Here is a 72,089-nt window from a genome sequence, read left to right on the forward strand (position 1 = left end):
TACACAATCATAATTATTTTTGGATTGTATCCAACAGTACTATGATTATTCTCTTTTATTCAAATCAACAAATTCAATGGCTGATTATCGCAATGCTGAATGCAGAGGCGTTTTATGAGAGCTGTCACCAAGGTGTATGAAAAAATAAACATCAGCAGTTCCTCCTGGAATAAATTTACCAATAGAACAGTGCTATATCTCACTCAAGTTTCTGCATTAGGATTTTTTGCCCAGGCCCATGATGGCCCCTAGGAACCAAGCACTGTCCCTGACAACCACACCACAAATAGCATATCACATACTATTTATTCATTTCAAATATGCTTTTCTGTGAAACAGTGTCCTCCTTTCTCCCTTATTTTGCTCAATATAATCAGTGGGGACAAATGTTTGGTGTCTTAAGGGAACATGCTATTCTGAGTCGGGTCAGATAGGCCTCCAATCCACGATATAGATTGATGAACGACTTGCCCCGGGTCTATGTCCCTCAGAGGTATGATGTCAGGACTTAAAGTGTGATGCCAGCTTTAGCACACCTCAAGGACATTTGTGGTCTTGGAATCATGACCTCTATATAATACCTCTATTCCTGTTCAGTTCACTGATCTGTTTATATTAAATCTGAATATTACCTCAGATTCTAGTGTCTCTCAGTTCCTTGGAATTTCCCACCACGTTCTCCTTCATTAATTTAAGGAATCATATGACATAAACTTTGTTCCTACAGGGTGGACCACACTGTCTAGAGATATCTTTTCAGAATCAAGTCCTACTGTAGATACTTTAAAATGCTTGGAAACCGGCACCCATAGGAATAACCATTGCACACTAGGAGAGGTCTTTCAGTTTGTTTCAATTCAGGCGAAGGTTCAGCCATTTGCAGGGATTTCACTTGGCTGGTCAACATAATCATGGACCTGACTGTTCCAGTGCAGACCGGTACGGAAGCTCATGATTGGCTGTAGTGCTGCCTCCGAGTGTCCGTAATGGTCTGTCGGCCACCTGTAGCCTGCCTGCACCATCTGTACATGAAGTATGTTCCCTCACAGAGAAGTTGAGCCGATGAACAGTAAAGTGAATAAGCGTGCTGGCTGGGATCCTTCAGTGGATGCTGTAGTGATTCAACAGGCCTCTCAACACAGTTGCCCATTCCAATTTGGGGAGAACAGAAAAAAATATTAAAAAGTGCAGTTTTTTAGGATGCAAGGGCATGAACAGAAAAAGATCTCACATCAATCAGTCAGGTGACTGGACATGAGAGAGGGTGACTGAGAGGTCCATCCTGCTAAAACGCTGGGTTCCTGTGTCTAATTGGGCCCCGCAGTCTAATTATGCCATGCAAACTGATATACACAGTCTGCTCAATACTGGTGGTACCAATGCAGACAGTGGCTGGCAGTCCCATGGAGTAGCACATGCAGTAATTGACCACTCAGCTATGTTTCCCAGAGATAAAAAAAAAAAAAAAAAAAAAAAAACGGTGGGTGGCATCACTCATTTTGGAGGAGAGCATATGCGCTTGAATCTGCTGCTCGGAATCGATGGAGGAGGTTGCGGTGATGAGACAAGCTCGTTATAAATACAATACAAGTTCACAGACAGGAAAAATGGGGTTTTAAATGGACTGGACTGGTGGAAGGCAAAACAATAAATAATACTTCCTATTCTATTACACAACTGTTTTCAGTCAATGTTTCACTACCCAATTAATAAATGTATAAAGAAATCATATAACTCCCTTTGTCGTACCTTTCCAAATCAGAAGTGGCAGCAGCCAGCCTTTTAAATCTCTATTGATCGACTGGAGAGCTTACAGCAGAACCTGTTCTCCTGCATTTTTCAGGTGATAATAATTCTGCACACACCACAAAGTGTTAGGCAAAAGCACTGACCATGTTTAAATAAACAGGACATTGTTTTGAACAGCTTACCATCTGGGCATTATTAAGCAAAGAAGCACGTGAGATGGATTTGCACAGAGGATGAAGATAATCCATGATCAGAAGATCCCTCTCTGTGTGCTTGACCAACCTGCTGCACTGCCGCTGTGCTCTGTTGCCATGGATACAGAAAACAATCACTTCTGTGAAGCCCTGTTTCATGCTGCCAGTCAGGAAGGTTCATATTGACAGCAAGACAGGTTTAGAATCGTACAACTGCCATAAAAAGGGCAGCACCACCATATTGTTAATGTGCATGTGAATGACATGCTACATAATCTGACAGCATGTTGTTCTGAATGTGCATCGTTGCTTTATCTATTTATATTTTTCAATTACGTTTTGTTACTGCTGTTTTTTTTATAACTGATGAAGCAAATTCACAATAATAATATTAATAATTAGAAGAATATGAAGATGATGATCATCAGCAATATAGGGGAATCCTAAGTCAATTGGCCTCAAGTCAGTTGCACCAGTAGGTGAACATAACCCATGAAAGCAGTGGAGGAGAGGGCTATTCTTCCAAGTTTAAACACACCTAACCCATGCATACATAATGTATCATTACAGAGACCAGCCTCACGATATTAGCTGTATAAGCTTGTGAGTTTGATTAGGTATGCCTGTGAATGCCATGCCTGTAGGAAATATATTCAAATCCATCATGCAGAACTTATCATCATTCATAAAACACATTTGGGTCAACACATGAGTGTTTATCAGATCAAGGGTGCTAAAGCCTATAGGAATCCATTTGAAATTCTATGTTTGCCATATGAAGGTGATAAAAAGCAAACATATACTGTATCTGTTCATATTAAATGGGTACTGGATAAAATTAGTAATTATTTTTGCCTTGTATGTGTGTGCGTGAGTGTGAGTATGTGTGTGTGTGTGTGTGTGTTTGTGTGCCTGTGCACACTCTGTCTCTCTTTCACACACACACACACACACGCACACACGTGTGTGTGTGTGTGTGTGTGCATGCATCCATCACAGATAGCTAGTATTTTAAAAAATGAAAATAACTGACAGTATCGAGCCTGGAGTGATGGCTGGAAAAGAGCCAATCAGCTTCAGGCCTCCCCTGTTCAGTGACGCCAATTCATCGCAGCCAAAATCATCCACTTGCCGTCCCAACGCAACAAAGATTGTGGCTGGGGAAACACTAGATAAAGTACCTTATGTTATGCATAGTGTAATACAAATATGTTATTACTGTAATTCGTGTTTGTTTAGCAGGGGGCAAGGTGGTATCATCCCAAGCTTCTTTTGAATAAACAGAAAAAATTACTTTCCCTGTAAACATTTCTCAAGAAATGTAAAAATATATATAAATAAAATTGGTGTCTCAATGAATTGTCGATGTGCACCGAATGACACCCACATCAACAATGTCATCGAGATGCATCTTTTTTAGAAGGTTGGGGTCATTGTTATGCTTAAAAGTCAAACCATAAAGCATTTTAAGATTTGAAATATTTATGGAAGAATGTGGAACAAAATGTTCACTCAACACCACATTTTCTCCAGTGCAGAATTAAGAATTGAAAACCTGTACATTGCTGTCTTCCCATTTCTTCAGCAATATACATATATGATTGTTTCATTTCGGAAAGGATTGTCACCGCGCACAAGGTGGTTTTTGCAAAAAAACAAAAACAAACAGGAGAACAAATGGTTAACGTTTAAGAACAGCAAAAATAAAATGAAATAAAAATAAATAAAAAATAACCACCCGCCAAAGGTCTGCACAAAGGTCTAAGATCATTTTTGGTCAATGTTAAAATGTTAACTGCACCATTACAGCAGTCAAATACATTCTGATGAACCAGAAGCGGAGCTGGCAGATTCTGTAATTGCTTCAGAGAACTGGTTCTGTTCAAAGGCATGGGCTGATGTGCTGCCTACCAATGAGGCCAACAGAGTTTCCAATTATTCTCTCCCTTCTGAGAGTCAAATTCTAAGTATGCCACAGCACCACTTCTATTTTTGGCTGGACAAGACCATTGGCACCACATCCATGGCAACGCTCTTGATAAAGTAGTCACCAATTCTCCTTCTTAGTATTGCATCTTGCTAATAAGATTTAACTAGATAATGTTTGTGCATATGTTTGTGAACCCCATAGATGTCTTAATGCCATTGCTTCATGTTCGCAGTAAAGCAGTGAAGATAACTGATATTTTAATATTAACCGTAATTGTTTTTTTTTAGAGTGGGGTTCGATCTTGTGTTTGGCGGGGGTTGTTATTCCTCTTCCATGTGAAGTGTTCTCATCTAAACCAAATAAATATGGCACTGTGATTAGTGGAAGCAAGTTCTCCACTAAAATTAATCCTGCAGAAATGTGTGTTCTTCTTTATTGGACCCAGATGCAGATGTGATTGTTTCACTGTATATTCTATATCGAAGATAAGAATATCTGTAACAATGTGAGTGCCTGTTCTATTTTTGCCAAATTAAGCATGTTGACATTTAATCATCCACTTTGGTTTAATCTAGATTATTTTGAAAAATGCTGCAGATAGATCTCAGGCATAAAGAATGCATTCACATACAGTATGGACTGCAATAAAGAAATGCATATTTACATCATACTATTCCTTTGTCATGTTTGAAATACATCTGTGGATCAACAGAAATTCATTGTTATCCTTTCAAGAAGTAATTTTCAAAGACTGACTGTTATGTGCAGAACATTGACTCTTACACAAACACTGCATCGCCACATTAGACTGAGGAATCAGTATGCAGTATAGCATCTAATGTTCCAATCAATCTGATCATGCCCATCTCTTTAAAGACAGCACACATTCACAACACGATCAATTTGAGGAAACCATTTAGTGAGAAAAAGAACATTGCTTTTGAACACAAGTTGCTATTGCTGAAATTGCAAGGAGAAGCTATGTCCTAGGAAACAACAAGCCAGACTGCTTGTTGTCCTGTCAGTTTAGGTATTGACCATCCCAGACAATGGTCACCAGCTTCCTAGTCTCTTGATTTCACAGAGGGTGGCTAAGAGGCTAGATTAAAAAGTTTGTGACTTTCACAGGTGGCAGTTTGATTTTCCTCAGCCATCTAAAAATTCAGTCTCGAAAATTCAAAACTGGCCCATTCCATTCATACGCCATAATACTATTACACGGACAAAGATGAGGAGGGGGAGAGGTCATTTTATAAACATGAGCATGCTTATTTCAGTTAAACCTTTCAGTGTATAAACAACTTCATAAATTTTAAAATAAACTGAAAGTCATATTAGAGGTTTTTTTTTTTTTTTCTTGCTGTTTGTTCACCAAGCCTCTCTGGGTAATGAACCTGTCAACAAATGTTTGCAGAGCAGACAAATGGTATACAGTTATACACCCCACTGTCTAATGAGATTTTTAAAAAATAATTAAAAGCTTCTCAGCACATTCAGAATTCAAGACAGCTACTGAAATAATGGAAAAAGAGGTCCTTTCATGTTTCTGGGACAGGGATTTTTTTTTCTTCTTCATAAAGGCACTGTACAGACATCAAGAACACAAGTGTGAAGATCCATTTTTGTCTTTTTTTGAAAGAGGCGCTCTAATCATTACTCACAGCAAATAGAGCCAGCACAAAATGAAACCATCACAAATGCAGGGATGTAGGACAAAATGTGAAAAAAATAAAAATTAAATTGTGATTTGTATCACCCATCTTTATTGCATGGTTTTGTAGCACCACCTATTGGACACATTCCTGACTAAATTTGCCTGGAAATTGCCACAAAAAAATAAAAAATAAATAAAAAATAAGAATCTTTATCAGGCCTTTTCCTGTCAACACCAGCTCAGTCTTTTGTCACATATCCTAGTTTGTCTACATCTTACCCAACATTTAGAAAATAAATGATTATTTATTTATTGTGTATTTCAGGTTTGAAGTGTTGACAGATTAAGCACAAAAATGGAATGAGCGCTTCAATGTCATGAGCATTTTGGTAACAATAATCTACAAAGATAATCTACAATCTCATGCCAAATCCTAAATAATATTAATACAAATATAATTATATCCATGGATAATATTGCTGTATAGCACTGAAGCAATATCTATGAAGCAATTATTGTCTAGAGGCCTTGTTGCTACTGCTTGTCACATTTATTTCAGAATACCTTTTATTTTATTTTATTTATTTCCCCTTTATTTCACCAGACAAGTCATTAAGAACAAATTCTTATTTACAATGGCGGCCTGACAAGCGACAAAAGCCACTTAAGGGAAGGGGAGGTAGGCTACCTTGTTACATATTATTTAATTTATGTCTCAATTTGGGTGCCTTAGTATTTGATTTTTAATGCAGGTAACACAATCAAAAAGCAAAAGACCCACTTGCGCAATATATTCCTGAAGGGGTGGGCTCAGAGTAGAATTATTTGACCTTCATTAACCTGCATGTTTCTCAAGATAATAAACATATTATTCCGATTTGCAATTCTGCCTATTATGATATAGCTGAGAATAAGAATGGATGCACTGTTGGCGACACAACTTGCAGTAGTTTTTTTTTTTTTTCCCAACAGAAATTGGTGTACATACCACAGGGATTCCCGTGATTAATATTTATATCACTTAAGAAGCAATGCATGGTCAACATGAAAGAAAGGCTACTGTTTATATTTTCAGTTGGAATGTGCTCCATGGACTCCAAATAAAAATACTTCACCACCAGCCAAGCATTCATCCTGCTCATACTCAGCTGAGCAGGTGATATGCCCTGGGGTATGATCATCACTTCATGGCAGGAGTAAGAGCTTGTTTCGAAGAGCCTATACAGCAATTGTTTTAGACTGGCATTCCACGGGTCAGACTTATCGAGTGTTTTTGCTCATTACAGTGGGAATAAGGTTGCGGTGTTACACCCTTTGCCTCAAAAGCCACCATGATCCTCCCATACTCCATCCATTATTTGAATTATTTGGTAATGGACAAAGAGCAAGGACACTGACAGTGATATGTATCATAGACTCGTACAAGCAGACACTTGTATCCAGAGTAGCTTACAATGAAAGATAACATAAGTGCAACTGTCCAATTTATATGAGCAACAATGAAAAACCTTGCCAGCAAAATTAATTGTGAAAGGTTTACTTTGAAAATTTCATACAGTTACAGATTTTTTCAACTTTTCTCAATATTTTGTCACTTGCAATGTCTTCGTCTTTACTTAACTGGCATTGAGTAGGTAGGTCATTGAAACTGAGGCAGGCATGTTCGGTACGAGGAAGAAAAGAATACAGGGTATGTAACAACAAATTAACTAATGTAGTTGCATGCTTTTTGTTTAGTTACATATTGAACAGTTTGTATGCAACATGATAAATTTTCAGTATATGTTTTGAGGGAAGCAGCAATAATTGTAAAAGCAGATGTTTTAATCCCAGATGGCACATAAACTGTACACTCGAGGGTAACCTGAATTGCTTTAGTAAGCACCTAACTATATCATTGGAAGAGCAAACATATTAAGTATGCAGTTGACTTCCAGTGAATGTGGGTTTTCTCTAAACAAATTATTAAAGGGCTATTTGTATGATATTGAAATGGTTATTGCTTTAGAACCTGTGCACTTTCAAAGGTATTCAAACAAATACTGATTATATTTCATTTACAAATTTTATTTAATTTAAGCTGAGCCTGAGCACACAAATAATGAAAATGATTTTATGCATGCGTGCAAGAGCACTGTGCTCCCACACCTACTCCCCATTCCCACATCAGCAATTCCATCACACGCATGCAGATATAGGCTTCATACACAATGAGGTCCAAAATGTTTGGGACTAATACTTATTTTTTTTTTTTCATCTTGATTTGGTTCACTGTTCCGCAATTTTAGATTTGTAATCAAACAATTGAGGTGCACGTTCTCAGATTTTATTTAAAAGTATTTTCATACAATCAACTGCGTTTACTGCTGGGTTTCAGGATGAACCAGAGACTTTGTGCATTTGGTCAGAGATACTGCGTACACCACAACACCAGGTGGCGCTTGGCACGTGTTAGCGTATATACATCATGTTAGTAAACTCAGTGAAGAAGAAGTTGGCTGACGTAAATATTCAAGGACCCTTCAACTCTGATCCCGTACGCGTGCGCCGATGTTTTGGCTGATACAAATAGTTTACAGTCAAGCGAACAGTTGTTTTTGTTCGTAAGAGTTAAGTTATTATTTGAGCTGCAGTAACTGGATGTTGATATCGGGTCGTTGTGGAAATAAATTATTATTATTATTGCAATGTTGAGTTAAGTGTCTGCTAGCAAACTCGTTTAGGAAGGAAAAAATGGCTGATTTCAGCTCAGCCCTAACCAAAGAAGGCTGGTGGGTAGCAAGTTCCGTGGCTACGGTACTTCTTATATGTCGAAAAATGTATATGTTTTGTATGGTTTACAGAGCTACCGTTATGTGTGATGATACGACGGCATTTATACGAAAGCGTATCAGGCAGTCTTTGTTTGCAAGTTAATTTAGCTGGCGTAGTGGCTAGCTAACGCTAGCTGCTGTTACTAACATTGCTATCTTGCTAACGCAAGTTGGGCCTGAACTGGCCACAGTATTACTTAGTAGCTAACTAGCTGCTATATGACTTGTGTCGTTGTCGGTTAATTATAATTGCGATTGTGGTAACGTTAGGCAGCTTGCACTAGCTAGCTAAAGGGTTCCAGTGAAAGTGCTTTTGGTTTCACTTCTTCTTAATCGAATCTTAAAGAGCAAGCTAGCTAGGTGCAGCACAAACGAGTACGCGTACTACAAGCTTGCCAGTGTAAGCATGTTGGCTTCCTTAACGTTTTGGCATTAAGATCTGAGATTGTTAGGCTAGCTACTTTACTCGCTGTGCCACACAGCAGACAAAAAGCAAGACTACGTTATGTTAAGTCTACAAAGATTCATGTAAAACTCAAACAGTTCGTAAATGAAAGGATAGTTATAGCTAGCGATTTAATTAACTCGTTAATTAGAACTGACCAGATACATGGAAACATTTCCTGTTTAAAAAAATATTTTCGGCATTCGAAGGATATTGTGGCTATCAGACCAATTGGTAGCGTGCTAGATACCTGGTTGGTCATCCAAGTAATCAAGTCAAGCTGTACACAGTAATGTGAAACGATTCGCTAGTTCTAGACTTTGATGATCGTAGCTAGCTTGGCTTAACTTAAGTTACAGTCCGACAGAAGGCACAGTATTTATTTCCCCTTTCCCCAAGTCAGATACTAATTTCAGTGTTTTTATTTTATTTATTATTTTTTAAAGATAAAAGACAGGCATGCCTATTTTTGTAAAACGTAGGTCAATATTAAACTTGTGTACGTTGGCGCAACATAGACCAACACTCGATATACGTTTCAGTCACAAATTAAGCATCTATGGCGAATCTGTGTGAATGCAAGCAATTATTAAAAATTATATTGTATAAGTATGCTCGGTTATTAAGGAAACCTTCAACACTTTGTATAAATCATAACTTAAGGTAAAATACATTTGCCTCTCTTTGCCACTAGGTGATGCTATTTTATAACCCATATGCTTTGTCTTGAAGCCAAGTTGTGTTAAAATCTTAATTGTGCTTGTAGAAGTCTCGTTGTGCTGTCAGAAGTTCCTCTTGTCAATTTTGTAGAAACAAAGTACAACCGAAAGAATCTCCAACTTTGCTTAAATTGTACAATATACTTAGGATCAAAAGCACAGTCACCCTTCCAAAATCGAAAGCATCTTAGTTTCATTGATATATCACGTGCAACGCAACGCAGTGCTCTGAAATTTTTCACACATTTAAAGCGAGTGGACAAAGAATGCATGTATCGCGTTACAATAACACGCCTTACTGAAGAAGCTTAGCGACAATTTCACTCTTTTATTCAATGCAATGCAATTAATTTTCAAATGCACTTAAAATAAATGACGACAAGCTATACAGTGAGTTTCAGAAGTAATTCTTTTCGGCTGTTTATTACATATAACGTCCGACAATTTTTCAGTCGCAACTTATACTTGGGCTTTAATAACATATTAAAGGTTATCACATAGCATTATCATTTGGAATTTTATTAATATCACGATCGAGCAACAAAATGCAATAGCATAAATAAAAAAATAAGTTATTGTTTTTCAGCACCTTATTTTGCACTAAGTGGAGCTACTCATCTTAGGGTGTTGTTACTGGCTAATATTGCATGGCTAGGTTGTGTTAGGGACTGCCCACTTACCTGTATTTATGTATTTCTAACTGGGATTTCAGGTGTTTTTGTTTTAAAGCAAGAAAGTTCATAAATGTAACTGCAAAGCAGCTTGCACTGTTGTACCTCCAGAGGCTGTACATATGATTACATTTATTTACAATCATAAAAGTAAAATCATTTTGTATTTCATGTGGTTATTTATTTCGCTCTCAGTTCTTAAGATGCGTAAGCTCTAAGGACCTATGTAGTAATGTTGATATAGGAAGCTGAGCCACAGTTTTCCAGAGCACAGATTGCATGGGCATGGAAAATAATTACTTCTGAAAATAAGATTAAACATAGCCAAATGTATTGAATAATATATCCAAAATTGCTGGACAAGCTGCTTTGGAGTTACTGGAAGTGTATTTTCTTGCACACAAAAGCTGTTCAGGCCTGTCAGAAACATTACATTTAAAATACTATTTTAAAAGACTCTAAAAAGTGAATGATTTATAATGATGGTATGATGAGTGTCGTCTAATCTTTCTCCCCCTTTCAGGTACCTTTCAGACGAAGGCATAGAGATTTGCAGAAGCACTTCAGAGAAAGCCTCTGTCAACGACATCATCCGTATTGCACTTAATGTAGGTTTGACCTATATGTAACAGTCTGAGTTGACCCATGTTTTCTTTCTGGTGCAGTATCCGCAGTAACCTAGAACCTTCTTTGCTGTGTGTGCTTACAGACTATTTAATGTACAAGACATAAACAGTGGCATCTCCCACATTTAATCATAGAAAGGGTATCTCTTAATTCCCAGAGAGTCACATGTGATGTTCTGTTTTGCTCTTGGATGAGAGCTAGTGGCTTAAAAGTACTAAATTGTTGCTCTGTGGTTGGTTACAAGACTTCTATTCCATCACGCCATATAGTGTATGCCTATGGTGGGTGTCATCAGAGATGCTACCTTGTGTTCACTTTCATTAGTGGTCTGCCTTCTATGTCTAACTTACTTTCATGTATAGTGTATTTTAAAGTCATTAGGGTACCATAGGTCATTTTGTACCTGTACCCTTTGCTGGAGTTGATCTCTATACATTTTGAGGACTGTTTTAGTAGTGCAGCCTCTCATCCTGTGCTTTGTAATCTCCAGAGCGACTTGAGACCTATTGGGAATAAATTTTTGGCCAGTGACATAAACAGTGGACGAGTGGAGAAGGTAAGCTATGAGCAATGCCAACCATTCCCACAATGTTGTGGGCTGGTTTTTCCCCAGTCAGTCTTTTAATTTCAGTTTTTTTTGCTTAAACCTAGAAGTGAACTTTTTACTCATTGCCGTTGTCTTTGACCTCTTCATTTTACATGAGTGGTTTAGTGTCAGAGATTAGAGTGTAGGCCCATCAATTTATCGATGAAAGGTATAGCCCTCTTTCAAAAGGAATCATGTGCATTACCAAAAATGAAATCGGTTGAATGAGAACTGATCTGAACTTTAAATTGTTACGGAATATTCATTCTTTGTTATGATTGGAGGCACTCTGATGGCAACATCTCCCGAGAAAGTAGATTTGCCGTTGGAAGAGGTATTGATGGGTCAATAGTGGGCTCTCTTCCCTCTAGATCAAATAGAAATTCAGTACCCTGACTCAGTTATGGGTTACTGTGCTGTAGAAATGTGCTATAATTCAAATAATCTTTTAAACAGGTGCTCATTGAAGATCCCATGGAAATTCCTGAAATAGACAGGGGTGTTAACCCCGGTGGCCTGGTCAAATTCCCATAAGCACTGACTCTACATCTGGCCACCTGTTCATCCTTTGCATCTGATTGGCTACACAATCCCTTGCGTTCCTGTTTTAATAAACGCAAAATGAATACATATGGAATGAGTGTTTGAAAGATATAAAATAGGAGAATATGCATTGGCAGGCGATGAGCTGATAGAGAAAAGCGTGAGGTCAGATGACCCCTTGTGTTGATAGCCATCGTAAAGAATTCTATGCCGCAAATTAAAATGCATTCAGTGTAACGTTCAGCCCATTAAATACACTCATACGTTCAATTTAAATTAGCCATGTTTGTTGAGGATTATTGGAGTATTCTGTACATCCGGTATGGAATGGATTCATCTTCATGGTGCCATTATAACTGATTTTTATTTTCTTTTTTATAGCTTGAAGTCTAAAATGAAATATTGACACACCAATACGCTAACTCATTTAAAGACATTGCGAAAATTGCTGCACATTCTCCAAGAATGGACTCTATCCGCACTGGCGTGTTCAGTATTGTGTTGTCTGTCTGGGCTGTAGGGTACATTACTGCACTCACTGTAATGATCCACTTGGGAGGCCAAAAGTCTGTTTATTGTGCAGTTTGTATCTTTATACCTGCAAAAGACTGCAAAAAAAGACTTAACTTTTCTTTTTGCATCCTACTTTTGAAATGAAATAATAATGGACGGTAAATATAATGTTGGCTCAGAATCTGATGTGCCTTGCTTACTTTTTTTAATTTCTTTTTTTTTTTGCCGACGTGTGAAACCTTGATCTGTGTTTGTCAGATCTTGATCTCTGTTTGAATTTGTCTTTGCTTTTGTTTTACAACTGAGACAGTTTTTTTTTTTTTTTTTTTTTTTTTTTTAAATACCAGAGTGAAATAAGCTTGTGTAATTCAATCCTCATGATACCTCAGATCAGGGCTTCCTAAACCTTACACGGGAGAGAGGCCCGGCATGCTGGGTTTTGTTTCTACGCAGCTCTTAATCGATCGTATAAAGTGGTTGTTCCGGTGGTCATGTCACCTCACCCAGCTTCTTAGGTTTGAACCGGTTATTGATTTTAAGTTGAAAACGAAACCCAGCGTAGCCTCCGGCTCTACAGGCCCAGGGTTGAGAGTCTCTGCTGAGGATGAGCCGGCCCTATCATCTCCACTCGCTCCCTCCCTCCCTCAGGTAGAAGGGCCATGCGTCCTCCAGGTGCAGAAGATCCGGAACGTGGCGGCTCCGAAAGACCACGAGGAGTCCCAGGCGGCTCCCAGGATGCTGCGGGTGCAGATGACGGACGGCCACACCAACTGCGTGGGCATCGAGTTCAAACACCTGTCCAAAATCAGGTGAGGCCAATCAATGTTTTTTTTTGGTTTGCGTAACCCGTAGCTATTTGTGATGGCCCGGCCTAAATGTTGACTCACTTCATAATATAAAATGACTGGTTTCTTAAAGAAAGCACAATCCTATTTGCTAAAGATTTTGTTTTGTGAGGGTCAATGTTTTGCACAAACAATTGAAAAACATTTTTTTTAAGTGTATTCTCACAACCTTTAGTACTACACTTCTTGTCATGGATTTACTTTTGTATATTTATACTCGTGTAGATTTGCTTGCTCTTTGGATGTGTTGGAGTACATGTCTATTTGGCTTATTGTGCTCTGGAAGTGAGTCTATGACTCCGAAGCTATGCATAACCACTCAGGGAAGCTGTGTAGCATTCCTAACATGGCTTCAGTTAAACACAACCATGTATAACTTCAGTCCTGGCAGTGCAGTTTGTATGCTGGCTGTTAGCCTATTTCAACCAGTTATTCCGGATTGATGTTTTGAAATAGCTGCATACGTTAATGCTCTCCTATATCATGCCCACAGTATATAAAATGTTTCCTTCAAGGATACATTGGGCATTGTTGCTTCTTGCTCAGTCATGTCAGAAGAGTAAAATGATTGGGCCTAGTAAATCGTCAAGAGCGGAAGTTGCATGAAAACCCAAATCGGATCTGCCCTTGTTCTTTGCCTTTCACTTACAGCAATATCCTTTCTCTGACCCACTCGGGAGAAAGACTCACCATTTGCTGTGCTAACCTGCCTCCTTTTTTCCGCTCAGTATGAACACACCTCCTGGAACTAAAGTCAAGCTCTTGGGCACAGTTCTTGTGAAGAACGGGTTCTTGCTTCTTGATGACTCCAAAATCCATGTGCTTGGTGGTGAAGTCGATCACATGGTTGAAAAATGGGAATTGCAAAGGGTGAGAGTAACACAATGGACACACTCCATGTTTTTATAATTTAATTCTCATATAAGAGGTTTGTCACACTGTTTGATTTCTTGTATGTCATGTGAAAAGGAAGTAGATTTAAAGTTTATCTAGAAACATAGCCTTAATAGCATCTTTCTTAAACATCTTTAAGTTCTTTAAAAGTTATTTCTTAATCAACTCAACTCGTAACGCGCAAGAAAGTGTGTACTTTGGCTGATAGCATCAATGTCTAATGTATAAGGTCAATAAAGTAGATGTACACAGTTTGCATTTAGAACCCTGAACCTTTCAACCTTGGAGATGCTTGAATTAGCATATTGACTTCATTGTGCAACATGCTTAGCAGCCGATGATATCAAAATAAATCGCTTAATCAGCATAATAGGAAATATTCAGTCATGTATAGCATTTCAAAATGGGATTCCATGCTAAAAACCCCTGACTTCAGCCTAATAATTGCTCCTGTTTTCCCGTTAGAGTTTGGCGAAGCACAGCCGAACTAATATCGGTGCAGATGGCGGGCCACCTCCATTTCTCCCATTCGGACAGGTATCTTCATGTTCCTCTGCCTTTAATGCTGCTATGAATTTCTATTGTTCTTGCATGCATATTTGTGCTGGTGTCTTTAGGATTCTCTTTACCCATTTCTCAGACGATATGTAATACAGTATGTTGGCGATGAGCGATATATCACAAAAATAATTACTGAATTAAATAATGGTCGGTGTGGTGTATTGCCTTTTTTTTAGTCTTTTTTACTTTAATTATACTCAATGTGGTAGTAAACAACCACACTTCAGAGGCTGTGTGTGATGATTCCAGAAAAAACATCACCACTGTTACCTATTGAGTGAACATAAGACAGCCAATCAGCAGCAAGGCCTCGCAGCTTCATGTGATTAACAAAAACACATCACATGATCACATGGAAGCTGTACAACCTTCATGCTGATTGGCTGTCTTATCAACATCCAATAGAAAACACTAGTTACGCCATAAGCATTTTATGCAGCCTCTTTAGTACGGTTGTTTACTGACTGCTTCAGATATAATTAAAAAGAAAAAGACAAAAGGAAATGTTATGTACCATATAGTGGCTGTGACCGTTGGTGCATTCGATAAATTGTCATGATGTATATCACCCATCTCTACAATGTGTTAGCTGTAATATGTTCAAATTTGTAGTTGTGATTTTACGTAAGTACGCTATTCTGTTCTTTTTTCTGTTCTGTTTCTCAGAAATGTGTGACGAAAGAACAGGTTGACAGCCGAGAGCTGGATCAGAGGAAGACGCTGCAGGTCACCAGTGCTGCGAAAACTGCAGATGAGAACGATGAGTTTGAGAAGCAAAGGATCGCAGCCATCGCTGAAATCGCAAAAAGCAAAGAGGTGCCTTATTCACACCGTCTTTATTATCGTGGAATTAATGAATGTAATTGAGCTTAGATACATATAATCATTTCATGAACCGAATATATTGCTAGCTACCTGAGCACTCTTGGTCAATTCACTACCCCCTAGATTCCATCAGTCCCACTTGGCAAGTTTAATAAGGTCGTATGCAGTTCAGTCGAACCAAACTTTATTAAATTTTTTTTTTTTTTTGATTCAATGAAATTGTAGTAAAATAGAAGGTGGTATGTGCCTGGTCTGCAGGCATGAGCATATGAGAGCATGTGAGCTTGCCATTTACAAATAATCACCCTATCCCAAGCTTCTCAATCCCTACTTCTGTAATACAATTTATAAAACTGAACATACTTGATAAATTATTTTGCGAACTCGGGGAAATCATCATGCTTGTTTAATGATATGAAACATTTTTGTAATTATAGAATTACCTAATACAGTAATTTCCCACTTTTCCTTTGATATCTAGGGTACATGGTATGTAGAAAAGTATTATGTAATAATGCATATGAAGAAAACAATCATTGATAAGTTAAAATATGCTTTTCAGAGTAAAAGCCATTTGAACAGTTGACAGTAGATTTGTTATCATTAAAATGTTATCACTCAGTGAATTAATGGTATAGATATTTCTCATGTATTTGTATTCTGATTAATGTTGTAATGCTTTATGCTGCAGAACTGCAGGAAATGTGCTGTACCGAAGTATATTATTATTCTACATTCAACAAAACTGCTATTATGTCATAGCAAAATGGCACTGAAATGACACCCTGTCCTGTCCCTTTCCTGAAGCCCAGTACCAGTCTACACAATGCTGACATGCAACTGAACTGCACGTCTGCATTGTGTAATTACATCATCCATTGGTGTATCGAGTACATCCCGTACCTGCAGTGCTTGTGTTTATTTTCTAATTGGTGTTCAGACTCGAACATTTGGCGGTGGAGGAAACGCAGGCAGTAATCTCACCAATCCCGGTTCCACGTACAAGAGTCGAGACACCTACCCGAGAAGGCGTGAAGAAAAACCTGCTTGGACCGAAAACCGATCCGAAAACCGATCAGATGGGGTGTATCGAGAACTGGTGAGTGTCTTGTTGTGGTTCAAGGATTTCAGTTTTAAAAAAAGAAAGTACATTATTGCATTGTTGAAATTGTAGAAAAACACTCTTTAAAAGCAAGGCACAATATTACTGGTACTTTGCTGCAACCAATTATCCCACTTAGGAGTAACCTGTAGGTACTGATGGAAAACTGTGGGACAGAGTATTCCCTTTCAGTCGCTGTTTAAATACTCCACATGTAAAAGTGATGCACGCTAGTGGTGTCATTTGTGAATGATTTGTTCTTTTTGAACCGATCTTTTTGGTGAATGAAAGAAACTGACTCGTCTCCATTTAAGGATTAATTCCTTTGGTTAGCTCTCAGTAAGTTAAATTGGTAAGCAAATTGATAGCCAACTAGCTAGCTATAGCACTGTCTCTGCGGTATCTGTGCTCTGACAGTGCTGTGAACACGCAATATGATTGACAGGCAGAGAGTTGTCCTGATTAGTTGTGAAGATTCAGACATGGTGAAATTTAGAGTGGCTGATTTGAGAGCCTGGAGCAGGAGAGATTTCAATTTTTTTTCTCAAAGCTTATGATTTATTGATATTAGTTATGATGTGAAGGACATGTAATAAAATATGAACAAAAGTGTTCTAAAAAAAACTTGCATACTGCACCTTTAAATAGTTTTGATAAAGCTGGCACAGTTACGGAATGTGAATTCTCCCATGATTTCTCCTATGGTCATTCAGGTGGACGAAAGGGCTTTGAGGGACATCATGGAAATGGGCTTCAACAAAGAAGCTGCAAGGCAGGCACTCATGGACAACAACAACAACCTGGAGGTGGCTTTGAACTTCCTTCTCACAAATGACAAGCCCAAGCCCGTGCCTGCCGACTTCAGCCGACCACCGCCGCGAGGTACAGTACTCGCTGCTGGGGAGCTTTAATTACTAATGAGGGCCTGGGGCAACAGTTGTTATATGCAAACATTCTAGCAATGTAGATGAGATCAAAGCGTGCATTTCATAATAATCAATGTACACACTGTGATCTGAGGCATGGTTGTTTTTGGTGGAATAAAAGGAGAGAAAGTTGTTGCACACTCCTCTAGTCTAACCTCATTAAACTAGGAGTACCTTCTTTCTTTCTCATATAAATATTTGCTGGTTTAGCAAAGGGCAGGGGTCGTGGAAGAGCCAGGGGGGAAGATGAGGAAGATGCTGCAGGAGGAAGGCCCTCTGGACCAAGCACCCTGTTTGATTTCCTGGAATCAAAGATGGGGGCCTTTTCTATTGATGGTAATTTTACTATATGTATAAATTCATTTCCTCATTAGTGAAGCTTTTAGGTCTGTTGATTTTGAACAGCACCATAATAATCAAACCCATAATTATCTCCACCTTTTAGATCTCTTCAGTCTTAAGAATGGAGTAACAGTGTACTTTTCATTTTTTCTTAAGAGTCAAAGAGCCAGCCACCTCCAAAACATCAGGATCAGCAGAACAAGATGATTTTCCCAGACACAGACTATCTGCCCAAAGACCACATACAAAATAAATATCCTTCACGGAATGATGCAAGGCAGCCAAGAAACGACAAACCCCCACGCTTCCAAAGGGACAGTGAGTTCTCCAAGTCAGGCCTGGATTCTTCGGCCCCCAACCAGCGATGGAGGGGACCCGATAGCTCTGGTGGCCCAGACAAATGGCAGGATGAGGGCAAGAGAGGCGGGCGGGTGTTCCGTGGAAATCCACGATCTCGCGATCACGCTGGTCCTGGAGGTTTTCCACAAGGGACGAGGGATCATGCTGGGTCTGGTGGATTCCAGCAAGGATCCAGAGACTATATAGGCTCTGGTGGGTTCCAGCAAGGATCCAGAGACCATGTAGGCTCTGGTGGATTCCAGCAAGGATCCAGAGACCATGTAGGCTCTGGTGGATTTCAGCAAGGATCCAGAGACCATGTAGGCTCTGGTGGATTTCAGCAAGGATCCAGAGACCATGTAGGCTCTGGTGGATTTCAGCAAGGATCCAGAGACCATGTAGGCTCTGGTGGATTCCACCAAGGATCCAGGGATCAGTCTGGTTCTGCTGGATTCCAGCTAGGGTCTGATCAATGTTTTAAGAAAACTCCAAAAGACAATGGCATGCAACCCAAACCTCCGGAGAGCAACTCTGGAGAGTCTGACTTTAAAGGAGGCTCTCGGTTCGACGGCAAGTTTGAGGCCAATAGTAAAAGGAGAGGGGTATTTGACAGGCCACAGTCAGATACTGCCATCAGAAAATCAGATGTAGTTGGTTCTCTGAATTCCTCCAACTCGTGGGGGAATAAGGACACCATTGTGACGCAGGACTTGAACACGGTTGGGACTGGCAGTAACGCGCACATTCAGAACGGGTATTCAGAGCATCGGCGGACTGGGCCTATTAAACAGCAGTCTGGTGTGACCTCTGGTGACCAGTTCTCCAATAAAAACATCTCTCAGAACTCTGGGCCCAGGAAAAGGTCAGGACCAATCAAAAGTCAAAAAGGCATGGAGTCACTTTTGGTCTCTGAATCCAGCGCTCATGGGCTGAATAACTGGAAACCAGGTGACCAGTGCCTTGCTCTCTACTGGGAAGACAATAAGGTGAGCATACGCCTGATTCTGTGGAGCCATTTTATCGTCATGTGGAGTTGTATGTTGAATGTTCTGTTTTGTGTATGCATACCTAATAGAGACTTCTAAAATACATTGAATCACTCAGTATGAATAAGATTTTATTTTAATGGGAAATCTCAGTGGGACACTTACACAAGTATTACATTAGGTAACTCTTCAAGAACATTTTGAGCTCCTACTTGAAGGAAAAAAAATGTTGTTTTGTATCATTCTGTAACTGTGAAGTTATCCACTGGTATCCATGTGCTTATTCATTAGTATTGCTTCACAGCAAGCATTACACAGATCAGCTGATCGTCCTGAACTTTCATTATATAACTGTAGCAATATAGTATACTATAAAATGTGCCCTGTGCCTGCTCTAAATAAGTTAATGAATTAACATATTACTTATTTAGAAATCAATATATGCCACTCACTGTTTCAGCCTGAAATTCTTTCTGATGTGGGTGGAGTAGGAGTGTCCATCTCATTTTTATAAAGCATGCTCTGTGCAAATGAATTAGCCTAGCGCAGCGTCGCTGCACCTGGCTCATGAAACGTGGATCAAACTGTCAAACTAGGCATTGCAGATCAAAGATGAATCAGGAGTCAGGAATTACATGGCCAATTCCTTACCTGAAATGTTTTCAGAAACGTTTCATTTTAGTGGACTGTTTATGTGGAATATGTGAGTTTATGAACAGGCCGCCATGTTTCTCAAGTTTGAAAACGTTGGGCCGAAACCAGTCTAGCCAAACAGGTGCCGGCCGTGTTCTGTCATTAAAAAGTACGGACACATTTGTGGATGGCAACAATTTTACAGCTGGATATCTTCATTGTCATTTATATTATGTAGCAGTACCTTTTTAAAAGGTACTCTGACATCAAGAAGATTGGGGCGGGGCTAGAGTGGAATGCAGAAAGAAAATTCCAAACATTAGAGGACTGTAAAAAGATGCTTTTCTACCAGTTCTGCCAAATGATACTGCAGAAATGTTGAAATGACGACATGAATTCAAATGTTTCATATGGATTGTTTGATTAGTCTGCGTTTTTCCTGTCTTTTAGTTCTATCGTGCCAGAATTGACGCAGTGCATCCGTCTGGAACGACAGCAGTGGTTGTCTTCAGCGATTATGGAAATTGCGAAGAAGTCCTCCTCCATAATATCAAGCCTGTTCACATGGACTCCTGGGTAAGCACCTTCAGCTTATCAATTTCATGTGAAGGGACAGCAAAGAGCCACATTTGCTACCTTTTACCCTCTTTGTGTGAGCATCCATGCACTATGTTCATTGGAGCCCCTACATTTGCAAGATGGCTAGTCCTGTTGCAACATACATGGTGCCATTGCTCTATTATATTACAGCTATATTAGCTGTAGCTCACAACATAGTTTACTTGGTAAGCCACACAGTTGAGTGTAAAGAACAAAAAAAGTTTCTGACTTATTTAATTTGGCCAAAATTACTTGTGGTTGAATCGGGTGGAAATTGTATGTACAGCTCTTTTATCGTCATTGTACAGTTGCAAATGTTCACCAACTAGGCTAGTTTTTTACACTTTGCTGATTCTGCATATTGAAGTGAAATGCACATTGATAATTAAATCCTTGATATTAAAAATATGCAAAAACATATAAGGAAAGAAGTATGATTGGAATATCTGGCTGTTTTAGAGACTGTCAAAAAACCTGGCTTATTGTCTAGAGCAAAGGCTTACATTTTAAACTGCCATCGGAAGCACTGCTTCTTAGTTATTTATATCCCAAATAAATTCAAAGACCAAGCATGTAAGTACCGTGATTAAGACATCTGCTAAGTGCCAGCTGGCTTACTCGAGGATGAGAGCACCCTCACCTTGAGCAGCAGAAGGTCTCCTATCAAGGGACGGCTCCTCCGCCCACCTCCCCCGTTTCGTGCGACCCCTGTCATGTCTGGGCCGTGCCTTTGCACGACCCGATTATATCGGGCAAGGCGTGCGCGCGACGCGGCCCCAAGGGCAGGCTGTTCTCACCGGCCCGGCCTACCCTCACTCACCGTCCGTTCGACCGCCATTCAACAGACCGCGGCGTCCTGTCATTTATTGACCATTAAGAGCAGGGCTTCTCAGCCTGCAGCCAGTTTGCACAGTGCTACAGCCCCAGTAACCATTGGTAGGAAATCACTAGATTTGTCCATTTCTTTTGACAATTGGAAAAAAAAAAAATTGCATGCATTCGTGATACAGTTGTACCACCAGTGAATGCTCTAAAGATGTCATATAGGCTAACACCAGTGTAGTGTAGCTGTTAACGTGGTTAGCTTGAATGCCGCAGCTTTGAATTCCCGGACGGGTACAACTGTTGTAAATTTTATCACGGTGCATACTTTGTCCTAAATTTCTTCAATAATTGTCCTGTACTAAATGGATGGTATATGAAACAATCTTCCCAGTATACGGAAGTCTGTGACTTGGGTGTCTAAATATAATCATTATTGGCCTTTGAGATTGATTCTTATTTACTCCAGTTCATATGACGGTTTCACGGTTTTCAGATCAAATGAATTGGTGTAAAGTGGACTGGGCCTAAAAGGTTTGTTCACTGTTTACTCGCAGGATGAAGATGTTTACTATGAGAACTCTCTTGAATACCGCAGGGGAGGCGACGGCCAGCCCAGGCGAACGCGACCAACTCAGCAGTATTACCAGCCGCCGAGAGCTAGAGACTGATACGGACACGCATACAAACGTAATCATGCTTTAATTATTGGAAGTGGGTTGCAGTGCACTGTAGTGGTTTTTGTACCAGGCTAGTAATTCAGGAGGCAGCTAATTCAAATGGCAGGGGACGAAACTGCCATTGCGCTTATGAGCGAAGTATCTTCTGACCTGTGTTACTTCAGTAAAACGGGTGAATGGGTAGCATATGACAATGTTATCTGTGCACGTGTCTAAGAAAACAAACATGTAATGTGACCTGCGCACTCCAGAGGAAACGTGTTGTGCCCTTACTGTAAGAAGCAAGGAGTGGGCTTGCAGATTGGAAATGTGTCTCTCTATTTTCTAGGCTGATCCTTCGAGGAAATGCAGCTCGCCTGAAATCTCATGAGTTTGGCTGATCTTCCACTAAAAAAAAAAAAAAAAAAGCTTTCTTCCATATTTATGTGTTCATGTCAAGACGTGCAACATTCTAAAAGGGCTTTCACTGTTGCTGCAAAAATCAAATGCAATGAAATGAAACTTTGTAATGTACAAAGACATGATGATTTGTAAAATAATAAAATGCGAAAGGTAGCACATTTCACTCTCTCACTTATTTAATTTGCCAAATCTTTGTCTTTATAAGAGTAATTTGTACCTTTACCAGCTGTTTTGTCAGTAAATGTATTTAATTATAATTATAATAATAATAATAATTATTATTATTATCCCAAATATAATTGTCTGAAGAATCTCTGGGCAGTTTACAACAAAGTGCATGTGAAATCGTCTGCCATTATTCTTTAATACAGGCTTTTTTATATGAAGACACAATAGGACCTTTGATTTTTCTTAAATGTATGGCAGCCCTATAAACGTGCCTAAAAAGTAAACTAACCCAATATTGGAAAATATGTTGTCACCACAGAGTTAATGTATGTGCGTGACTAAAGCATGGGGACTTTATGATTAACATTGGACTGTTATTCACAGTCAGTCTATATTATATGCACTTAGCATCTAAAAATAGTTCAGTTGGTATTGTCTTGGCATACATTAATTAAAAATGAAAGGCTCAGTTTGTAACAAGCAATACCTTTGTGACTACAATGTATAACTTCAATGAATGACAGAAATCATATAATTTCAATAAAAAGTTATTTTCATATTATAAAAAGACAGAAAAGAAAATGTTACAATGCAAGGACAATGCAGTATTTCAACCAGAAAGTCACCAAGCTCAGCTCCTTGTCCAGATGTAGTTTATCCATATATCTTTAAAACAAAATGAATTGATATGCTGAATTTATTTGAAAAGGGCAAAAGTGATACCCTTTCAAAGCACATAATGTGATGGCGTGGTTTCCTGTCAACATGCCCACCTAAACCCAGACTGCTTTAGAAACAATTTCCACTCATTGGAAGCCATTAGTGTAGTGGATTTATACCTTGACCTATTGAAGAGCTTTGATCATACATCATTGGAAGTTGGAACCGTCTGTGGCTGCTTAAAAAGAGTACACACTAGGGGTGCTACAGTTGACAAAACTGGTTGTCAGTGGCCATCTAATTTCTTTGACAAATAATTATCAAAAATGGTTATCAAAATATAATCAAATGATTATCTAAGCTTGAAGAAAAGGTTTTAACAAGTTTTCTTTCTAGAGGAAAAGTGCCAGTTTGCTTTTGTTTGTTTTTTTTTTAATGAAAAATAATACTCACATTATAGCACCATAAAATACAGCATAAACTCAAACTGCATTACACTGCATACACAAAATAAGAGTGCATTCATGAATTTGAATCCCAATTTTTCCACTTGAAATTTAAATGTCATATTTTACTGTATCAAAATGAGTGGAACGGGGTTGTAAAGTTGTTCCTCAAAATGTAAAGCACCACTTTAAATGTAAAATTTGTTGCTGCTTATTTTATATTACATTTACTTAGAAGACTCTTTTATCCAATGCAACGTACAATAAGTGCATACCAAAGGTCATTGGAGCAACTACAAGACACAGGTCCGATAAGGTATAATACTCATTTTGTAACTGTTATTCATAGCCATGAACACTAAGTCCAATTCACACCGAAAACATTACTCAGAGTAGGAAGAAGGGGGGCAGGGGGACATGTCCCCCGAATATTGGAAACAGTCAAACCTGTTAAAAAATAAGACATTTGCTATGTACGGGGAAGGCCCAGTGGCTGAATTCATTTAATTTATTTCCAGCATTCCTTAGTCCAAAAATGCAGCAACAAAAGCAGTGCAGAAATGGAGCCAGTCCAACATTTAATCTGGCGCAATGCAACATGTTACTATGTTTGATATGCGGACATGTTACACAGAACAGCATTTTGATTATGGGGGTAGAAGTGGAAAAGTGTAGTTGAGTTTTTTTGTGACCAAACATTTTTCTTTCTTTATTTTTTGAGAGTGAAAGTTGGGTTGGGAGATAGGGGAATTACATTTATTTTTTTGTATATGTGTTTTTGGAATGCTTTCATATGCCTGTACATAAATTAACTGAAAAATAATTTCCTCTTGAGGACAAACTATCCATCTTATCGTTCTGTCTTTGTCATGTTCTTAGATAATAACTATGTTTTGATAGATCCCAGATGTGTCAGTGGAGGGTCTGAATGGGTAGTGAGATGGTGTTGCGGTGTAGAGTAGCTGTTCTTCATCCTGCAGTTGGTATCCCTCATCTACACCCCACACTGTTTAAGGCACATGTATTGCACATTTATTATGTATGCATTTAGTTATGCATCTAACAATAGAATGTTCGCGATGTATTTAATTCACAAATTCCAATATCCAAGGGTTAAATATGGTTTAAGTTGATTTAACATGATAATTTCATTCTTGTGCCCTCTTGAGGATGTCTACTGTTAGCCTGTTACTGACTAGGGGATATCTCGCATATATACAGAACAATAAAGAAACAACAAAGCCAGCTCTTGCAGGTGCTAATAGATGAGGTTAGTGTCTGCTTTTGTAATACCCATAGCTGTCTCTGGTGGAACCAATTAACTTTTCCACTAACTATAATATTTACTGTGGGAGCGAATGGGGGAAGCAAATCCCCCTACCTCTCACCAGTGTCGAACTCAGTCCTACGCCTCTGGCTGAACTGATTCGTAGGTGACAAGCTTTTTTTTTTTTTTCTTTTTGTTTTTGAACATGAACTGTTGCATCCCTAGTACATACACCCACACAATTAAAATGTGTATGCATATTGAGCTGATATACAGAAAAAGACACACCCCAGCATTTTTCGTAGACCATGATTTAACTGGAAGGTAAACTGTGCTTCTGTACATGGAAGTCTCGCACCATCTTTGCTCTATAAATCATCTGAAAACATATTTCTTCTCTGTTATCACACTGAAAAAAGTATGTGCTGCAATCATAATCCTCCCATTTCATATTGCTATTGATCTGTTGAGGCCAGATAATCAACATCTATTAATTATCTGGGCTAACAAATTAACAACAGTCTTCAGAATGTGTCCATTTTACAGTAATGGGCATGATGGTGAGAGCTGGCAAGCGAACCTGATTTGTTTCAGTAGAGAGACTCTCCAATTAATTAAACTGCGGGGTGGCCAATCAATACTCTGCAGTGTCCCTGCACTGGGCATATGCAGCAAGGATAAACAACCTTGAAGGAGCGAAAATAATAAAGTTGAAAATTAAAAGTGGTTGTTGTGCCCAGAATAGCACAATGCTTTTCTAAACATATTTTTTACTAGTGGGGAAGATGAAAGTAGTAACATAATAAGAAATTGATTAAATCTTAGTATTGAATGAGTTCTAATGGCTTCACAGCCCTAAAAAGACCTATTTGACCAAAGGAAGAGATTTTCACATCCAAATATCAAAATGCATTATTAAAGTGGAAAACCAAAACCAGGGGTGATGAGGTAGATTTGCGTCATACACATGCCATGGAGCTAATCATATTTTTAGACCTATATAACCAAACTTTTCTCTTTACTGCACCTACATTTGTTTGATTTCAAGGCAGGAAAAAACAAAGACAATCAGGAAATGTGATCAGCCCATGACTTGAACATGCCATCTACACAATTAGTAATTTAATGCAATTGCTGATAAACTACTTTCCAGTTAGGTGTGCCCCCTGACTGCGTACAGTATTTACAAAAAAATAAAATAAATGCAATGCAGTTATCTTTCAATAGGAAAAGGCTATACCTGAACAGGCATGAAGCAATCAAAGTCTTAAATAAACATAGTTATGTTCTTCTCTAGTATGTAAAGTTTATGTGCTTGTGTGTTGACATTTGAACACACCTACACTATTTTCTTGCCTACTGTGTCTAGTCGTGAACAATGGAAATTTTAGATATCAACCTATTAATCATAAATGTTTTTTGTTTTTTTTTCCCCCCCAACAGGTTTCACATTTGTAATCTTCAGGTACTGCAATATTACATGTAATTATTTTATTTTTCCAACTTCAAGGGAGTGTTAAATTCAATTTTGTTTTGTTTTAACAGTATAAATCAACATATTCATAGAATGTCTGTATTTATAAACAATTTGTAGATGTGTGTCAACACTGACTGCTGTTAACATTTTGTCACTAGAAATGTCAAGTCAGAAGTGTCCCGTATCTGACATCTCAGCAAGCTTTCGACCTGTTGCCTCAGTGCTGTCATTCAGTTTTATCGATGTCTCTAATCTCCCTTCCTTTCTTTGTGTTTTCTTACAGCTTATGTATGCGATCAATGTTATCACAATCAGCAATAGTCCCAGACAGGTGACAGAAAGTGTTATCAAAAGAGACTGGCAGGGTAAAGTATGGTTTTCCGAGGCATGTTCAGCCCGTCTCCCAAGAAAACGCTCCCTACCGATTTCAGCCTTCCTTGTTGACAGGCTCTGTATGTATGTTTCATTGCTGACCGTTTCATTGACAAAGAGATTGACCATCACTGTGGTGTGCAGAGGCTCAGGCTGACCGTGGTCACTGACTTTGACCAGCGAAACCCAAAGACCCCGGTCACTCAGCGGTTTCTCCAGAGTGATGTATCCTGTGTCAGGGTCGATCACAAAGGACTCACCCCCCTTCCTTTCGATAATACTGCAAACTATAACAGCATTCATGCCAGAGTTTTTGTCCACAGCATACACTTCGGTAATGGAGGTTCCAGGAACAGTAGGGGGCAGCACCAGCATGTAGGAATAGTTGGACAGGGGAAACAAAACCAGAGGGGAATTGTCATTAATGTCTAAGAGCAAACCGTGAACAGGGTGACTCAGGAGAGTGAGGGTTCCCCATCATCTGCAGCCTCTATCCACAGGAAGTAGGAGCCCTGCTTCTCCCTGTCTAAAGGAGTTTTTGCCCTCAATGACCCCTTACCACCATCTATGATGAAATTGTCGCTGTCGTTAATGATCGATAATTTGACGCCCACTCGTCCTTCCAGAGTCGGCGTCCGTCACGGAAAGTACACCGATTTCCTCGAACCCGGGAAAGTTCTCAGGTACAAAAAAAGTGAAGTCCTTGTTAACAAAGTGCAGACAGTTGTCATTCCTGTCCAGCACTGTGAGGACCATGGTGGCAATAGTCTTCATATGGGGGGTGCCTTGGTTGGCCGCCTTCACTGTGAATATGCACCTTTCCTTCGCCTCTCGGTCTAATGCTGTGGACACAGTGAGAACTCCAGTTACTTTGTCCAAAGAAAAATTTGAGGGAGTGTCAGACCCCAGCAAGTATATGACCTCTCCATATTTTTCACCGTCTTGGTCAGTGGCGTGCAGTCTGGTCAGGAAACTGTTTGGGCTGTTGTTCTCCTCGATGACCAGTTCAAACAGAGACTGCTTGAATACGCGATCATTATCATTCTCATTCTCGTCGATCACCGGAACATTAAGAATTTTCGTTTGAAAGCCATGAGAGTTGGGGACTTTGTAGCCAGTTTATAGCTCATAGTCTAGTGTGTCTGCTGTTTCAAGCAGATATTAATCTGTAAACCCCTTGTATGGGAAAATCATGAATGGGCCATTGCCCTCTAAGCGACAGTCCACACTTTGACCAAGCATTGTATTTATTATGGTCAAAAATGCTATAGGGGAGTGAGATGGCTCAGAATCCTTCAAAGACACAACGCCACCTTTCTCAACAGCTATATAATGTGGTATGATGACGGGTGGGCCGATGACTTGTCTTGATGATATTCAATATCCCTGTGGCCACAGCAGGTATGCAGCCCCGTCCATTTGCAAGGACCATCAGTTTGTAACATTCAGCAGTGGTTATATCTATTTTGCCACTCAGTTTAATAACCCCCTTGACTTTGTCCAGATTAAACTAAGTCCTTGCATCACTTGGCACCCTTTCACTGTAGCCATATGTTACCAGGGCATGGAAGCCTAAGTCAGGATCAAAGGCGTGAAGACGTGCCAAGTGAGCCCCACTGGTTGTGTTTCCAAACACGGTAACACTGATGTAAGACTCTGCAAACTGCCGGCAGTTGTCGTTCACATCCATGATGCAAATTTTCAGGGTGGCTGTGCCTAAAAGCGGTGTGGTTCCCCCATCTTCAGCAAAGATGTTTGTTATGTATTCATTCTTAGTTTCTCTCAGTGGAACCAGTTAAAACCAAGACCAACTCCCCACTGTTGTTTTCCTCTACGTCCAAAGTGAAAACCCCAAAATTATTAACCTCTTAGCGCACAGCCCCTAGTGGTGGGCACGCCCGCGTGCCTAAATTACTAAACTCAAACATTCGGTGCTACTGCAACCAAAGTGTGAGATGAAAACAGAAACGCGTTGTTTCAGTTTCATTAGTAGACGATACATGACAACTATGCCGAAAACGGAGTTTCGCAGCCCCACCATTGTCGCTCCCGTCGTTCATTTAACACACACCCCCTCCCTGCAGTCTCATCTAAAAAACACCCCCCACCCTTGACATAATGGACAATATTGTCTATCTTGGCATTCATAAAAATATTCTTTCACCACTAAAAAATCGTATTCCATAGTCATAGCAACAAGATAAACCCGACAATAGCCCTAAGATATGCCTATACAGCAGTGAAAACGCTGCTCACTGAATAACGAAATAAACGAGAAAAAGTTTTTAAAAATGATACCATGTCATTCTACAGTCAATATCTGGGACTAAATATTGAATAAATATAAAACCTTACTGTTGGTTTTACGTGTAGAGATGTCCCTTTTGAGACTGCGTGGTCATATATTGTCTTGGACAATCCGTTTGGGAAATATAGGCGCATCTGTGACGCCTGGGTATCTTCCAAAATAGCTGTGCGTAACACCACACCTGTTGTTTACGGCGTCGTCGTCGCCCTTTTTAGAACAGTCTGACTAGATTTAGAATTCATTTATTCGGTAGGCGAGAGTATAAGCTTTCTAACGATGTATAACATGTCCAATTCTGCTTTCGGAATAGCGTTTTATAGGTCAGCGTAACAGAAAATATTCTTAGCATAGCATTCACTTACGCAATCACACTCTGTTAGCAGACAAATACGATGCACCTAACGAAACATGTTCAAGGATATTTCGTAATTTCTTGGAAAATACTATTATTATTGAGGACTTCTGAACATAGCTAAGCCATATGTTTGCTGATAGACCTAGCTGACATCGTTTTCTGGAGCAAAACAGAAGCGAATAGAACAATATAATTGATACTGTCTCTGTCTCTATCTACTGAACATAGAGGAGATTTCACCATTGCTATGTAAGTATTATCGTTCAAAATATTTCGGTTATATACGTTCTTTTTGAAATGGAGTATTTTTAAATAGGTTAGTGGTGTTATATAATGTAAATATTTCACACTGTAATGTAAGCGTTAGACGGAAGTGTAATAGTTTTTGTGAAGCATGCAACAGTGATGACGTCAGAGCTGGAACATTGCCAAACCGTGGTGGACGGGTGAAAATTGTTTTCATGTTGTCTCATCCCCATACAATAAAACATACGAGAGTACAGAGTATAGAAATACACACGAGTTAATTATTACACATTTAGGTACTGTACCGCATTGTGTGACAATGTTTTTGCATTATTTTTTTAATCTGATAGCAATGTTTCATCTTAAACCCTCATAAGGGGCTCATTTATATGCTTTATAATGGACAAAAAACATTTTATTCAATTTTGGAGAGATTTTGGATATGTTTCTGGACACCTAGCTATTTTAGACCACTGTACTGACTGAAAGCTTGTAATTCCCATTTGAAAATTATGCAACAGTGATTTTCTTGAGTCAAAACAGTTGATTTGTAGTGAAGTACATGGATATGTTATGATTTACAGCAATGCATAATTTAGACATTTTGGATAGATTTGGAGATGCTGGGTACACTGCTTAGTTTTTGCTTCATACATCTATAGTAGTTCTACATATCCACCCTTAGATTTTATGAACTTGTGGTCAAGAAGTTTTTGACCTAGCACATGTATAGTTTAACCTCCTGCATATATTCAATCTCGCAGTATTTCATTGCGAACTTAAAAAGTGCAAATTTATTTTGGATTTTTTGTCAAAACAATTGCATTTGTGGCACTTTATTTCTTCCAAAATTATGAATATAAACTAATCTGTGTTAGTATTGTAAATTGTACAAATGTCTTGCTTCATTTAAGCCATTTTTCAAGTCTCTGTGGTGTTCACGTCTGGAGTTATAAAGCTTTAAATAGGTTACCCCCTAAATGGGCAAGGATTGGCAAAATTTGGCTTGTGCCTTAAGAGGTTAACCGGCCGGTAGGTCTGTACTCCATAAACACCAGAATCCGAGTCAATGGCAGATTGTTCCACAGCAAATCTGGAGGTGATCCATGCGTTTTCTGGAACAAACAACCAGATCACATCAGTAGAGAAAGTGGGCTTATTATCATTAACGTCAAGTAAAATGACTAAAAATTTGACTTTGACCAAGTGTTGGGGAGGCAAAATGAACATGTCAAAAGACAAAGAACAGTCCTGCCAGTCTGAGTTTTCTGGGCAAAGTGCCTCTCTGTCAACCATATTGGCAGATGTATACAATTCTTCAGTCATGTTATTAAATATGACATACTGTTCACTGATCTCCTTTAATGCCAGATTGAATAAGAGGGGGAGATCAACAGAAAAATTCAACTTTATATCTGCAACAATGACCCCTATCAACATCCCCTGGGGTAATCTTTCCTTTATTTCAGAGATGACTTCATAGCTTGGCCATGATTTGAAAAACAAGACAAGGCTGATGAAAAACAAGAGAGTATGCAATCCCTGAAAGGAATAATATAGCATATTTCAAGAAGTGACAAAATTGAGGAAAAGCTGGCTATATATTCTGTAAATAATTATTTGAGCTTTACTTGCATTTATTTGGTTAGATGTGAAATCATGAATGCTGGTGAAGCCGATTATTAAATAGTTTAAATGATCATACAAAAATTAAATGCACAAAATAATAATAATAATAATAATGTGTATTCAGCATAATTTCCTACTTTAAAATGCTGAGAAGAAAGCAGGACCAATACATTGAAACAAATGCCTAAGTACATTACACAGATATTTCACTGCTAAAGAAATAAACCTCAAGATGGAATGCATTTTATTTTGCAGGAAAAAATATATATAAACTTGTTAAATCATGTTATTACATATCTGTATGTCATATTAAAATGTCATACCGCTTACCCGTAATACTCTTGATGGATTCAGGATTATTGTACAGGGGCATGTTTAAAAATGAAAGCTAGTCCAACAACTCTTAAGGCATTCACTTGTCGGTGAGGGTAGTCCAGTAATGACGCTGCATTCACAGTATGAACTGCAGAAATGCAGTCGTGCATCTTCTCAGACACAGTGGACACACCTCCACTTATGCAAATGTGTTTGGGAATATCCAGTAGTCTTGATTTGTCTGCAGCTCTGTATTCTTTGTCTGCAACAAAATTCAACTGTTGGAACAAAATTACATATTATTATTATTATTATTAACAGATGCATGTGCACTTTATTGTGTTCACCTCCAACCATATTCAAAATATAAACATAACTGTAGTTCCAGATTCAACATGATAAATATGTAATAATGTAATAATATATATTGTGTAATTATATATACATAAATATATAGATGACACTGATTTGAGATCAATATTTTACTCCAAAACAATCAAGTCCTCGATCAGCTCTGTTTGCTATCAGTTCCTCAACAATCTTCAGAAAAGCTTACAATCCCAACACTAATTCAGGTGTGACAAAGACAGAAGCATGCTACGAGAAAAGCAGCTATGAATGTTGAATGTGGTCAGCAACAATGCTTAGGTATGATTTGGCATTAAATGACGCTCAATTCGTATTAAGGGGCCAAATGTGTGCCATGCAAATATTCCCCACACCATTACATCATCATACCAGCCTGCCCTGTTGATACAAACAGGATGGATCTCCGAATTCTGACCCTAACATGTGCATTCAGCACTTAGATATCTCTAGGTGTGGAATGTGGTGTGCTTTGTCAGGGTTGGAGTAAAAACCTACAGGATGGGAGATCTCCAGGAACATGGTTGGGCAGCCCTGCTTTGGACATTTTTATTTTGCTAATTTAATTAATTTTGTAATTATATTATTAAAATATAATTAGCAATATAGTATATTGTATACAGTACATTATGATTTATAATGACTACCGTGGTAGTTACTGCTATGTTCAGGACATGCCTCAGCTCTTCAGCACATACATTGTCCTTCTCTGATGCCAAGACTGACCCACAACTCAAGCAACATAAGCAGCATCTTTGGGCCCTGCAGCCACTAGGGGGCACCCCAAAATTATTTTTGATTAAAAAAAAAAAAAAATACATATTTGAAATTTATAAATAATCACAGTACACAGTGGAAATCAATTTGACTAATAGGCCTACAGAATTTGTGAGTCAGAGGGTCATGGCGCAAGATGCAGTACCTGTGGGTGGCTATACTACATTGGCCTGCTGCCAGCGTGCCAACATTTAAACATTGGGGAAAAAAGGATATATTAGCCGTCATCTTCCCTTGGGGATGTGAATGCCACGTCTCAAATAAGCATACCCAGAGAAGAACCATGTTTATTTTATTAATATTTTTTTTTTGTTCACATCCAAACAGTTGCTTTGTTAACTAACCATTTATGTGAAATTGTTTGCACTTTACCTGATTGCAGGGTCATTTTAATGTTTTCATAGAAATATTTGAAATATTTGAATTTGCTGTTTGAATGTTATATTTATCTGCCAAACTTAAAAGAGACTTTATTTTCACTTTTGTTAATAAAATGTATTGTTGCCGATCTTTAAAGGCCTATTTGTACATGCATGTGTGCTCACACAACCACCAACAAAACAGCTGCCTTAAGCTTGGGTCAGTTTGGTTGCTGCTGTGCTAAGGGCCCCCAGAAGACTTGTGCCAGTTCTGTGTGATGCTGTTATAAATAGAATTTACACTCTGCTTTGTAACCTGTACTTCATACACAGAACCTGGCTAGATTTCCACATCCCCAGATTGTCATGCCCCTCTCACACTTCAGTAATAAACATTCACAATTTTTCATATTGTATACATCATAAAATAAAACCATAGTATTCAGTACTGCAATTTGAAATTGTGATGGACACATGCAGTTACAAAGCTAAGTGTTTTCACATGCATTTGAGTACTCAAAAAAGCTCAATGCATGTGAAAGCGCACATACACACTCACACACAAACACACATGCACACACGCGCACACACACACGCACACATCACAAGAGGAGGTCAGGGTGTTCCTGTGAAGGTAATGGACATTTCTGGCAAGACAGACCGTGAAGACAGTGAGTGATAATCGTGTCTTTTTTTATGATGTATGTGCTTTCTTAACAGTTCATTTTCTTTGTAACTGACACAAATTTCAAATCAGGTTAAGTGAGCTGGTTACTTCCCTGCTAAGAAGTACCTGTTGTGCGTGCCACATTATTTGCATAATGAGCATACTTAAAATATCACATTAATGGTTTTGATTATTTTAGCACCATGCATGGACAATTTAAAAAAAAAATCTTAGCTGATCCTGTAAATATAAGTGTGTTTTAATGACTTTCTGTGTAATTTGTGTATTTTTAAGTTGCACTGACCCGCATTTGAGCCGGGGTAGGTTTCTTTGAATTTATTATGTTTTTTACGGTTAAATTTTCAATAAATCTGGTCATATGATACACCATTTAAATGGAAGATTTAAAACTCACAGTTTTTATATAAACTATTTTATGATGGAAACATTTTAGCGACAATGATTCCTTATTTCATAACGTGCGGTGGCAAAACAAACTTGGGGGGGTCCTCACCTTATTAAGGTTTTGAAAATCCACAGATGACACAAGAATAATGACTTTATTGTTATTTGTCTCGGAAAGAATCCAGGGAACAAAATCCATAGTCATTTTTAGTCCTAAAAACGTGCTAACTCATAGAAACCTTGATAGAACCTCAATTGTTTACTTAGCTATTCTATTATAATTGTTGTTAATTTCTCCGTTGCATGCACACCAAAAGTAGTATGTACAAAGTAATGTTACTATATGTGGTTTGGTTTAGCATATTCTCTGGAAAAAAATGAGCCCACATATAAGCTTCTCTGACCAGTACTGTCCAAGCAATCCCTCAATCTAGCCAATGGGACCAGCAATGACCTAACATGGACAGTGAAATTTCTGCCAGCCAGTGGCAAGCTATTAAAAATTATTGTATGTGGGGGTCTAGTTGCCTTAAGTTCTCTCTTCCCTTTGGCCTTACACTTTGCTCTTGCCATCACTCTGATGGTAGTGAATTTTGGTCTCCTTTGTCCATGAGTCCTTTTCCTAGAACTTTATAGGCTCTTTTAGATACTTAGCACACTGTAACCTGGCCATTCTGTTTTTGAGGCTAGCTAGTGGTTTGCATCTTGCAGTGCAGCCTCTGTAGTTTTGCTTGTCAAGTGCAGCCAGTAATCACTGTCACATCCACACCTGCTCCCTGAAGAATGTGTTCTGTTGGACAGGTGTTTGGGGGTTTTCTTTATTATGAGAATTATTCAGCCATCAACTGTGGATCTTTTCCTCGCCCTATCAGACCATTTGCGATTACTGAGCTCACAAGCGGTCTGTCTTTTTTTGAACAATGTTCCAAACTATTGATTTTGGTGAGCCTATTTTTGGCCTTGTCTCTGACAAGTCTTTTTTTTCTTCTTATTTCTCAGCCTCATAATGACTTCCTTGTCTTTCTTTTCACTGATCCTCATGTTGACAAATGCTAACTAAAGACTCCAAAGGCAATCAACAGCCTAAAATCAAGACTAGATGCTGAAAGCTGTCTTATACCTGCACTAACTGCAGCACACCTCACAGAAACACCTGTGAATCAATTTGTCCCAAACATTTTGGTGCCCTGCAATGGGAGCTATGTATACAAAGTGCTGTAAATTATATATGGCGAAACCAAAATGTATAAAAATATGTATTTGTCCAACATTATGGAGCTCACTCTATTTGTATTTAATACATTGCTGTGATGTAGTCATAATCAATATTTACCATGCATTGCAGTGTATTCCGTTTTTTATAAAGGTTAATTCTACAGGGACAAAAGTTTGTATTTTAGTTTCGTATTTTAAATATGCGGTGCCCTCTCTTGGCTAAGACTTGGAAATTGTGGCTGCAATATCTGATCAATCACTTTAAGATTTGTCAAATACAGGTCAATACAGGTATTCTAGTACTGTAATTGTGTCAGAACTGGATCAAATCCATACTATTTATATAAGAATTAACATAATATCGATTGATTCAAAATGAATTAAGCAACAATGTAAAATTTACAGAAGAAAAGGTTTGTCAAATATATGAATCATTATTCCTTCCATGTCGTACGACTGGGGGAATTTCCAAATCCTCAAGGGGGAAAAAACAGTGAAGATCCATACAGAACAACAGACCAGGTATGAGTGTGGAACAATTTCTGCCCTCAGCACAATGGCAGTGCAACATCACCTTGTGCAAACTGTAAAAGCACAAAGACCTGAAGGCTTTTGCATGACAGCAAGACAAGGCTGAATCCATTAGCAAATAGCAGGGTGTTCGCAAATGAAAAGAAGCTTCTCAGGGTGCTGCTACATTATTTCACTCCTTGTCACCTATGCAGTGGCATATGTGCATTCCAGCTCCATTCCAATAATGACTCTGAACCAGTCAAATGGGGCCTGATTGTTTGCACTTACTGTAATTTCAGAGTTTGACGCCATAGAATATGAACAGCATTCCTGATTATTAAAAATAATTACAACCAATTACTAATTAATTTAGCAAGAACTGTCATATTTTATACCCAATAAGTAAGACTGGTTGTCCCTGTGGAGGTAAAATTCTGGAAATCAATTGTCAAACTACAGTACATGCTGCACCTCATAATTTGCACATATCTATTGTTTGTGTATTTCCAGTTAAACCTATAATGACCACCAAGTAAAATGTATTTCAAATGGATTTACTCAAATTTACATGGGAAAAAGTTAGGCTTGGCCAGAAGGAACAATCAAATTCCTTCAAATTCTCCAAAACTAAAGTTCTAAAACCAGATTTCATCAATAAAGAGTTCTTTCCCCCAAATATTTCACATGGAAGGCCGTCCTACCATGACAGGAGAACGGTGACGGGACATAACAGCCATAAGAGAGGCTGTCAAAATGTCGCGGCGGCGATGGGGAAGGAGCTGGAGAGATCTGAGGAATCGCAGCAGCAGATGGGCCGACTCTGGCTAGGCCATGAAGCATTATGACAGGCCAGGTGGTTCCCCGCGGTGACCGCCATGCCAACGGACCGGTGCCGCCGCAAAGACGTGCCAGTTGGGGGCAGCTCCTGGCTTCTGCAAGGCTCCGTTCTGGGCTACCTGCCAGGTGTTCACCTCGCTACTGATGACTCCTTATCAGCTGGCCAGACGGCGGCGAAGCTACAATCCCAAAGGTCAATGGATAGTAAGTGTCTGACTCACCCGAGCATATGGAATAGGACAGGAGAGTCCCACAGCCCTGCTCTGTTCCAGTCACTGTGTCTTCAAAATATCTTGGAATGCAGGCATTATGAATATGTCTTTCCAAGTAAAGAGGACTAAAACGATTGGCAGGAAATTATACTGGAGGGATTATAAAACAGAATGCAGCTCTCAGGATGGACAAAATATCCATAAAAGGCGTGATGCAACCGAGAGGAAGACGTTCGACTCTCTTCATGTGCATTCATGTGTTTTGTTTTGGGTCCTTTGTCTCGCAAGCTCCACACTCTTCAGTCAATATATTTAGATGTGATATCCAAGGGGCACAATCAAACAGAAATGGAACGGGAGAATAATTTCAGATCCCATGCTGTGCTGAACAAGCAGAAATTGAAGCAGAGCCAGTGACTCAAATGGCATGAATTCCATTCACGGCAATGTGGATGTTAGTAATGTGAAGCAGAATTATGCATTAGGTTAGGCAGTGAAGCACAGAAACAGATAATCACCTTTGTCCTATTTACAATGACAGATTAGGGCGCTGCACACCAGCCTGATACTATATCTGTAACGCAAAGATTGGATATTTTGTCTTACAACACCATGCCCACTGGTGATATCTTGATTTCTCACTGCAGAAGTAGGTGTGCTCATTCTAGCATCATCGCATAAACAATGCAAAATGTAAAAAAAGGGTGCATATTGCAAACGATCTCATCACTTCCTGAGCTGTCTACTACAGCATGAACAATCTACAGCTGCACAAATTGCCTGACTGCACCGAGATTACCTCAGAATTTCCAAGTCTGTACAGCTGTGGAATACATTGCTGCAAAGGCTATTTGTGATTATCAGAAGACGGAACTGAAATGATATGAAAAGTTTCTCAGTAGTAAGCAATCTTCCTCCATCCAATTAAATGTTTCCCTGCAAGCTTACTTTGAGAGATAGAATTTGAAAGACACCCAAAACAGTGCAGTAAATAAGAAATATTTAGATATCTTTTTTATAAAAAAAATAGATATAATACATAATATCATAATCGATGCTTTCAATAAAAAAATAATTTGCAGTATCCTCTGTATTCATGTTGCCTCTCATTGCCATTGAAATATAATTGTGTGGATAAAATCAATGTCCATACAAATAGATCCATACATTGCCTACATGCTTTGTAATGCATTGATATTTAGCCATTGGTACACAGGATATCTGGATTTTATGCTAATTTACATTTCTGTTTCAATAAAATAAATATAAAGCAATTATTGTGTTAGATATGTAATATATGCCACTGATGATAAATGTATACATAGACAAAGATTCACAATCAAGTTTACAGATTAGGATATGAAACACAGACATATTCACACACCACAAAGAAAGGATGTTTTTCAAGAGCTACAGAGGATATGGTGGAGTGGATACTGGGCTGAACATCAGCTAGTGGCAACAAATGCTAAATTGCAATCATTTATTACTCTGTGATGCTGAGGGCATGAATTTCAATTTACAGGGTCAGCAGACACTAGCATGCACTAGTCGACCATGTCCTATTGGTAGTCGCAATAACATTCGGATTGGTTCAGCTCCTGACCAGCAAAGGCCAAGGCAGCAATGCATCACCACCACTGACAGAACCACAGCCACAACGGCTCCCACAAAGCAAGATGGAGCATTCTCAGGTTGGCTTGTGCTAAAGATATTTTAACCGAGACTGGTCGAAAGCAAACTGGCCATAGGTTATGTTCAGACTCCTTCTACCGCATCATAATGTTCGGCAGACCATGTGTTTCAGATGCGAGGAGAGGTTCCCTTCGAAAGCTTGTTTCAAAGTTTACAAAGTTGGAGGATTGCATGATGCACTCAGCAATTCAGTCGTAAAATCAGTTAGTTTGTGTAGATGACTTATCTTATTTTACACAAAACGCTGCATTTTTATTTGTTCATATGTATTTATTTGATGCCCAATTCATGCATCTGAGACTTTATTGGCATAGGTGTGTGTGATAGACAAGCCTCCCCATGCACCTAATGACACCCCAACAAATCAGAACAATCACAAAGAGAGAGAGAGAGAGAGAGAGAGGGAGGGAGAGAGAAAATAAATGCTTTTGTGATTTTGATGCCACATGCTTCATCATTCAGTGCAGCCCACCAAACCCAATTTTCAAAGTTGGTCCACACGCATTCCGCAAATCACCACTACAACGGTCTGCTAGCTAGCTGGCAGCTGAGGTGAGGCAGTCGAGACGAGGATCAGGTGGACCGCTGGTGACCATTTGCAAAACGTTGCTGTGCCAACAGCTTTTGACTTCAGTGGTGAAATTAGGTAAATTAGTTGGGCACGGTCCTGATACTTGTGGACCGGTGGTGACCTTCTGCAAAATGCTGGGGTGCCAGGAGCATTTGCCAGTGGTGGTCTGATACGTGCTTGTTTACTGAGAGAAGACATAGGAATGTAGGATGTCTTACAGATCACAATGAACATTTTTATTAAATTGAGCTCAATAAAGCACAGCAGTAGAAAGGCTGCGATAGAACATAATCTGGAGGATTCCCACTCGCTGATTTTTAATCCAGGTGCTCTTTTCTGTATAACATTTATTTGTCTTTAGATTGCAGTTAAAAATGTACCATGCTGCTTTACAGTCTTTGGAGCTTTGGGATGCCAGCTGCTCCTCAAAGCCAGCTGTGAATACTCCAATTTAATCATGCTGATCTCATTTTAACTGTTAATTAAGTACCATACGAAAGTACCCCTGGAAAGAGAACAGTTAAGATCCAGTCTGAACACACACACACACACACACACACACACACACACACACACGCATGCACATATATACGTGTGTGTGTGGGTGCGTGTGTATACAGCACAGGGCACCTTCCAAAAAAAAAATAAAAAATAAAAAAAAACCTTAGGTAGAGAAGAATACAGTTAACATATGCTCATTTATTGAATAAAAAATAAAGTATACACTTATTTTCATTTTCTACTTATAATAACACAAAAAGAAGAATTTTACTTAAAAAAAATCTTAGATAACTTTCCTTGAACTAGCCTCATTTGGCTGTAATTAAAATTAAACAAATTATTGGAAGTTTATACAATCATTTTGCAAAGTGGGAGGTGAAGGGGTGGAAGGGAGGTGGAGGGGTAATGAAATTGAGTGAAATCTTATCTACCTTATATTTAGCACAAAAAAGCCCTTGTTACGTGTTGTTAACAAGAAGGAAAGACTCCAGTGGGCCATGAAACCATCAACATAGGACCGAGACAGAAAATGCAGATACTGCCTATCATTATTGCCAAGATGATATGCAAATTCTGTACATGTCACATGTCAGGGCCTCAGCTTTAAGTAAATATCCAGAATACAAGACATCTCAAATCAGGTTTCAATGGGTCTCAAGAAACTCTCACTGGGAGCCTTTACTATAGCATTTATGAGTGCTAGGCATGCCAGGGATGAGCCAGATTAAGGCGCTGGTAGGATTCTCAGAGGGCAGTTTGTGGAAGTGTGACATATTTGAAACACGCCTCTTAAAATTCAAGCACTCCCTAGTGCATCATAGTTTATGTTTGAATTGTCGGTTTGAATTGCTGTCTTCACCTTTGACCCACCTTCACTTATTTGATGCAGCTTGCGAGAAAATACTGGCTGCATCTAAAAAAGTGGGTGGGTTTATCTCTCTCAGCTACAATGCTTCCACCAAATTTACAGCAGGAACATAAGCATGGTGCATAAGCCTAGTATATAAGTAAATATGCTACTTGGTATGAAGCAGTGGTGAAGTTCAACTTCTTTGTTATAACTTGCAGAATTTATGGAGGCTAGCTCTACCACCTCGTAAGTCCACGTTTTTAATAGCTAATCACCACTTCATTGAAGTAATTTCCCCCATTTAATAAACATAAAAGTTTTGCCTTCCTTGGGAAATTAAAATATGGATCAAAGGTTGTTTCTTTAATCCAGGAGAGTCTTGTAAGAACTGTCACTGGGCTGGAGATAATTATAAAGAGCTCCTCTGGGATAACAGTAGCTATATCAACATAGACGGTAATAACAGGAAGCAGGAAATTCATTTCTTCTCATTTTCGTCTGGAGCCATGGTCCTGCCTATGGTGATAAACAGAGAGGGAAAGACAGTGCGTGAGAGAGGATGGTAGGAAGGTAGAAAGACTGCAGTGTAATGACTGCAAAGGGACTGGAAAGGAGACATAAAGGAAGTGCAAAGTTTCTCTGTTCTCCTGCGGGAAGATTGCTCCTGAAAACCTGTCTGTTTGATGGTTTCTGATACAGAGGATGACACAGTCCTCTGTGCCTCCTTTAATCAAAGGGGGGAGAGGCATGCTTAAAAAGACCACTCTGAAATAATTTCTGCCAAGCAAACAAAAGAGTCACAGATTCTGCCCTTGGCATTGATTTTGAGAATGCATTTCATTTGCACAAGTATCTAAAGTAAAAAATAAAATAAAATACTGTTTAAGGTTTGTGCTTGTACTGCTAGTTTGTCTCCATATTTTTGGAATTAGTTTTGGGTTCTTGCTGAACTAAATAAAATATATTACATCAGATAAGGATGATTTAGATTCCATAAGCTCAGTTAGTATGAACAACAAATGCATTTGACAGGAAAGAGGCCAATAAACACAATGAACACAAAGCATTTCAGGCTGTTTTGGGACTCTTGTGGTTCTGACAGTCGGAGATGCCAGAGATATTCCCAGAGAGACAATCCTCACACCTGGCAATGGGAAAATAATTCTCAAACCCCTGCAGACATTTTGGAGTGCAAACCTGCAGAGAGGAAAGGGACAAGTAATATCAAAAACAGCTGCTGCTGAAGAGGTGGGGAGGGGGTACCTGGTAACCGTTACACAAACTGGGAATTGTGGGTGGGCCGGCTGTTGATTGGTTGTGACATGAGAATTTCCCGTGTTCTCTTCCAACATTTTAGCCTCTTTTTCTTACCACATATTAGTCCGATGGCACAGCTGAAAATATGTGGGCAGCCGAGTATTTAAATTGAGATAAGGCCTGATTCTTTATGGAGCACAATACTGGAGCAGGCAGGCACATACAACCAGTGACATTAACAGGTGCTCTTATAAAGAGCAATGGACACAAATGGAGAGCGACTGCGCGTTTGAAGGTAGCTAATGCTGCAGTATGCCAGAATCAGCTAGGGAGTTATCCAGAGCAGTAAACAAACAAGGACTTGGACTGCACCACCGCTCTCTTTGTTCTATGTAGTCTGTTTTAAAAACAACATTAATTACCATTACTGTCTCCCAATAAATCAGGCTTGTGTGTGTGTTCACATGTGTGCGTGTCTGTGCATATATGTGTGTAGGCGTGTGGGTGGGCTGTCAGTTTGCGATTAGAAATGTGTTCCTTAAGTAAATCAGTGAGGTTTTGTAAAAGCTTCTGTCTCACCAGACAAATTATGTATTGTTTGAGGACAAGAATCATACCAAGGTCACACAGTTATGCGGGTTTCCTTTGTGTCAAAAGCAGTGCTTAAAAATAATTTTAGTACAAACTATAAGGTATGAAACAATATTTCATATGAAAATGTGTACTGGTTGAGATGAATCTTATTTTTGACAAAGCAAAACATGATAAACTGTGGATGACATTATGCACGCAACTATACAAAAGCATACAATCATCATGGCTGGGTTCTTCAAATGAAAGACTAAAATATCATTGATATAGTGCGAATATCAAAAACTGGACAAAGAGGCCATCCAAGCTCAACCATACAGATGGCTGATACATGCAACCTAGTTTGAGAGCATCATATAAATAATTGTCCATATTACTTTTCAAATAGGCCTAACCTTTAAGAAGCACTTGGCAATAGGAGGGCACATTTGATAAGATTCTCAGGGAAATGACACGACCGGTCAAAGGCCATCTTATAAGGCCAGATAAATTTAAATAGCAGTGCTCTCATAGCCAGTACATACTGTGCATGTAAAGCAGTGGTGTTTGTTGAAATTGCGGATTGAGACACTGTCATTTGTATTCAGGTAACCTTCCTCCATGATGACCATGATGATCATTTACCCTCTCTTTCTGCTCTCCCATTGCAAGGAAAAGAGTCAAAGAGACTTTGAAGCCCATTTATTAGAACATCATTGTCAATTCATTACAATAGAATAAAGATAAAATATGAAACTATAATAAAAATAACAATAATGATAATAATAATAAATAATACTAAGAAGAAGAAGAAGAAAACATCAATACACACAGTATCGAACAAAACAACTTCAAAAATATATATACATAAAAATAAACCCTTGTTGCAAATCAACAGATTTTTTTGACTGACCTCGCTCCCTGCTCCCCCATCATGGCAATGTCATCTGATAACCCTCCTCACCAGCCACACAAACTGCACCCTCAATGCATCAAGTTTTACAAAACAGATCAATATTGTTATTCAGTTTGTAATACGCATACCCAACCCTCAAGTGCACCAAAATCATCCCCTTCAGCATGCCGACTAAATTTGTATGCCTGCTGTTTTGAATTTTATTCCTCCTTGTGAGCCATATGCACAGTTTAGAGAGAGAGAGAGAGAGAGAGAGAGAGAGACAGTTTGTGTGTGAGAGTGGAAGTTACCTCTCCTTTGCACGTTTCAGCCATTTCTCAGAGCCTTGGCTGATGTATGCCCCTTTCGCCCCCCAGAGAGTTATGACCTCGACAGGTGGCACACGGATACGTTTTCTCATTTGTCCTCTGCATGGTGTGTTTATTGCAGATTCATGATTTGCTGGGGCACAGAGCAACAGAACCAGTGAATAGAGAAGTGTGTTTGACGCACGCCAGCCCTATTGTGTCATTTTCACCCATATGCTGATGATCAGAAATTGAAAAAATATCTCAACCAAGTACCAGAGAAAATCTCGAAATTGTCTCATGCTACATTTTTGAATTATAAAGGTAATTGTTTATAGTGCTTGCCATATTATTTTTTTTTTAAACTTCAAATTATCCTTTGAATAAGCCTGGGTGATCATGTGAAACACAGACTGGCAGCCATTGTGATGTCATTTCGAAGCCATGGGTCTGTGCAAAAACAGCCTTTATTTGGGTCATAGATGGCCTATAAATAACTTTCAATCAATGTTTAGGCATATATCCAGCAGTCTCTCTCCCTATTAATGGAATAATGCACATTCTAGACAAATGTGTCCTCTGTGGGTCCTGTGGCATGCTTGTCACCATCATTTACACCTTCCATATTTCCTCACTTTGCTAATTTACTTGCAAGGTGACAGAGTTGCACTGGAGGCTGATACAGCCTTCTCTCTCCAGATGCCGGGACCACCTGTCCCATTATTATTTCTGGGAGAGTCTATCCCTCTCTCTCTCTCTCACTCTCTCTCTCTCAAATTTCAAATTCAAAATGCTTTATTGGTGTGAAATAAATTTGTAAATATTGCCAAAGCGTACATGTAGAAATACAAAAAGACATTCTCTCTATCATTAACTCACCCTACATCTCTCTATTCTTTCTTCTTAGTTACTCTTAACTTCTCTCTACCCTTCTCTCCCCTATCCTCAATCCATGCCACCAATAATAATTTGTTAAATTAGTAGTTGCTATCCACCTGTCTTGTGGGGAAGTCAAGCGGAAGATGCAAGTTAAGGCGCTCATATCGCCTTGTGGTTTCGCATCTAATAGCATACTATACCAGGCATTGTGAAATACCCTTATATTTTATAATGTATGTTAAATGTCAAAGTTGTGATGTGAGTGGTCCACATAATAACACAAATAAATTTTTACCAATTATTTTGGACAAAGAAATAATAGCTATATTAACATTATCACCGAAAACAGTTAAAAAAAAAAAATGTGTTGTTGATTGTACTCACTGCTTCCTATACATGTACATGATAGGATGCGTTTAGTAAACGTATTGCTGAAGTGCAATGACACTAGGTGGCACTAATGCACTTTTCAATGTTCAAACTGTTTTGATTTTCCATTGCTTTCTCCCTATATACTGTCCACAAAAAAGACATAATTACTGCAGCAAAACCGTAAAACATTTTTTTTTTAATTGTGTATTGAGCGAGTGAACCTTGTTTGGAGAGTATTCTTTTATGGAGAATGACAACGATTTCCAGTATATTTGAAGATATTTGCAACCTTTAATTTCTGCCACCAGGCTTTCTGTTTGTTTATACTGTTTGTACAGACAGCATTAATGAGAAAAGTTTTTTAATAATCTTGGAGGAGGACTATTGTTTAAGAAAAACCTTTTCTCAGACTTGTACATTCTACGGCACCAGGTTTCCATGGCCACTGGGCAGAGGCATATGAATTATGACACAACATCCAGGCAGGGGACTCTGAGGTACATCAAATCTCTTTTTTTCTCAAAGCAGATCATATGTTTAAGACTACTGTGCAGCTCATTGTATAAAAAAAAGCCTCTAGTCTTTCTTCAAAAGGTTCCAAGGCTATATTGTTCTTGTTATTTTTACTACAGTATGCTGCATAGAAAGTATATTAAAGGTCATCTTTTGTGTCTGCTAATTATAATAAGTGAAGGCAGATGCATCTTTAGATATTACTTTAGTTTTACATCTATCTGCAACCACCAGAGCAGTTTTGCTCTTGAGTTAACATTGCAGCTCAATGACCTATGAACTCACTGTGTGTAGCTAATTGAAACTGGCAGGTAGGATTTAATAATGACAATTATGAATTTCTTTTTTGAGCTGAATGTCTTCAGCCTCCCTGATTCTGATTAATATAATCACTAACATTACCCGCTGACATAATAAAATATGGAAAAAGTGTAAGCCAGATAAATATAAAATACAGACAAATGAGTACAGCTGAACTGGGCCACAGAAAATGGGCTCAGAGGTGGTTGTGCAGGTGTTGGCAAGTAGATCATCTAATTTCAAATGTATGGAGATTCGGGAGAGGGGTAAACAATCTTTTCTTCTGGATGCATATAATTCACGTGTGTTTTGTTTATTGTCATTTATTGTCAACCTACAGCACAAAAAGGTTTTATGAAAAATGTGATTATAGGGCACAGGCTTAACAGCATCATACATTCATCAGAACATTTAGGAAGACCTCCTCCGCATTAGCCATTCCTGTAATGGCAGAGAGCTGGATAACTACAAACCAATCTGACTGTGGTGTAATGACAGAACTGACTTAACAGAGCACCCATTTGTCTGCACATTGATGATTCAGAGGCCATCTTATCACACTATTGAATATCAATAGCCTTTCACACCTTTCCATTTTAATGGTGAGCGGGCATCCTGTCTTCAGCCGTTTCAAAGGTTTAGCAACATTTATATCACCTACACTGTCTCCTTTCTTGGAACTCTTATCGCTCTCTAGGGTATATCACTATGCTAGGACACTCACAGGAAGGTCACTGATTGCTGCATTGTTGAAGAATAGAAGACATTTACCAGAATACAAAGAGAAAATAACAAAAACAGGAATGTAAGACGCTGAGGCTCCCACGATCGACTCCATCCTGATAATTGCTACAGTCATCTGGAGAACCGAGGGTGGTGGGAAGAACACCTAATATGACATGTATGAGATGCAAAGCAATCGCCGAAAAGCAAATGCCAGAGGCACCTGGGGAGGGATGTACAGGGCGAGCTGTTATTTCCAGCGCTTCTGCTCTTATGGCCCTGGCCCGAGGTTACATATGGAGCGTACACCCTTGTCCACCTTCATACTGACATTGACAGCCCCCTCATTTGACTTCAATCTCCTCCACTCTCCACCTCTCCCGTGTCACTGAGTTATTTATACCACACCTGCCATAACTGGGCTCGTCACCTGCATGCTGGCCTCGCTCTGACCACTTGCTTCCTATCAAAGGTTCTTGAGCATATTTGCGGAGAAATAATCAGAGAATAATTGGCAGTCTGTGCACGCGTGTGCCCGGGGGTGTATTGTGAGGTGGCTGCTATTGGTTAATTTGGTGCTTAGGGGGCATATAGCAAGGTAAATCCTTTTGATCTTTAGTTCTTCCAGAACTTCCACCTTATCAACACCCACGGGGTACTGAATCAAGACCTACATTTTATTTATTCAGTGTTCTGGTATCTCATTATTAATAATGTCTTTACATACTGCTGAAAAAAATAAATAAATAAGCAAAAAAACAAGGACTGTTGGTAACGCGCTAGCTAGAGTTCCATAATATACAATTTTTTCATATATATGCTTATGATTAATAAACAAGGCATCCCTGCACTAATAATAACTAACAAGTGAGTCATAGCCACTGAATTATGTAGAGAAGGAGCACAGCAACAACAGTACATTGGTTTTTATCAGTTCATTTACAAAACTATTGCGTAGTAAGTTTTAGTCACTGACTTCATGATGTTGCTGTTGGATTATGGTGTGAATGGTAAATCGTGAAAGCAAACTTAGTGATTGATTGTAATGTTCCCAGGTGGGACTAATTATGGGCCTATTTACTATAACAGGATATAATATAGAAAATTTGGAGACCATGTTTACATTGTAATTGACATGGAATTTACTTTTAAACAATCAGCAGTGTTGCTAGTTAGATGGCTCCCAATCATATGTGAGCTTATAGAGAATATCCATACAGAATGGACAGGTTCGTATTTCCTGGTTATATGCAGCTTTAAGGTTTAATTAACACTTCAAATGCAAGAAGAAAGTGACTGCTCAGGGGTCTCTAATCCTTAAGATTTAGTAGCAAAATTAGAAATTCTTGTCCATGGCAACATAAATAGCAGGACATGCAGACAGACGTTGGAAACAGAAAAGAGTGAGGGATCAGAGGCAGCAGTTAACTACATCAGACACAAATTTAATAACGCAATTGTAGTAGCATACGAAGAGTGAATGTGTGATGCATAGCAAACCTTATGCACTTTGTCCCATGGCCCGTTGGCCATAACTCCTTAAGATTGGCAGCAAGGAATTTCACCAGATTAGGCAGATCTCCCGATGATCTGACACTGTAGTGCCAGAAGAGCATCAAAGGATAAACAATAAAGCTTACCCCGTTGGCTACTGATTTCTATCAAGGTCAATGGTGGCCCATCCACGTGTGATTGACAGTTGCTAATAATGGATCAATCGCGTGTGAGCGTGTGCCAAACACCATTGCCTAGAAATCCCAATCTCAGGTTCCCACGTGGGGTTTGTTTGTATTATTGCTTTAATATCTCATTGTAAGCTGTTGGTTCTGAGCTTGCCAGACCAAACGTTCTGTAGGTCTCATTTATTATTTGTTAGCTTGCTAAATATTTAGAATTGGAGGCATTACACTGCTGGGTTTTGGTGTCTATGTTTAGGTGATCAACTTGTGTTTACTAGCAGAAAAAGCAGTGATGCAAAGAATATAAAACCATGTTATCCTTTACTGTCTTAGACAAGTTAAAACCTTGGGAATGTGTCACACCATGGGATACAAAATGTGTATATTTAAACCTGCTAGCTGTGCTTCATCATCATAAATTATTCATCATCATTTCTTAAATAAATCCATTTGGCCTGATACATACTGTATGCAAAGGACACGAGTAACAATGCAAAGCCTTTCTCACATTCTTGCAAAGCAAAATGTCTGGTTCATATTCTGTAGCGTGATGTAAACGTGTGGTGCAATTCCACATGTTTCCGTTTGAGGCACTAAATGCAAATTCTGTTCAATTACAACTACAGATGAAGAAGTAATCATTTCCAATGTAAATTGCTTTTGAAAAAATTGAGTAGCCTACGTTGCCACCTTGTGGATTAGCAATCTGTAACTTCAGACAGGTCTAAAAGAAGCTGGTAAATACAAATAGTATAGCAAAAAGCATAGCACAGTGCTCTTTTATGTCCCGAATCTGCGTTGGTGTTTGCATTCACTGAGTTGTGTATGTACCAGTTATTTGACTTATACTGTAGGTAAAAATGGGTTCACTCACCTTATTCAAAAGATGACAGGGTTTCTTGAAACAGGTAAAGTAAGCTGGTTTGCATTTTTTTCTTTCTATCAGCAGGAAACGCAGAAGGCTTATGGGATTAAAGAGCCCTTGCCGTGAGAAATTCTTTTTGAAGACTGCACCCCTGATATGGGAAGTCGTGCGAATACAGAAGTCCCATTTCAATGAGTGACCACACTAGGTAGTGGTGTGAATTTTGACTGAGGTGGTTTATTATTCACACCCTTGATAAGGATGCACAAAGAAGGTTGTAAAGACTAAACAATATAGGTAATGAGCTGTATTTTATGCTCAAACAATGGGAAAAATTATTTTTACTATTTATCAGAAAGTAAGAATAATATTTTTCTCCGAAAAGTTGTGTGGCAATTAATCACAACCTTAACGATTAATTAAAATAAAAAAATCTACAAAATAAATCTGTGTTAACATGCTACTTCTAAGTTAATTTAAGCCTTAGGAAGCCAAAGGAGGCTTCCTAAGGAGACAATAAAGGACAATAAAGTGTACTGCTTCATTGAAATGTGTCATCCATCACCATAGGGAAAGGCAAAGAGTTTTCAGAAGAAACAAGACAAAGGGTTCTTGAACTTCACAAGTCAGGAGATAGCTAGAAACAAAGAGATAAAAGACTTACTGTTTCAGTATTTTTAAACTTCTCAATTATTGACTTATTCCACTGCTTAGGTCAGTGATTTTGTATATAATGTTGACACAATGCCTAGAGAGCTCGGTGAATGTTTTTTCATCCGGTCTGACTTGGGATGAATTGGATGGGGGAAGTTCCATGTAAAGCACTGCAACGGGACTGGGATCTGGAGGGACCCATGGGAGCCAACGTCGTTTGGTCGGGGGTATGTTTTCAGTTGCCGGGTATGTTTACTCTGATGCAGGCAGGAGCATGTGACCAGAATCAAGTTTGCAAGATGATAAATGGCATTTAATGTATTACAAAAATATATATGTATAAATTAATACATTGCTTAATCATGCGTGTAAAAACACAACCATCTATTTTGCGAATAGCATTTATTATTAAATCAGATCAAACACCTGGTTAGTTTCATTTTTGATCACTACGCATGACGTGTAGTCAATGCGCCAGTAATAGGCTGCTACTCACTGTGATGGATGGATGGAGTCAACAACTGCTGTTGAGAAAGCAATGAAAGAAGGTCATTCTTTCACAAAAAATAAAAAAGAAGAAAACGGGTAAATCAGACACTTGGAAAAGTTTTCCATTGTAGTTGATTCTGATGGATGAAAAAGTGTTAAGACACAAAAGGCACAAGTCAGGCTGCGCCACCATGTGTGTGCCACTCTGCCGGGTCAAGGTAAGCTGTGCTTTAAAGAAAAGCAAAATGTGCTCCCTGCCAGCTGTACACACGCCACCTTCGAAAATGTGTTGAATTTGCATGCCGTGCCATTTGTCCGTATGATGCTGTATGCCTAAAATATATAAAAGATTAAAGAGGAACAGCACACTCTCCAATTCTCCAATTTGTTTTTGATCGGTGTGGACCTGCTTTTATTTCTGTTTTGTACATGTGTGAATATTCTTTCAAACTCAAATATGCATCTTTCAAAACGTCAAATGATTCAGAATTGGAAGTATATTTGAGGTTAAATTAATGTTGCAGCAGAAAATGGGGACTTAGCCATAGCCTACTCATGTATAATCAGAGTAGTTTCAAAATGATCCTCTTCCAAAGTCATTACAGTCAGTACAGTTGGGAAAACACAAACATTTATTCCAGCGTAGGACACATTCCCATACAAATTATTTTGCTGGACAAAATGCTAACTATTGATTAAAGAAGGTAAGAAAGCCATGTGTTTCCATGGCTAAACATATGTCCATTCTCTTGCCACTTGCCAAGAACTGTTTTTGTGACTGTGCAAGGGCAGACTCTGTCTTAAAGTGGCAGCGCATAATTACCTAAAATAGCAAACAACATTTTGAAAACACAAATATGAACGTTGTATTACCACTTGGCATTACCTCAAACGCAACATGCAAATATGTAAATTGTTATTTAGTTACCTACTATACTTCAGATGAGCCTTAATCTAAAACACAACTTATATAATACACAATAAACCTATTAAAATAGTACAACGCATCCATGAACTCCACTGTTTACTTAATATGAATAAAGAATCATGTCCAGTGCTTGAGTCTCACAATTACATTGAAATGAAAGAGTCCAAAGTGAATGATTTTACAGAAAAATATACTAGCACGGATTTATATAAAATGCTGTCCTATTTTCAGAAAAAAGCCAAGACTTCTATGACCGTCTTTGTAAATGCAAATCATCTGTCTAAGTATGTGATTAAAGACGATGCGGTTGCCAGGATGCAGGTGTGCTGAGAGTGAGGATGGAGCCATCACTGGGCAGCAAAACTGGAAAGGGAGCGAGGTACAAAACAAATCTCTTCAGACGAGGTCATCAACAAATGGGAAAGAATAATGCATGTGTGAATAGTACCAGGTATTTCAATGGGGGGAAGAAATTCTGCAGTCAGGAGATGGAGAGAGTTTTGAAATATTGAAAGGTGAGGGGGTTAAACCTGTTACAGTATATACTATATACTGGAGAATGTGAAGTTTCACTCGAGGAAGCTGAACTACTGTAAAGTATTGTTGAAAGGGGGAGAGCAGGCAGCAGCCTATTCTGCCGAAGCTTCTTGGAGAGGATGTGATGCAGGAAGACAGGATTTTAAAGATCAAGAGTGGACTTGTGTGCGGGAATGCGCTCTAACAAACTCCCACTAAGAGCGACAAGAAAAGAACCAGCACTGTGAAGAGTTATTAAAAAAGCCTCCCAGGTGATGGGTCCAGCGAAAGTATTAGCCCTCAATGCTGTGATACACTCACAAATCCAGAATCCAGTCCCGATAATGCCAGTGCCAACTGTGGCTGAAACTCCCACAGGGCAACACACAATTGGCTGTAGTATCACTTAGAGAGGTTTTTGACTCTGACATCCCTCTTGTTATTATGCAGTAGCAATTCCCCCAGTTGATTGGATGTCTACAGGCTGCCTGTGGCAGCCAGAGAATGGACTATGATGGGTCGGAAGTATCTGCTTTGAACACAGAGGTGTGCATAACTCTGGTACTGTGAGATCGGTGTGTAAACTTGTTTTTTGTGTCCAATCAGTTATTTTTTAGTAATTTACTTAGCAGTGGTATACACAAGCCTTGCTGGCACTATCATTTATAGCAGAATAGTAAAACATTTCCACCAAAAGATATGTGTATAGCTTTCAAAAGAAAATATCAGATCAAATAAATGATTGGGAGAATTATATTATTAAGTAAAGGATGAACCCTTGCTGCGTACCCTGGCCTAGAACATTAGGGTTTTTTAAAAGATGTAATGGAAGCTGGTCCACACTGGATTCCATTTAGCTTGAGTACGCTAGTTTAAATGCTCTCCTTATTTCAGAAGTCATTGCTTGTTATGGATATTGTTGCCGTTATTTGTTCTTTCTGAAATGGTATCCTGGGAGTGAGTATCCAGTCCTCAATCCATCAATTTCCATCAAAGTACACTATAATGGCTTTGATGAATACCAGTAGCCAAATATGAATACCACATTTTTTTATCCCAGATGCATATAAGGAGGACATACTGAAGCATCAAAGGACTTCCAATTACTGTATGGTCTTCAACAGAGAATATTTAATGGACTTCTTTGCTGGAGGGTCTCATTGTTAAGGAGAACATTAACATATTCTTTTTTAAATGTTAACAAGGCCATCTGAAAAAAAAAAGAGAATTATCAATATTTTGTGAAGGAATGACTCACGTCATCCTGTTAAAAATATGATAAGGATGTTCTACAACCTGAAATAAGTAATGTATGTAGAAGTGCTCACTATAGATTTTAATGTAAAGTCTTAAAATGGTAAGTAGTAAGGTAAATACAAGAGGAATAGAGTGTATGAATAAGTGTGTGTGTGTGTGCATGGATGCGTGCATGGGTGTTTCTACATCTGTGGCTGTGTGCCTGTCTGTCTGTGCGTGTCTGTGTATACATGCACACACAGATGCGGGAACTGGGGGATGCTACAGTATGCATTATTTGTGAAGCCTGTTTTACTCTTTATTTTCTATATCAGCCAAATTTATATCATATTGTTTCAAGGAGCAGTTTTCCAGTCCACACAAAAGATGAAATGACGCAATATAACAGGGTTGGAGCACCACACTCTGGAACTGTAAAAGTGCAACATTGTTTGCATGTATGTGTGTGTATGTGTGCATGCATGCACGTGCTCCTTTTCTCACATTACTTTCCCTGCACAAATAATGTCATGATCCACCCCTGGGCACCACACACAGGTAGCTAAACATGGTGGAGCCGAGGAGAAAAAGCTTTCAAGCCCCATTCAATTCAACATGACTACTCTGTGCAAGATGGACAGACTATGTTGCCCCCTTAAGGCCAATTCATACTTTCCGCATCCGCGTGTCCGCGAGGGTCTGCTTTGGTTCACGTAACGTAAATGTCGTCATCCGCCCATGTCCGCGCGGACCCCTATGCGAACGTCCGCGTGCAGCCCAAAATTTGTAACCGCGCGGACTGTACGCATAGCAAGCGCGCCGACTGTGCATGCTCCAGATAACAAAATGGATGCTTGTATTGAAGAGAGGTTGTGCGAGGAGATCCACCGTTACCCACATTTATATTGTCTATATGGGTATTCATAAAAATACTGTTTCACCACTCAAAAATTGTATTCCTTCATAGCAACAAGATAAACCCGTCAATAGCCCTAATATGCCAATACGGCAGTGAAAACGCTGCTCACTGAATAATGAAATAAACAAGACAAAGTTTTTAAAAATGATACCATGTCATTCCACAGTCAATATCTGGGACTAAATATTGAATAAATATACAACCTTCCCATTGGTTTTACGCATAGAGATGTCCCTTTTGAGATTGAGTGGTCATATATTGTCTTGGACAATCCAGTTGTGAAATACACGCGCATTTGTGATGGCTGGGTACCTTTCAAAATAGATGTGCGTAATACCACACCTGTTGTTTGAGGCATTGTCACCCTTTTTAGTACAGTCTGTCTTGATTAACAATTAATTTATTCAGTAGGTGAGAGTATAAGCTTTCTAACGATGTATAGCATGTCTAATTTTGCTTTTGGAATAGCGTTAATGCGTCTGTGGTAATGGAACTGGAAAGTGTGGCTCGGGAAATGCGCATGTGTGGAACACCAGACCGACGCGGACCCTCAATTGTAGTATCAATGGAACCACGTGCGCGTCCGCTCGACCTGTACGAGTTCGCAGCTGTACGCGCACGCGGAACGCGGAAAGTATGTACGAGCCTTTATACCTGACAATAGCCTTGTCCACGGTCCTGCTGATTTTCATTCCAACCCTAATTTGGCACACCTGATTCAACTAATTACCAGATCAAAGAGATCCCTAGCTGTTGAATGAGGGGTTCTTTGTAAGAGTTGGAGTGAAAACCTATAGGATGATAGATCTCCAGGAACAGGGGAGCCCTGGATTAAAAGGAAGAATAGAAGCCCCATCTATTTTCTTTGTGATCGATGAGATCAAGCCTCATTACAATCAATAATCTTACAAAAATAAATCTTCTGTAGGAATTCTGTCATTTCTGACACTGCACTTCCAATGTTTTGCTAAATTTTATTACCTGTGCACTTCTAGGACTGAAAGACCAGTGATTTTGAAAAGACTGTCTGGCATATATCTGGCTTTAGTCATTTGAAACTCTTGTAATGTATGCTGGGGAACAAACAGAATAAACCCCCCACCCCCAATGGCCAAGAAATTGCCATTGAATTTAAATTCTTAATTGTTTTGTATTTTCTTCTTGTTTACCAACCAATTGAAAATAGATAATGGTAAAGAAACAGTGAAAACTAAATCATTGTTCATGGAAATATACTCACCATACAACCTCGACTAGGAAGGGGAAAAACATGTTCAAAGACAACAAGGGAGAAAACACAGGTACAAAAATGTAATTTTAAAAAGCATGTAGTTTGAAATCTAGTGGGAGTCTTGGCGCATGCAGGCTGTGAGACATTTTGTATGCAAATTACATTACATGAATGCATAGCTGAATGTATCAAGAGGCTGACTGCCGTCATTGAAGTGGCTGGCTGCTGATTTTACTGTTGATAAAGTGATTACATGCACATGGATGGCTACTTACTTACACTTTTACATTTCACGGCATAACTCATAGCACCAAAGATTGGAGACAGCGGGATGTCATCTGCATTAGCTATGTGTATCCTCATGAGGATATGTTTAATTCACTTGCATGCAAAGCAGTCAGAATGAACTGATGCAGGATTATATAGCCATAGCTCAGAGGTCTCTGCATATTCATGAGTCTATTTAAGGGGGGGGGGGGGGGGGTTGCCCAGTACCGCACTCAGTTAATTTCATTCCATGCGCAGTTAATGCACACATCTATTTATACAGTGAATGATCCGCTTATACTATCTTCGAGCATACAGGAATTAGTAGTATTCTGACATGAAGATGGCTATTGGATTTGTAACTGCTGATTACACAACATTATAATTTGCCTTTAGCTCAGAGTTCTGGTGTAAAATTGATTTTGGACTTGACAGACATGCGACGTTTTCTATAAGGGACTTACATTGATTGTGGCATTATCAGCATCCGGCAGTACATCCATGGGGTTACTGGTGCTAGGCTAAATAGATGGCTGAAATAAATGCCTCCACACCCTGGTGCATAGGAAAGTACAAACTACTGAAAAGCTTTCTATCTGCACAGTCTTGATCACCACACCATGACTACAATTTGGCTCTGTACTCAACAATTTTAGATTTTCAATAAAATGGTGACATGTAAGAAAAATAAGTATAATGTTCTTTTGTAAGCAAATACAGGGAAGTAATTAAGAACCTCACTGAACAGATGTAAACCTTCTGAAATCTCAGATTATTCAACCATCCATCCATTATCTATTCCCGTTTATCCTGGTCAGGAACATGGGGGTGCTGGAGCTTATCAAGGGTGAAAATATCACAAGCCATTGTACACAGAAGACTTCGAGAGCATAATTATAGTGGCTAGACTGCAAGCTGCAAACCTCTTATTGGCAGCAAGTATTGAAAAGCCAGATTAGAATTCACCAAAAAATACAGAGATGAGCCTGAGGAGTTCTGGAACAATGGATAGATGAGACCAATATAAACCTTTACCAAAACGATGGAAAATGGAAGTGTGGAGAAAGGAAGGAACAGCCTGCTCTCATCTTTGAAATATGGAGGAGGTAGAGTCATGGCTTAGACATGTACGGCTGCTTCTGGAACAGGGTCACTCATCTTAAATTAAAGATGTAATGGAGGATGACAGCAGTAGGCTGATTTCAAAAGTGTGCAGACATAATTTTTCTGGCTATGTACAAAGAAATTCTTCCGACCTCATCGGCCAGCGACATCATCCTGAAGCAAGACAATCACCCAAAACATACTGCCTATGCAATCGAAACCATTCATCAATGAGAAAAAGTGGACCGACTGAAAATTGCTTCAGAGAAGGCCTGGAAAGGCATTTCCAAATACAATCCCAAACAATTGGTCATGTCCATGGGTTGTAGACTTGATGCAGTTACAGTATTGCATTTAAGGGCGATGCAACTAAATATAATACCATATTATCTTTGTTGGGCACTGTGTGAGTGTGTGTGTGTGTGTCTGTTTGTGCATGTGTGCGTGTGTACGCATATATATGTAGGCCAAGGAAGACCTCTACCAATGATGACTGAATAATTCTCACCATAATGAAGAAATCCTAAACACCTGTCCAACAGGTCAGAAATATTCTTCGGGAAGCAGGTGTGGATGTATCAGTGACTACTGACTGCAGAAGATGTCACAAACAGTACTACAGAGGGTACATGTTATGGAACTCATACATAAATGCTAACGTATTTGGACAGTGACAACATTTTAGTTTAGGCTCTGCACTCCACATTGGATATGAAAAAAAAAAACAATGAATATGAAGTTAAAGTGCAGACTGTCAGCTTTAATTTGAGGGTATTTACATCCATATTGGGTGATCCGTGAAGGAATTACAGCTCTCTTTATCCACAGTCCATCATGGGTGCACTCTAAAGGAAAGGATTTCATGACCCATTGATTCCAATTCTGTATCTACTGCTAACTATACATCTGAGTAGGTGATGATGATGATGTGGTTTGATGAGTGAGCGAGCATGTGAATGTCCCCAACAGAAGGTAACATCAGCCTGTGGAGCTCCAATGAGCATGTGGTTGCATCCCATTACTGGTTACATCTCTTGGTTGTTAAATTTAAATCATTACGTTACAATACATGCATTTAGCAGACACTCTTATCCAGAGCGACTTACAGAACTTTTTACATAGCATTTACAGTACATTTGCATCCATTTATACAGCCGGATATATACTGAAGCAATGCAGGTTAAGCACCTTGCTCAAGGGTACAATGGCAGTGTCCTACCCAGGAATGGGGGCTTTGGTTAGTAACAGGAGTTTCTGGTGCTGTATTTTCTTATGACAAGGAATCATTGTTTATGGTTTGCTTAAGCAGAAGGGAAACAGTACTTTCAATGATAAGAAAACAGAGTTGACCCTCTGACTGATCAATTGAATATGTGTGCTTATATCCCAGTTCAGGCTTGAAGCTTTGAATTTAATTGAATCTTCTTCACATGACTAAAGCCTCATTTGTCCCTTGAAATACAAAAATCGATTTTAAGTCAGATAACATTAGACTATAAATCTATGTTGCCATTTCTAAATAGCTTGGGAGTCATTAGGTGTGTTTCATTGTGAAATAAATATGACAGCTGTGTATTTGCCTAGAAGACTTTTTCTGCTATAATCAAAAGGGATTACATTTTAAATATCATAGACAAATTTATTTACACTTACACTTATATTACCAGAACGTTTCTATTCCCAGCTAATCTAATGATTTAAAACACTGTTAGACACTCTTTTGTAATTCATAGATGTCCATTAAAAATGTACATTCTACAGTAAAAGTACATTCTACAGTATATGTGTTTTTCTTTTTTCAAATAATCTGAGATAAGACACAAGAATGCAGATATATTCTGCATTATTGTGTCTTATCTCAGATTATTTGAAAAAAAATTAAAAAAATGCACCGGAAAAAAATAAATAAATAAAAAATTAGATAATACCTTGATTGAAATAAAGGCTACATGTTCCACAGGGACTATTCCAAGCCATTTGTCTTAGCCGCAGTGCTACTGGAGTTGTCTAGCAGTTGCCATGTCAACTGTGAAAAGAAAGGATTTTGGCACCATGTGGTGGAACATCTGTCTGCCCTTGGGAAAGACAATAATGGAATCATATAATTCTAAAGGGCAACATATTATTGGGATGCAATGAATAAATAAAGGATTTACAGTGTAAGACGTAGAAAATATTTGCAATACACCTGTTTCTGTGACTATAGTCTTCTCTGGAGGGTAGAATAATGAAAAAAGCTGTAGGTTGATCAGAAGGAATTGGATCAATTTCAGTATGACCCTATCAGAATTCACGAAAACCTGTAACCTCCATAGCCTAAGATCAAAGAAAAAGACTTTGTAATTTTCAGTGAAGGTATGACTAAGATGCGATAATGGCCTGGCTCTACAGTAGTGCTGTAATCCAGACTCTTGGCAATATCTCCCAAAATGTTTATCAAAATCTCTACTGCTCATCGGAGGCTAATTCTGCCCGTTTTGCCTGAAATACATCATTCAAGCTCAATGCAATTATCTAAAAAGCCAGTGTTACATTTTCCCCATGTTGCATTTGACCACACTCTCCCCAACTCTCTGAACAATAAATATGCATAGAAATATACTTGTACAAAGCTTTAACTCACTTGATATACTCAAAACATACTTTCAGAATGGAAAACATATATATACAAATCTTTTACTTGGGTACGTACAGACTAATGTTACTTTAAGTCTTCACTATATTCATTTAAAAATCCTTTTTAGCCTTGAACAAATTGTGTGTCATTCAGATGTAGACTGTCTTGAAGTTATAATATAAATTATAATTAGGCTTCTGTTTTTGGGAAACCATCAGACATGAGGCTTGGGTTTCAGTTGGATATTCCAAAGAAATTTAGTTTAATTTATTTTCAATACTGAAGCTGAAAATCAAAGCCACGAGATAAAAAAAAAAAGAAATGAAGGGGGTTCAGATATCCACTAGTGTACTAAACAGTGAACAGGAATCAAACTACAATAAATATTTTCTTGATAAAACGGCATCTAACTCAGTGACGGCTGGGTGATGGCAGTCTTGTAATATGTAAATATCTACCCTACCATGGGGATTTTGGAAACTTATAAATGTACTGTATATTAAAACCTCTGATAAACATAGTCTCATCAGAATTTTTACATTCATTTTTGATAAATACATTCCAATAATTATTTTGGAATAAACAGCAATAGCATATATCACATATCTACTGGTTTATGTACCGATTTAAAACACCAGCAGTGCTAAACAAATCACACACCTAATCTGATTAGTTTGAATTATATAATATAAAAACTGAACCTGCCATACATGTCCATACATAAGACTTGACTTGAAATGTACATCATATTGTAATTTGTATAGAAAAATATACTGACTAATATATGGAAAGCATATTACCATTCTTGGTGACGTTTTTCATATTTAAGCAACAGATCCTTCATATTTAAGCAAAAAATACATCTGCAAAACGTTTTTGTAATGTCCTACCACACATAAACGTGTTAACATCCAAACATTCCTTTCAACTGAATGGAAAAATTCATGGCATATTCCAGGCATATTAATCAGGGACTGAATTTTAATGAAATAATTTGTTTTCAATTCAATTCTACTGCTATATGGAATTACTCATCAAATCCACACTTCATTTCAATACATTGTGGGGTTATGTTGCTATCTGTAATGTGTCATAGCAAATGGGATTTTTTCATATTCACATTTCTTCTGGGAGATTTATCCAGACATGTGTAAACAGAGGAAGCTAGGGTTATTTAATCTGGGTATTTACCTTGGGTGATCCAATTACGTAGTTCCTATGGATTTCACACTAGTTGCACTGAATCAGAGGTTAGGCAGTGAGTCCCATGTGAATGGACCCACGTACTCTACATATTCACTAAAGCTCTGAAAGCTCTCTGTGACTTGTATGTAATCTCCTCCAATATTTAAAACTACAGATTAATCATGCATATACACAGTGAGTTTATCTGTTAATTCTTTAAAATCAGTTCAAATTAATATGTTGTCTCTCATTCGAAGTTGGCAAAAGGTAATTTATTAGAGAGAGAGAGAGAGAGAATGGTCTATCCTTTTTCGAACAGCAGATCCTAGTTGCATTTGACTGTAGTCATGGGAACTGGTTTCTCTGCAGTTGCATTGAGTTCTTCCTGTAGTTGTGGTGCAGTTTTACGATGGTTTCTCTTGCTAGACAATGCAAGATATTTGTCTACTTTATCTTCCTGGTCTTCTCCTGTTAACATCAGCTGGAACCTTCTGAGTGAGTACTGAACGCAGGACCTGGAAATCCTAAGCTTCTTTGAAATTTATAACTGGGAATAACCTTCTTGCCACAATGTTTACTGGTCCCTGTCTAACTCCTTATTCTTTGCCATTTTTCTTGAGACTTTAGTGCCTATTTTCCTTGCACTACGGGCTAAAGGTATGAGGCAACCTGGTGTTTATAAAAAAAATTAAATTTCACTCAATTTAATTACCCCTCCACCTCCCTTGCACCCCTTTACCTCGCATTCTGCAAAATGATTGAATAAACGTCCAATAATTATTTTAATTGTAATTACAGCCAAAGAAGGCTATTTTGGGGAAAGTCGTGTCTAAGATTACTTTTAAGTGAAAGTCATCTTTTAGCCTTATTGAAGGTAGAAATTGAAAAAAAAAAAAAAAAAAAACTACAGGTGGCCTAATTCTTTTGGCCTGTGGTGTATGTGAAAGATTCTTCATGATTGTACATACCTTGCTTATTAAAGTTACAACCAGATGACTTTTCTATACATTTAAATAGAATCTTCTGATAATATCCCTTTTCAAATGTGAATATGCACTCCTACTACCACTTCTGCAAATCAATTAATCTTCAAAAAGGCATACTTTTAAAATGTTTGCATTCACAGTAGGTTCCAAAATGAAAGTGAATTAATGATTAATTACTACACTGTGTAATCAAATGACTACTGGTGGCATGAGAGAAAAGGTCACATATATAAAAAACATGTTCAATTACTTTTCTGAAGTTAAATGTAACTGGAATATGACTGGAATCCCAAGGACTGAAAATAAATGGGCAATGAAAAATTAGGAAATGGAAAATGCAGCAAACTGCTTCACTTGATGAAACTTATAAAATTACCACGTGCTGCCATCCACATATGCTATCATTTTAAATGAAGAATAGCGGGTTTAAGTGGTTGTCAAAAAACAGAATGACAATCATAGATGGTTTCTGTGACAGCAGAGATTAATAGTTCCACTTGAATTTAAAACCAGCTCGCACTGATGCTGTTAATTGTGTGATTCTCAAAGGTTCATGCTATAATACAATGAGAATCTGTTTTTAACTTGTGTTTTAAAATAATATTTAGCATTTGACCTTGTACTCGCCTACTTGAGAGTTACAATTAAGTTGGCTCAAAAATTGATACGAATCCCTATAAAGGAAAGGAACTGTGACTGGCAGAGCATTTCAAATGCTTCATTACAGTCCTTTATATTAAATATGGCCAAATGTACAAAAAGGTACATGGCTATGCTTCAGTTTCCTTAGCTTTGTTGACAGAAAACAAAAACAAGATTTATGTTGTCACTGTAGTTCTCTCCACAGGGTGATGCTAGCAGACTATTGGGTGCAAAGCTGGCTTCTCTTCTTTTGCTCACATAATGCAAGGTGACGGGAACTGTTAAGGTAAATTAAATGGAATTAAGAGAAAAATGGCTGAATTCACCTCTGTCATTTGTGATATCTCAACCTGTCACCTGACAGACCTGTCCTAAAATCTGCTGAGATGGGACTCCCAGTCAGTTGGGCCTTGAGGAGATTCAGGCTGTGTAGGGTTTTCAGTCTCCACCTCCACAGTCATACAGTTGGACATATTTGTTTTTTTCCAGCCACATTATTAGCCATTTATGCATCTTAAACAATGGAAACCTCCCATTTACTCAAAAGACAAGAAGCATCTCTTCATGACTGTGGAAAGGTGAATAATATTTGTTTCCGTTTTAGATGATTTGAGAAAATCACCAGTACAATCTTATCTGCAAACAAGAAAAGAATCTTTGACAGTAACATAATATATATATATATATTATATATATATATATAACCTTCCCCTGTTCATATTTACATAACTGCACAATATTAATTATACATTGATATGTATGAAAACAATGCAATATTTGCTCATGCAATTCAAATGTACATTGCTCCTGAAAGTCCAGGGCTATGCCAATGTGAAGCCACATGAACAATCAAAATGATTCATCTACTGCAATACTGAGCAATACAGAAATTTATAAAAAACATTGTTATCATAACTGAATATTATGTTTTCATAAGTGCATTGACTCAACTTTGGAAATAGAAGACCGAGCCTCTTTTGGTATTACAATGGTACTTTTGACAATTAAAATGAGGGACATTCTTGCACAACACTTTTCAGTGATGATGTAAATTGTTTAATATGGTTATTACAACCTGATGCAAAAGATAGGTGCAAAATGTTACTCACTATTTGAAAACTTGCTTTAAAGGATAAGGCTGGTGTAATATTTATTTTTCTTATTGCCAACATGTACTATGGAAAGACCAACTAAAATGCTTCTCAATTCTGTCTGACATTCTCCTTCTTCATTTACCCTACACTGTTCATCCTAACAGGAATGTGCCCTTAAATTAAGTTTAACAAACATTGAATGCTCAAAATTATTATAATAACTTTACCTTGTTGAGTTATTATACATTTTCCTGAACTTTGAGTTAGTTCAACGCATCCATTTTTATTTACAACAAACATGAAATCATACAAAAACTTAGTAAACTAAGTTTTCTCATGACCTCAACAACATGTGACTTTTCTCCAATGCTCTGAAAATTTGGTTCAATATGGCATCTATTATCGATAGGTATTCTAGCTAAGATACAAGTTTTGACTTTTGTATTTTTAGCTCTGTTAGTCAATACATTTCCGTATTAATAGTGAAATTGTGTATAGTGTCACATACCTGATATTGATTTAAAATGACAGTGAGCCAGAATGTGGGGCGTGGATGCTAGCCACTAATTGTAGCCATTAAAGTGTAAAGTATTTTCTTAGTTATAATTTTTTAAGTCTTTGTAAATGTCAAATTACTTCGTTTTGATGAAAGTAGCAACATTAACGTTATTGAAAGACAAGTTTTTATCTATACTGATGTTACTTGGGGAAAAAAATGTTTGTATCTCCCAGAGGAGAGAAGACATTCCTGCTGAAGTTTGTGAGCCAATAAGGCGGCTTCACTTAAACCTACAATCTACTGTTAATATTTGGTAAGTTCTTGTACTAACTCGCTTATATTTTCCATGCGCATTTCAAACATGTATGACAACTTTTCCTCCACTGCATCATAATTTTGCATGCATGGTAATGATACATTTAGTAATGTTATCATATCGATTAACTACGTTAATAGCTAGCTAGGGACAGGTTGTTTGACTAGCATAAATATCCAAGCCTATCTTAAGTTAACTCGCTGAAAAAATGGCAATGTTTATGCACTAAGAATGTTTAGGCAGTTGTAAATTAAAATAGACCAAATTGGACAAAAGCAATAAAAGTGAAAGGCATGGCAGCTAGCCAGCAATTGCCGTCAAGTACAGCTAGCTATGATGGCTAGCTAGGGAAGTTAGGGTAAATTTAGTTGTCTAATGCAAAACTTGGTTCTTCATAATTAAAGTTCCAATAATTGCAACAATGGAATAAAACTAGGGAATAACTAAAAATGATAGAAGAATCCCATTACACGTTAATCATGGAAAATGGAAAATATTACAGGTTTTGAATGCTGACACGTTTGCTATTAAAATTGTGCTTAACAAGACGCGCTGGTCTGGTAAACTGTCAGGAAAAACGAAATTTTGCGGAGTTAAGTTAGTACTAGGCTAGTTGTAGACTGGACTATTTCTAGCTAGAAGAAAATGTTTTGCAGCATTTTGAGCATCTGTAAAAGGTAAAAATACACTGTTTATGTAATATTTTGCATGTCATACAAACATCAAAGGCAGGCTTTAATCAGCAAAACCAAATCTTCAATTCTGCCAAGTAACGTCGATGAACGTGTGTTCCCCTTAACAAGTGTTAAGAACGAATATGTAAGAATACGGCATAACAGCATTTTTTTTTACCGTCTTAAGCCACATTATGTCAGAAATAGCTATGCATACCATAAAGAAAAAAGACCCATGTTATGCTATATTTCAAATAATTACAAAAAGATTAATGACCAAGGTGATTCAAAGGGTCCTAACCTCTTTTTGTGTAATTGTTTGCATGTATGAGTAAACTTAAGGTACAAAATTGTGTCTGTTATGAACCTGGCCAGGTACATATTCTAGCGATCAGGCAAATATCATCATGCCCCGTTTTTTTTTTTCTCCCCCAATTTTGCACTTTTGATGTTTGGAATGCTTTATCAACTTACTTGCATTTAGCATATGCTGCAAAATAATTTTTTATAGATCATTTAAAGGAGAGAAATAACCGAACAGGAAGTGTACAGTATGTATAGGAATCGGGTCATGTTTACAGTGTCAGCAATAGTTGGTTGCATGAACTTCCTAAATTTTTAAATATCACGTTTACATTGTTTAAATTGTATACTGCCTACATTGTTTCATATGTCTACTCATTCATTGTCTTGTTCACAATGCCACTCTATATTTTTGAAAAAAAAAATGTTTCTTCTGGTGTTTGCAGGTCACTAATATGTGGAGAGATGGTGTGGAAATGTAAGTTCATTTCACTTAATGGACTCAAAGTGCATTTATCTAGATATCATTCAGATAAACAAACAAGTGCAGGGCCGGAAAATAAGTTTTTTGTCCCTTGTGTCATTTTCAACAACACTTTTCAGACGCAGCTCTCTTTAATCACTTAAAGGGACACTTCAAAAACCACAAGATGGTGGGATGTCTGTTTAAAAACTGCCTGTACCATAGCAATGTGTACTTATCATTCAATGCACATAAGTCCAGGGTCCACTCAACATATGATAACTCAGATATGTGTGATGATCTAGTCTCTCAAGAATATGACAATGCAGGTGTTAAGTTACATCATTCCCCAGAAGAGGTTTCTATTGAAGATTCAGACCCATTTGTTTTAGTTAATGAGGATGACCTAGATGAGTTAAGAAACCAGCTTTAACAAAATTTGGCCTCTTTATTTCTGAAAATGCACACCATACTTCATGTGTCTGTAAGTGCTACTCATGAAATAATTGAGCATCAGCAATCAGATATTATCAGTGTCACAACCTCTAATAAAATAGGCTATTGTAGAGATATTATTTGAGCATGACAGCACTGTAAGTGATGATACTTTAAACAATGTAGTGGGTGCTATAATGGAAAGTAATGTCTTTGTGAATTTCTCAACAAAAGGTGGATCTTTATTCACATCAAAGTGAAGGAAACCATTCATAGAGACAAACTTTCCTATGGTTGTGCCTGTGGAGTATGTCCTAGAGACTTCCAGACACACCTTGTATGTTCCACCTCTACACACACATCATAAAATGTTTAAATGCAGTGATGTTATAGACAAAATGCAAGCACCAACCGCTGCTCCACTTGGCCATTGTATGTGTTATCATGATGGTTCATATTTCAAATAAATTTAACTACTTCCTACTGGAGTACTAAAACTGTCACTCTCACTTTACATCGATGATTTTGAAAATGCTAAACCACTGGGTACATCTAAAAAAATGCACAAATTATGTGTAGTCTATTGGATTCTTGCCAATCTGCCAAGTAAACATCAGTCATCTTTGCATGCTAGTCAACTGTTATTGCTGTGTAGAGTTAATGGCCTCAGAAAATGTGTCTATGGCAATGACTTTGCACCACTTTTACAGGATATAAGTATGCTTGAACGAGAGTGTGTGTTTAATGAATCCTTTGGTCAGTGTGTCAAGGGCACGGCCCTATCTGTTATTGCTGATAACCTTGCAGCTCATAGCTTAGTAGGTTGTACAGAATCTTTCAGTGCACCATATCCATGCAGGTTCTGTGTGGTTACTACCAAGCAACTTCATTCTAAAAAAGACCAACCAGATGGTTTTCCTCTGAGAAGAGAAGATTGTCATGATCTTAATGTTCAGAACGTCTTGCAAAGTTAGACCGTGGTGACCGTGTTCTGTGTGAAAGCTGCAGCATTTTCACACAATCAGATGTTTTCCACCAGACCTATGCATACCTGTCAAACTTGCACTTTGCCTTAAGGAGATGATTTGCATTAAGTATTTTACCTGGAAATTCTTGAATAAGCATATTTCAGCTTTTTCATACCAAAACACAAACAAAACCGACACACCCCATCCAATCCACAATACTTCTGCCAAAAATACTAAGCTGTTGATGGGCAGCGTGGTGGTGCAGTGGGTAGCACTGTCGAGTAACAGCATGAAGGTCCTCTAGGTACTTCTGTTTCCTCCCACAGTCCAAACAAAATACTCAGCTTGGCTTATTGGGGGCCCTAAATTCCCCATAGGTATGAATGTGTGTGTGAATGGTGTGTGTACCCTGCAATAGATTGCCGACCTGCCCAGGGTGTATTCCTGCCTCTTGCCCAATGCATGCTGGGATAGGCTCTTGCACCCCCCATGACGCTGACCACAATAAGCGGGTATAGATAATGGATGGGATGGATAAGCTGTTGATGACTTTGTGGCACTTTAAAAGTCATTAACCCTAATAATATAAAATGTCCTATGAGGTGTGTACCAAATACCGTGCAATATTCTGTATTATAAACCAGTAATTGAATATTGTTGGAAAAGCACAAATAAATGGAAATTAGATGTCAAAAAATAACAGAGGTGCAGGACAGCTTGGTACACTGTGTGCGCGGAAGGCACAAGCTCAGTGAGGGAAGAAAATTGCATTTCCTTTGCAAATCAGTGTTTAAGTTGACACGTGGTCACATCACTATGAAATTCTGCTTATTTTCATATTGTCTTTATAAGGTATGACAAGCTTTGCTAGATGCTGTCAGTTTCATCTTTGGAAGCACATGCCATTTCTGTTATAAGATAAAACTTCTATTGAAGATGAGTGTGTGTGTGTGTGTGTGTGTGTGTGTTGCTTTTAATCATCAGTGAAACATAACTGTAAAGAAAAAATGTAAAGAAGTCTTTATATTTATTTGACAGAAAGGTAAGAAGTTGACTGAGATTTGTGACATTGTGTACAGTATACAGCCTGTATATACATGGGAGCTTTTCCACAGAATGCGGGAAGATAAGAAGTCAGAAGATACTGAACATTAAAAAAAACAAAGCTTGTGCATTCCACTTCCCTGGCATTGTTACTAATCATTAATGGTTTGCACTTATGGAACATATACTACATGGCCAAAAGTATGTGGGCACTTGACATCCAACATTATGGGCATTAATATGAAGTTGTTTCAACCATTGCTGCCATAACAACCTCCACTCTTCTAGGCAGACTGTACACTAGATGTTGGAGTATTGGTGCATGGATTTGCTTTCATTCGGCCAGAATAGCATTAGGGAGGTCAGGCACTGATTGGGCAATTAGGCCTGGCTCGCAGTTGGCTTTCCAATTGATCCCAAAGGTGTTGGATGAAGTTGAGGTCAAGCCTCTGTGCAGGCCAGTCAAGTTCTTCCACATTATTCTCAACAAAACAATTTTTGTATGGACCTCACTGTCTGCCTGGGTGCCACTATTGTGCTGGTTTGAGTACTTCAAATTTCTTTGCTGGTTAATGGTACTTGTGACCAGCTTGAAAATCCGCCAGGCTAGCTGTAACGTAAATATAATTCTTGGTAGCATAGCTTGAAGTGAGCAAAATAATTATATTGTGGCCTTGGAATTCAGTGGATCCAATGCCACTTACGAGATAAATGTGTCCACGTTTTAAATGCCAGACTCACAGACTGCTATAGGAACAGTTGTGTGAAACACCCATTCATTTTCACTATCTAGAGAAATTATTCCTTGACCCGGTAAAGGATTTGCTCTGCGTTATGTCAGACTACCGAGGCCCCTCCTGGATATAGTCATGGATAAAGGGGTTGTTAGGCTTCACATTGTGAATGACAACTTTCTTTAGCTATGACTTTATTCACAATATAGCACAGCCACTCATGCCTTATTGCTTAATTACACTGGAAATGTATGTGAACATATTACAAAATTTTGCACAATCATGTCTAGGCTATATCATGAATGGGCATTTTTAATGTTACAATGCTCTCAACAGCAGATTGTATCTGTGTCTAATCAAGTTCTAATCAAGTGTATATGTTCGTCAGGCAGAAGCCATAGGGAAGAGGGATGAAAACGGGAAGAATTAGATTTTCAAAAATGACACGATATCTACCAGCATGGCCTCTGTGATCAACTGGTCAATAACGATTGATGTATTGGACACACCTGCTGTAACCCGTTCCTGCCTAATGACAGAAGCTAATGGGCTTGGTTAGTACTTGAATAGGAGATCTCTAGGAGGAAAATAAGCTATTTCTGCAAGTGGTGTTGGTTGGCTAATAGGTAGTTCGAACTCATTGGCATTAAAGGTCCCATGGCACTTATTGCATAGAGAAGGGGATTTTCTCAGTGTCTAGGCTAAAATTTGAAGCCTGGCCTTTTCAATTAAAAATAAAACAAATCAATCTAGGTGCTTGTATAACATACCTTCAAGGTGCTCATTGAACAAAAGGGCAAAGATAGCAGGAAACTAGCAAAGTGCAAAAGGTATGAAACTGTTCACTTTAATTTCAGAGCATTCACATTTTGAGGAATACATTTTTTTAAAAACTTTTCTGAATCAACATTTGTTAAGAAAATAAAAAGGAACATCAACATGTTTTGCCACACCAGATGTCATCTTTCTAATTTTGTTTAATATACACTAACAAAAAAACACAAAAACAGTTCACAAATTGATATTCAATACAATATTGCAAGTGCATGTAACTAATGTCTGTTAGTGACAGTAGTTTCTGACTGACTTTAAGTTCACTAAAAGGAATTTGCCAAGGGTTTAATCTGTTTGACATTTAGTTTTACTGTTTCTTGAAATGTAGCATGCCTTATTTTAAACAGCTTTTTAAATTCTTAAAAGCTTATTTTGACATAGTTGATGTCACCTTGATGGGTTTTGAAGAGCAGGCAGAGGCAACTGAGGCAGAAGCAACTTCCATCACTCACATTTGGTGAGTGATGTAAAATGAGGTTCACCTTATCAGTGAATCCTTAAATCTTTTCTAAATATTCTTGTAAATCCTATATGAGATGTTCAGAAACAATGGTGCTGTTTTCTCTGCTTTGTGTTCCAAACAATATCTTTTTGAAGCTATCATAGATGTGTCCAAAAGAAGCACTGTGACAAAAAAAACAAAAAAAAAAAACTTTGATAATTCTCAAATTAAAAGCCAAAATACAAATTATAGAAGTAGCATAGCTTTTAATTTAGATGCTGGGAAAGCTTTTCAGCTCGCAGCATCAATTGTTAGATTGGCTCATGGACATTATTCAAGACTAAGTACTGTTACTGATACTGTTTCCAGCTCCCTTTGATTGGTTCATAAATATTTCATGACATTATTGCATCATCCCAAGAAAGCTTGCTAGTTAAACTTAGTCCATGACTGAATATATGCAGTGCTTATATGTTACCTGTAAAATATTCAACACAACTATGACTTAATACATTTTTGTTTGTATCATGCTTCAATCATTTATCATGTCAGCTGAGTGGGATGGTAATTTATGATTCAGTTAGAATACATGTTTGTTCAGTAGATCTACTTCCCTGAGCTACAGGAGGTCTAAAGTTCATAATCATATATGACTGACATTGATTAAAACCTACATCCATTCATTTTGGAACCACTACAATATATGAACACCCTGTTGGATAAAGGGTGTAAGGATCAGGTAAAGCGTTCATTTTTAAAATGCATTTTTATGTTCTTTTGCACTTGGGGACATGTGATGGCCATGTAGGGTTTTATTTTTATTGGCTATATAATGATGCCTGCAATAGATTGACGACCTGTCGAGGGTGTACTCCTGTCCCTCACCCAATGCACGCTGGGAAAGGGTCCAGCACCCCCCGCGACCCTGACCAGAATAAGCGGGTACTAATATTGGATGGACGGTTGTATAATGGTGCACATGTGTTTTTGACTCTTTTGACCTTTAAATTAATTGGATGAGCAATTTAGTTCGGAAAGTTGTTTACATGTTTTATTTTTATTTTTTTTTACTTTGAAGAAAATTTAGCAAGAATGATCAGTGGGACCTGCAAAAGGGTTGGGAGTGTTTAGCGAAGAGTAATAGAGCAACATTCCTGCAAAAGGTTCTAACATGCAAAATGGTAGTGTCACAGAAAGCTTTTTTGCCCACGGAATCCTTACTTCATGGGTAAATGTATGCAGACTCTGTTGGTTTTACCATATTAATTGTAGATAATTCAGTAACACAGTGAATGTATAACGCAGGTCACTGATTGCATTCTGGACTGACACAGCTGTTCATGGATTGGAGAATGATTCCTGGTGGAGCCAATGGAGCTGTACACAACACATCTATCAATTTAACATGCAAATTGTCAATGCAATCCCGCCCCTAAGTTTATACCAGCGCAGTGTATCTTTGTGAACATCGAGGAGACACATTTTGGTGGTATCAGAACATTCCTACACATTTGAGGACAAATTTCCTCAAAATATCAATGACTTCTCCTTATATTTAAAACTTTGACAAATGACTATAGTGTAAGCACAATAATCCACTCCAAGGTGTGCATTAAAGGGTTTTAACACATGACGTGGAGGCGAAGCTAATCAGCCAATTCAACTATTTCAACTATTTTGAAGCAGCTCTCAAGGCATTGCTAGTCTGAATAAAGTCTATTTCAGTATTTCACTCTTATATTAGGTTACAGTATCTCTGATTCAGATCAGATGAATATGTTTACTAGTCAAAAGGTTTTCTGTTTGTCTGCTTGTTCTGCTTTTTCAGAAGTTGGCCGAGAGGTAAACTATCAATATGAAAATATGTTTGGGAAGAAATTAGATTCTTTATTTTGATTATGTTTTTTAAAAGAAAACAACATGCCAACAAGTAAAGGGCTTACTTTTTGATTGCTCAGAGAATATATTTTGATTAGTTAGATATGAATGTATGACAAAAAATTTGAGACAACAGGTATATTATAAGCTTAAATATTGTTGCCGAGAGAGGTTAGTGGAATCAATGACTGACATAATGGCTAATGCTAATGTATATGGTTTGTTCATAAGAGCAGAAAGAGAAACTTGGTACCTGATTAGCAAATTTTAAAATGTATTCTTGATTTATTGATTTATTCTACCAACATGTGTTGTAAAAAAGTTGCTAATGTCAACTAAAGTGATATGAAGGAAACCGCCTGTATTTTATATCAGTGTGCTATTTCCTGAAGTATTACTAAATTCTACCTAAAAATATAAATCTTGAAACAAGCATTTACATATTTTGTACTTCTTTTTTAATAAACAAAATGCAATTGTCCACTGGGGTTCAGTTAGTGTGGAATTCAGAGAGGATTGTTTGCACACCTTACATCAAATTCACTTAACCCTCCTGTCCCTCCAATGATAAATATATAAAAACGTATCCCCTCTGTTGACAGGAAGTATTTTTTTCCTATTCAGACACTTCCAGTTGTATCTCCCCTGATAGCATTGT

The 72,089-nt window shown here is 38.3% G+C and overlaps 1 protein-coding gene and 1 pseudogene across 2 annotated transcripts; one reads left to right on the forward strand and one right to left on the reverse strand.

Annotated features, from left to right (window-relative positions):
- Positions 1-8,024: 8,024 nt before the first annotated feature.
- On the forward strand, positions 8,025-22,559 carry tdrd3 (tudor domain containing 3). 2 transcript variants are annotated; one of them, XM_064327914.1, is made up of 14 exons: positions 8,025-8,298; positions 10,699-10,783; positions 11,293-11,358; positions 13,093-13,253; positions 14,018-14,159; positions 14,649-14,720; positions 15,411-15,560; positions 16,510-16,668; positions 17,385-17,553; positions 17,808-17,933; positions 18,096-19,264; positions 20,348-20,473; positions 21,877-22,009; positions 22,328-22,559. In XM_064327914.1, the coding sequence occupies exons 1-13, from the start codon at positions 8,261-8,263 to the stop codon at positions 21,988-21,990; spliced, it is 2,577 nt and encodes an 858-aa protein (XP_064183984.1). In that variant the 5' UTR covers positions 8,025-8,260; the 3' UTR covers positions 21,991-22,009; positions 22,328-22,559. The 2 variants fall into 2 exon arrangements, with proteins under 2 accessions (XP_064183984.1, XP_064183985.1); XM_064327915.1 differs by having other exon boundaries at positions 21,918-22,009.
- A 3,722-nt stretch (positions 22,560-26,281) lies between these two features.
- Positions 26,282-31,140, reverse strand: LOC135251945 (protocadherin-20-like; annotated as a pseudogene).
- Between the last annotated feature and the right edge of the window lie 40,949 nt (positions 31,141-72,089).

The sequence above is a fragment of the Anguilla rostrata genome, chromosome 3 (genome assembly GCF_018555375.3).
Source record: "Anguilla rostrata isolate EN2019 chromosome 3, ASM1855537v3, whole genome shotgun sequence".
NCBI classification, from domain to species: Eukaryota; Metazoa; Chordata; class Actinopteri; order Anguilliformes; family Anguillidae; genus Anguilla; species Anguilla rostrata.

Bases quoted from the DNA above. Each gene is read 5' to 3' on its own strand.
- tdrd3 (XM_064327914.1), top strand. From the start codon at position 8,261: ATGGCTGATTTCAGCTCAGCCCTAACCAAAGAAGGCTG. The intron at 15,561-16,509 runs GTGCCTTATTCA...ATTGGTGTTCAG, and splicing joins AAATCGCAAAAAGCAAAGAG to ACTCGAACATTTGGCGGTGG. The intron at 17,934-18,095 runs GTAATTTTACTA...TTTTTTCTTAAG, and splicing joins GGGGGCCTTTTCTATTGATG to AGTCAAAGAGCCAGCCACCT.